A 72089-nucleotide genomic window follows, 5' to 3' on the forward strand; every position below is an offset into this window, starting at 1 on the left:
GAGCGACTGTGCAAGCTAGAACCCGACTGGGTTCTGAAACATCTAACCTCACGAACTGATTAGCCAAAGTCTGAACATCTGCAGCTAATGGCCTCTCACCAACCGGAATATACGTAAGACTGCCCATACTTACAACCTTTCTACTCAAAGCATCGGCTACCACATTGGCCTTTTCGGGGTGATACAAAATAGTGATATCATAGTCTTTCAACAACTCCAACCATCTTCTCTGCCTCAAATTAAGATCTTTTTATTTGAACAGATACCGAAGGCTGTGATGATCAGTAAATAACTCACACGAGATATCGTAGAGGTAATTCCTCCAAATCTTCAGCGCATGAACAATTGCTGCCAATTCTAAATCATGAACAGGATAATTCTTCTCGTGAACTTTCAACTGCCGCGACGCATATGCAATTACCTTTCCATCTTGCATTAATACTGCACCAAGCCCAATATGAGATGCGTCACAATATACCGTATACGATCTTGAACCTGTGGGTAATACCAACACTGGCGCCAAAGTCAAAGCGGTCTTGAGCTTCTGAAATCTCAACTCACACTCGCCTAACCATCTGAATGGGACACCTTTATGGGTCAATCTGGTCAATGGGCTTGCTATAGATAAAAACTCTTCCACGAACCGACGATAATAACCTGCTAAACCCAGAAAACTCCAGATCTCTGTAACTGAAGTAAGTCTAGGCCAATTCTGAATAGCCTCAATCTTCTTGGGATCCACCTTTATGCCTTCTGCCGATACAACATGCCCCCCAAAGGTAACTGAGTCTAACCAAAACTCACATTTTGAAAACTTGGCATATAACTGATTATTCTTCAAAGTGTGAAGCACACTTCGAATGTGTTGCTCATTCTCCTCTCTACTGCTGGAGTAAATTAAGATATCATCAATGAATATAACCACAAAAGAGTCCAAATAAGGCTTGAACACCCGATTCATCAAATCCATAAATGTTGCTGGGGCATTTATCAACCCAAATGACATCACTAACAATTCATAATGCCCATACCGAGTTCGAAAAGCTGTTTTAGGACATCAGATGCTCTAATCTTCAACTGATGGTAACCAGACCTCAAATCGATCTTCGAAAATACCTTGGCACCCTAAAGTTGATCAAATAAGTCATCAATTCTTGGCAGCGGATATTTGTTTTTGATAGTGGCCTTGTTCAATACAGAAGTCAATATCTCTGTCGGGTGGCATCCCCAGCAAATCTGCAGGAAATACTTCTAGAAATTCACAAACAACTGGTACTGAGTCCATAGAAGGGACATCCGTACTGGGATCGCGAATATAAGCCAAATAGGCTAGACACCCTTTCTCTACCATACACCGAGCTTTCATATAAGATATAACCCTGCTGGCAGAATGTCCAGGAGTTCCTTTCCACTCTAACCGAGGTAACCCTAGCATAGCTAGGGTCACTGTCTTGGCATGACAATCCAATATAGCATGATAAGGAGACAACCAATCCATACCCAAGATGGCATCAAAATCTACCATATCAAGAAGTAGAAGATCCACACTAGTCTCAAGATTACCAATAGTAACCACACACGAACGATAGACATGATCTACTATAACAGAGTCTCCCACCAGTGTAGATACACACACATAAGCACTCAGAGAATCACAAGGCACAACCAAATATGAAGCAAAGTAGGAGGACACATAGGAATAAGTAGATCCTGGATCAAATAGAACTGAAGCATCTCTATGGCAAACTGGAATAATACATGTGATCACAGCATCAGATGACTCAGCCTCAGGCCTAGCTGGAAAAGCATAAAATCGGTGTTGGGCCCCACCACTCTAAACTGCATCTCTGGAACGGCCTCTAACTAGCTGGCCTCCACCTCTAACGGCCTGACCTCCACCTCTAATGGCCTGACCTCCACCTCTAATAGCCTGACCTCCACCTCTAGCTACCTGACCCCTACCTCTAGCTGGCTGAACAGGCGGTAAAGCAACCGGTGCCGATATGATGGCACGAGAATCTTGCCGAGATCTGTTACTCGCCTATCTATGGCAATACCTCCTGATGTGACCAATGTTCCCACACTCATAACACCCATCCTGATGTCGTGGCTGCTGAAGCTGAAGCTGACCCAGATGGGCCGGATAACCACTGTAGTAACTCTGGAGTGGTGGTGCACTGATAGGAGCTGAATGTGCACTGAATACTGGCTACCCAGAGTAAGGCATAATAGGACCGTGACTCCCTGAAGCACCAGGAGATACATGAAGTGCTGACTGAAACGGTCTGGGAGGATGACCCCTACCAAAATTACCCCTGCCTCCAGATGAGGCACCACTGAAACCACCGAACTGACGAGGCCTCTTATCAGACCTCTACCCTCTCTCATGTGCAAGAACCATCTCAATCCTCCTGGCAACATTAGCATCCGCTTGAAAGAAATTTCACTTTCGGCCTCTTTGGCCATTTGAAGCCTTATAGGGTGAGTGAGTCCCTCAATAAACCTCCTCACTCTCTCTCTCTCTCTCTCTCTCCCTCAGTAGGTAGTAAAAGGAGAGCATGGCGGGCCAAATCCACAAAACGGGACTCATACTGAGTAACAGTCATACTGCCATGCTGTAGATGCTCAAATTGCTTGCAGAATTTCTCTCTCAGTGTGATAGGGGGGAACTTCTCCAGAAATAGCTGAGAGAACTGCTCTTAGGTAAGTGCATGTGATCCGACTGGTCGGGTCAATGTATAATCTCTCCACCACCTCTTGGCGGAACCCGTCATCTGAAACACAACAAAATCAACCCCATTAGTCTCAACTATACCCATGTTCCGCAATACCTCATGGCAGCGTTCAAGATAATCTTATGGGTCCTCAGAAGGTGTACCACTGAAGTGAACTGGAAAGAGCTTGGTAAACTTATCCAGTCTCAATAAGGCCTCAAAAGACATGGCGAGCCTATCACCGGTCTGTGCCGTAACAACTGGTTGAACTACCCCAACTGGCGGGGCTGCTGGAGCCTGAGTCTGGGGAGCCATCTGCTCCAGAGCGGGAGTAGTGGGAGTTTGTGCTCCTCCCACAGCCTGTGAGACGGCTGGAGCCACTGAAAATGTACCATTCTGGGCCATACCCTCCATAAGACTCACCAATAGGACTAGAGCATCCTGAATAACTGGAGTGGCTATGAATCCTTCCGGGACCTGAACTGGTCCAACTGGTACATTCTGAACTGGGATCTCCTCCTGAAGGTCTACCTGAGGTTCTACAACAGGTGCAGCTGCTCGAGCTCTGGACTGAGCTCTACCTCGGCCTCTAGCAATACCTCGTCCTCGACCTCTACCCTTGGCCATAGTTGCCACCAGGGGGTTCTGGTCCCTGTCTATCGGTAGAGGTATTACGTGTTCTCACCATCTGCGACAGAATAAGAGTAGAATGGTTCAATCATCGATGATAAAATCAAATCGCACGACAGAATAAGAAAGATTGTTCCTAAACTTCATAGCCTCTGAGAGATAAGTACAGACGTCTCCGTACTGATCCTTCAGACTCTATTAAGCTTGCTCGTCACTCGTGAGACCTATGTAACCTAGTGCTCTGATACCAACTGTCACGCCCCGAAATTCCCTCATTCGGACCGTGATGGCGCCTAACATTTCACTTGCTAGGCAAGCCAACTTTAAAATAATATTAACCAATTTTTAAATTATTAATAATCAAGGAAACAAAGCAGAAGCAAAGTTTGAAATATAGTAAAATAATTCATAAAATAACGGTGTTGGTGTCACAAGTGCATGAGCTTTTAGAATAAATACAAATAAAGGTCTGAATAAAATAAGATGTATGGGAATAAACACACAGCTAAGGTAAAATAGACAGGGACTTCAGAACTGCAGACGCCATGCAGTTATACCTCAAGTGTCCTCTGGTAGCTGAAATCCGAGCAAGTCTATGGTACGCCGCTGGGACCAACTCCAAAATCTGCACAAGAAGTGCAGAGTGTAGTATCAGTACAACCGACCCCATGTACTGGTAAGTGTTGAGCCTAACCTTGATGAAGTAGTGACGAGGCTAAGACGGTTCACTTACATTAACATGTACGCAATATTAATAACAACCACAAATAATAGAAATAAATCAGATAACTCATTTATAATAATTGAAGTCAACCCAGCAGTCATAATCCAATATTATTTCAACCAATTCTGTTGCAGCGTGCAACCCGCTCTCACAATATATTCACATTCAATTCTGTTGCAGCGTGCAACCCGCTCTCCCAATGTTTTCCTTTTAATCAAGTCTGTCATATATTTATTTCAATCAAGTATATATATAGACTTTTAAATAAGTCTGTTGCGGTGTGTAAACCGATTCCCCAATATTGACTTTTCAATAAGTCTATTGCGGCGTGTAATCTGATCCCCCAATATTGACTTTTAATAAGTCTGTTGCGGCGTTCAATCTGATCCCTCAATATTGACTTTTAATAAGTCTGTTGCGGCGTGCAACGTGATCCTCCAATATTAACTTATAATAAGTCTGTTGTGGCGTGCAACCCGATCCTCCAATATTAACTTTTTAATAAGTCTGTTGCGGCGTGCAACCTGATCCTCCAATATATCCATTTCAATCAATTCTTATAGAAGAAATTTTTCCAATAAATGCAACAATTAATATAAAATTATAAGACAACAAGCATACAACAATTATGATTTAATTATGAAAGAAACAATGACAAATAGCAAATAATTATAAAAATCAGGGAGAAAATAGGAAGTTTAATATTTAATATGCTAAATGTCAAATAACAATTAAAACACATAATTCAAATAGCATGTAACAATTAATGCAGGAATTCAAGAATTAATATTTGACAAAGAATAAGAGAGAAACAATTATTATAATAATTAATTTATAATTAAAAATAATTTATGATTTTTCAAGAAGCAGGCAAATAATTAATTTGACGACGTATAGACACTCGTCACCTCACCTATACGTCGTTCACATGCAATTCACATAACAAATAATTTAAGGGTTCTATTCACTCAAGTAAAGGTTAACCCCGACACTTACCTCGATTTGCAAATTTCAATCAATTACTCAACCACACCTTTTTCTTTTAAATTTGCCTCCGAAAGCTTCAAATCTATTTACAATAATACAATATATTCAATACTAATCATAGGAATTAATTCCATATGAATTTACACATTTTTCGGATAAAATCCGAAATTTATTAAAATATTCAACAGTGGGACCCACATCTCAAATCCCGAAAAAACTCACGAAATCCGAACAACCGTTCCGATACGAGTTCAACCATACAAAATTTGTCCAATTTCGATATCAAATGGACCTTCAAATCTAAATTTTTCGTTTTTGGAAAGTTTTACAAAAATTTCAATTTCTTCCATCTAAATCCGAAGTAATGATGAATATAGACATGGATTTGTAAAATATAATCACCTTTGGTTAAAGAACACTTACCCAATTCAAAGTCGTGAAAATCCCCCTTGAAATCGTCCAAATCCGAGACTTGAAACTCAAAAATGAGTAAAAATGGCGACTTCCGAATTTATGGGCTCTGTCTAGTCATTTTCGCATCTGCGGACAAAAGTTCCGCATTTGCGAGACAAAGCTCGCATTTGCGATGCCAGACTGCCAGGTGAAGTTCTGCATCTGCGGACACTCCTGTCGCACCTGCGACATCCGCTTCTGCGCAAAAGGCCACACCTGCGAAGACCCCAGGCCAGCCCAGTCTCGCATCTGCGATGGAAGGCTCGCTTCTGCGAGCTCGCACCTGCGGTCAAAAATCCGCAGGTGCGATTGCACCAGAACCCAAAATTTCAGATTTTGCCCAAGTCCAATTCTTGTTCCGATTTTGATTCGAATCACACTCGGGGTACTCGGGACCTCATTCGAATATACCAACAAGTCCCGTAACATAATACGGACTGACTCGGGGTCTAAAATCACGTCAAATAACACTGAAATTACAATTCACACCCCGATTCGAACTTTGAGTTTTAAACTTTCAGTTTGCAAATCTCGTGCCAAAACATATTAAATGAATCCAGAATGACTTCAAATTTAGCACGCAAGTCATAAATGACATAACGGAGTTGTTCAAATTTCCAGAATCGGATTCTGACTCCGATATCAAAAAGTCAACCCCGTGGTCAAACTTGAAAATCTTTAACCTTTAAATTACTAGTTTCCGTTAAATGGTCATAACTTGAGATAGGAATCTCCAAATTAAATTTCGGGCATACACCCAAGTCCCAAATCATGATACGGAGCTACCGGAACTATCAAAATACTAATTCGGGTCCGTTTGCTCAAAATGTTGACCAAAGACAACTCAATTGAGTTTTAAGGCTCTATTTCACATTTTAATCCATTTTTCGCATGAAACTTTCCGGAAAATTGTACTGACTGCGCACGCAAGTCGAGAAATGATAAATGGTACTTTTCAAGGTCTTAGAATACAGAATTAATTATTAAATTTAAAGATGACATTTTGGGTCATCACAAGCTCCTTCACCCTCAATTTTCGGTTGTGGCTCACTAACACTTTGACCTAAAAATATATATAAATTCCACGAGCTAAATTTGCAAATAATTAAAACCAACAAACTCTAGAATTAGGAGTATGTTTCTTACAAAATGCACCATGATGTAAGGAAATCTACTATAGAAAGTCAAAACATGACTGGTATAGCCATTGAAATTGGGTGTCTCAATTTGGTTTGAGGTGATAAGCAATATCCTGGGAGTACACAATCCTGCACATCATACAAAGTATGATAATAGCTCATACATGTACAATTAGATTAAAAGTATTCAAAACCAATCATAAAATAAAATATAAGCCTAGAATACTAACCATGATTAGATGCCCTAGGTTCTCCAAATGATTATTATTTTCACCATGGAAGAAGGGGATGTAGTTTGCCACTACAAATCAAGCCACTAATAGTAAAATGCAACAAAGAATGCTGCCTAAATATATCTTCTGAGAACTCCCCATGGAAAAACAGGAGAAGCAGCTAATGCATTACAAAAATTAGGAAAATGCTGTCCAAAAAACTAATATCCCAGCAAGGCATGCCTCAAGGATAAAACGTATCCAATACACCGCCATACTCTTCCACGCATCTGGATCCTCTGGCATTGGAGCGTAAAAGTGATACAATGTTACCGAGAAAGCATGTAACTAATAGACATAAAGATTTTGGGGACGTTGGCACCAACAATGCTCCCCTCAAAACCGAAGAACATAGCAATAAAAAAGAGGGTCACGTAAATGCGGGCATCATTTACATATGATGAAATTAGTTGACTCATTTATTCTACTATTTCATAGTTAAAAGGAGGTTGACCTAAGGGCTCTTTGAATATTTATCTTTACAGATATTCATTTAGCACAATGCTCGTTACCACGGGATACCAAGCTCATATGAGCATTAACACAAACAGAAAGAAATTTTATTGCAAACATAAGTGAATTAACTTAATACAAACAAAAAAGAGAATTCATTTCATGAGTATTAAGAAGTAGATAAACAATCATACAAGCTTAGTGAAACTTTTGCTTTAGGACCCCAAGAGTTGAGGCCCCCAAAATATTGATAATCTAATATAAAATGATGTACTTAACTGAGCCATTTATTTTATCCAAGTTAGCCATTTGTTTTAATACGCTACCTTGAATCTTATTGTTAAAAACCCTTATTGGTAGATATAAAGATTTGAGTAGTTTAATTTAAAGTTCTAAAATATTAGTCAAAGTTAAAACTTAAAAATTTGAAGTAATTACTTAAAACTTGAAAAGAAATTTTACTACATTCCTAATACTATAATCATACAAGGAAATAAAAATAAAATAAAAATCAATGGTCACTTTTTAACAAAGATGATTATTTTCTTGTAGTAAATTTTTATGCATTAAATAAAAAGGTCAAATAATTAAGTTAATAATTATAAATTGCAATTCTAGTTCTATTCAACATATAATACACTTATGGAGAATATAAAATCGATCAACATTTTATTGGAGTTTCGTGCTTTATATAATAGTATAGATAATATATAATTTTTATAATGAACATAAACAAAGGTTTCACATTTTTTCAAGATTTGGTTGAGGCTGATCAAATTGAGTGAGTAAATTAAAGTTTCTATCTCTCGTTAATTTGTAAATATACTGGTTGTGATTTTTCCTTCTTCGCATACATTCATTTTATTTTCTTGACGACTTTATTTTCCAATTATAACTCGATTTTCCAAATCAAATGTCTATATTTCTCATTAAAAGATTTTTTGAAGGAATTAATTCTTAACAAGATTAATTTATATCTTTGCATCTCAAAAACTTAAAAAAGTGAACTTTAAATAAAAATATACATGAACTTATTAATTATAAAAAGCTTATGGTATCCTATTAGATTTTAGCTGGTCATCGATTCTATTGAGCCGTCCCCGACGGCTATATATACTAACAATTCATCAAAATTTACTAAACGAAGGCACAGTTGTATAGTTAATCAATCAAATTAAACTGAAAACTAAAATAACATCAAGTATCAATTAGAGCTGACTGAATGCTCTATCTACTCTATTCTATTAAGGCACATTTCATCCATGTCGATCGGATATGCTGAGTGTGTCTGGCTATACTAACAATTCATCAATATAACAATTCATTAAAATTTCGCTATTTTGACGCTGTGAACCAGCTATACTAAGCTCACATAGGTAAAACAAAAAATTAAAATAAAAACATTTCATTGAATGAACATCAGGAATATAAATGCATGCTTACATTCAAACGAACTCAATGATTCGTGATTTTCAAATTTTTGAAGTTTAGTTGTCTGAAGTTTTTGGTTCTAAACTTAGTTAATTAACAATACTCTACATGTAATTAGATGTTCTAAAATGATTCTAATAAACAAAAATGATACGGACTCAATGAATCATGATTTTCGAATTTTATAGTTCAATTCAGTTTTTTTGTTCTAAATTTTAGCTAATTAACAATACCATAAGTCCATAACGTACGATCATTAGTTCCTCAACATAAAACGTAAATTAAGTTTTGGTAGATAGAGAAATGCTTATTTTTATCTTTACAAATCTCAAAAAAGGACGTTGATAAGTGTCACAAACATGTAATTAGATATTATAAAATGATACAAATAAACCGAACCGATACAAACTCAAGGGATCATGATTCTCAAATTTTATAGTTCGGTTCAACGTTTGAAATTTTTGCTTCTAAATCATTAGGTCCTTATTGCATGAACATTAGGAAATAGACAAATGGTCTTACAACCTTAGCGTTTAGTAAACATCTACAGTTAATCAATTAATTAAAATAAAAGTTAACATAAAATCAAGCGACAACACTTCCGAGGTAAGTCAAAACATAAGGTGCTTTTACATTACATCAACACCAGAAGAATGAATCAACTAAAAAACTAAATATCAACCTAAATCGTCGAAAAAAACTAATTAGAGTAGACAGTACGCTCGAGAAAAAGTTTTTTCGAGAAAGAGAAGATAAACTCAAAACGCCGAATCTGAATTTGATAAGTATAACAAACATGTAACTAAATGTTATAAAATGATACAAATAAACCGAAACAATAGAGAAAAAGCTTATATATGAACGTCTCGAACAAACAAATCGAAAATCCATATCCGAAAACTGAATTTTATTGAAACCCAATTACATTACATAGTGGCTACCTACTACTAGTTAGCTGGAGATAACCTTTAGTGCATTAATTATTAGATAAGTATTATTAATAGTCTAAAATCTTAATTATGTTGTATTTTCTCGAGTACTTGTTTATATTGAATTGTATAATTCTACATTATTTCCAAAGAGAAACATTAATTTGCATTTGATATATATCTCTTTAAAAAATTCTGAATATTCTCAGGAACAAAATTAAAGACAATAAACTTGGCCAGGAAGATATAAAAGAAAATTTTCCCACCGAGGTCTACAATTGTGAGGTATCATTTGTGTTTGTAGCATGTGCATATTTTTTGTACTTCAAATCGAGTAGTATCATTTTGTGTTGTTAGCATATAGATTACGCTGACTCAATAAAGTATAAGGCATAAATATGAAATTAGAAAATGTAGAAAGACCTGCATTAGAAACATACAGTAAAATGAAAATTAGATTCGCCAGCTGTCTTTATGCCTGGAACCTGTCTAAAAACTGCTTAAATAAGTAAATATTGTCGTTAAACTAACAACAATAACAACGGCGACGACGACTCAGTAAAATCTCACTAATGAGGTTTGGGGGAGGGTAGTGTGTACGCAAACCTTGCTCATATCCCGAGGGAGTAGAGAGACTATTTTCGAAAGACACTCGGCTCAAGAAAACGAAAAAAGATAATATCAGTATCACCAATAGAAACCATAAGAAAAATACAATAATGAAAATAAGAAAGTAGATGCAAAGCAAACACAATAGACAATATATAGACCCGATACTATAATAAATAAAAAAGTAATAAAACACAATATTGTAACTAGCTAATGTCAACATAACCCGACTATACTCACATTGCCGTTAAAACTAAGGGTATTTTCTAAATTTGATTATATCTTAAATAGCAGCCCTTCAGGGTTAGGGGTAGGGGGAGGGGACTGCAGAAACAGCCAGTTTTGGAATTAATATTTAATCATTAGCCACAGTGCATAAGAATTTATAAATTTAACCACATATGAAGTTGGCCTTGGCAAGGCCAAAACTTTCGACATTTTTGCTTGGCCAAACTTTCGATATTCTTACATTTATGTCTAATGTTCTTGAATTTAGGGAACAAACCGCTCTGCGTGATGGGCAGGGGCGGCCCTACCCTAAAGTAGGTAAAGCAGCTGCTTTAGGCTCCACATTTGTGGGGGGCATTTTTTATTATACCTATTATATTATATAATTTCTATGTTTCAATTTAGATGAATTTATTTGACTCGTCACAAAGTTTAAGAAAAAAAGACTTTTAAAATTTATCGTCTTAAAAGCTTAAGAGGTAAAAAGATTTACAACAGATATGATTTCTGCCAAGAAAATTGCATCTGAAATGAAAATTAAATCGAACTTTGTAAGTAACGTGTGATATATAAAAATAAATAATTTGACGAGAATATTGATATTGAAATCTCTTGAAGAGTCCTTAAGAGTTAATTACTATTTATACATAGTAGATAAGACTATTTTTTCACTTCAAAATAGATTTGAACAATTTGAAGCATATGAAAATATTGTTTGTTTTCTATTTAGCGTAAAGAATTGAGATTACTAGATGATGGAAATTTGGAAAAATACTCCCTTAATCTTGAGTGTTCCTTAAAGCATAATAATCAATTCGATATGGATGGTTTAGATTTATTTTCCGAATTAAAAGTGTTAAGAAAAATAGTACAACTAGAAGATAACAATTTAATTGATACACTCAATTAAATAAAAAGATTTGATTCTTTCCAATTGCTTATATTGCTTATAGAATAATGTTAATAACTCATGTTACCATTACTTCAGCACAAAGAGGTTTTTCGAAATTAAAACTGATAAAATCTTAGCTAAGCTCAATAATGTATGAAGAGAGGTTAAATAAATTAACTATATTGTCAATTGAGAAAGAATTATTAGAAAAAAATAATTATAAAAATATTATTAATAACTTTGAATCTAAAAAACTAAAAAAAATGGACTTCAAATTAAAAAAAAAATAAAGTTAAAAAACAATTAAGGTCCCTCATAAAATTTGACTTTAGACCACAAAATTCGTCGGGGCGCCCCTCGATGGGAAGAGAGGACAAACGATAAAGTAGGAGGAGCCAAGGCCCAAGGGTGTCACAAGATCACCAATCTCCTTGCCTCTTCATTCATAATCACATGCTCCCTCCCTCCATACAAACACACAAAATTTAGGTAATCCACTTATGACATCGAGTAAGAGTTGTCATTTACCAATTACTTTGCTTCACAAATCAACAACACCTATTTATGGGTTTTCAAACTCTCTTTAGGTTCAATAATGGTGGATTCGATTTCTCCACTACAATCTACAAGCACTAACTCATAGTGTGAAGCAAGGAATTGTACAACAACTAAGAAGGGGGAGGAGGAGAAGAAACAAAGGAGGTTTGTCTCAAGTTTGCTAAAATTGGCTACAAATTAAATATGCTGGAAAATCTAAATATTTATATTATATTAAAAGCACAAATGCCTTTAGCGAAATATCGTTCGCCTTTTTATCCGTTAAAATTAATTTAATACTGGACAAAATAGTCATTTAAATTATTTTACAAATATTTAGGACTTGAAAATTAATTATATTTTGTGTATTAAATGCTTCCTTATTTAAACTATGTAAGAATCCTAATATTTATGACTTAATAATTAAACTTTTACCTTATATGAATCATTAAAAAGAAAGAAAAAAATCAACAACATACGTTTACTGCATTTTTCTCCCCTACCTTTCATTAACAAGAGATACACTATCTATTACATTAATTCAACGGTACCAATAAAATACTACTATCAATGAATAAATGCTTACCTTTTAGAACTTAAAACTAAAGACTATTTATCTCATCTAAACTTTGATATTTATAAATAAAAACAAAATTTGTAATCCCTTAAATATGTGTTAATTACTATAAAAATATTTCATTGAATATTTATTTAATTATTTTTCCTAATATTTAGGAGTTTGAAATTTAATTAAAATTTTAAAAAAATCTTTTTTGAACTCTGCAGAAAGTTCTACTATTTAGAGTTTGCATTATGTAAATCTTACACTTAAATTATATATAAATGATAAACAAAATACATAATGGAAAGAATAAAAAGTTTAAAGAGAGGACATACTGGTTCTTAGATAATAGCGGTCCACATTTTAATAACTTTCTTACGTTTTTATTTATATGCAATTCTTTTTACATTAAAATATTTTAAAATACACATGACTATTTACTAAAAATAAAATTTTATATTATATTATTAACTTTCAAAATTTATAAATGAAGTACAATTAATTGGAATGTTGAGAAAATCATTAATAAACACATATTTTATCAATTATTCCAACAAGATAATTTAAGAGATATTTTAGTTTTTAATTAATGATACATTTAGATGAATATAAATGGATTTTTAACTATAGAAAGTAATTGCGATTTCTATAGCGAACTCGATTTTTAAATTTTATTCCTCTCATATAGTGATTCTTGATGAAAAATTCTTATTGAATTAAAATATAATAATTATCAAACATTTAAATTTATTATGAGCTACTATGACGAATTTGAACCAACAAAAATAACTTATGTTATTTTGAGAAAAAATAAAATACTTGAAGTAATTAATTAGCAATAAAATCTAATTCAATTCTTTTTCAAATTCATCATAAAGTAAAAAACATTCAAGCTGACATGAATTTTTGTCGGCTACATAAATGTGTTTCCATAAATAGACCACCAGTGATGAAAGAAATAAACAAATTGATCAAAATTGATTTCAGTATATTAGTAAAGTTGACTTGGTTAAAATTTTAAATTAGAAGAAACAAGAATAAAACTATAGAAGACAAAATGGATTCAAAATTAGTTGATATTAAATATATAATTTTCTTTTTTCATCAATTCCAACAAATAGCCATCTGTAATTTTTTATACATTAGTAATTTATTATAAAATATTCCCTCAACATTAGTCATTTCCAGACTTTATATTGTCACTTAATTATCCTTTTTTTTCTAAAAACTATATGACCAACCACTTTTTTTCTGAATTTTTAAAAGAAAGATGCATTTTTTTTAATTTGTGTTATTTATGACTCTCTGAAAATTCATGATAAAATATATAATAAATATTTGGTTATTTGTTACGGAAGAAAATGTGATACCATAGTATTCTATTGGTACTTATATCTCTTATGCGGATGCGGGTTGTTGGATAACATCATGAGCACTGTTATGAGGTTGACTGAGTTAGTTTAATAATATCAGAATTCATCATTTTCAGGACTTAATTTTTTCTTTATAATTTTCTAACTCAAGTATATTCTTTGATAATATTTATGTAGTTTCAAAAAAGTCTACATTCATAGTAAAGATAAACGCGCAACGCGCGCACCCTAAAACTAGTAGCTTAAATAACATAGTCAAACTGGCTAGCAGGTGAAATTTTACTCAGTCAAACAACTATTTATGCACTTCCCCTGTTTGTTTGATGGGATATTGATACCTATATAAAACTCTAAAGAGCAAAATGACATTTATTTAGCCAGTAATTGGCATAGGCTCGTATAGCCCAAAAACAATTGGTAACATATAACTCTTATAACTTTGTCTCTCTAACTTTCTTCACATTTTTTCTTAACCCCACCCTCGATCTCTTCTCCAATAACCCCTCAATAACCTATAAAATTTTTTAGGTAGTCCTTTCTCACCGGAAAAAAATGGTAGAATGTCGGAAAGTTTTATTTCCGGCACATTTTTTAATAATGTATATCACATTATATATAGTGTATATTACTTCATATCACATACAATATTTCTTTCGGCATATTTTTTGACAATGTAAATCATGTATGTCGCACATCTGATTTTTTCTCTCTCTCTATATATATAACAACAACAACCCAGTATAATCTCTCTCTCTCTCCCTCTATATATATATATATATATATATACATGTATACATGGCGATATACACAGATATACCACCTCAAACAACCATTTTCTCCATTTTTCACACATTATCCGCCGCATCACCACCACAAGAGCACCGTAACTACCAATAATTTCATGTTAACAACATAAAATACCATTCTAATCTAAAACAAAGAGAGAAGAAGCGAAAAGAAAAATAAGTTTGAAGCTATACACATATACTACCAATATTCAGCCAAAAAACCATACCAATTCTTCTCCAAATAATTTCCAATTTCAGATTTAGCTTCTGAAGGATTTTTTCAAGGTATTGCAGCAACACCTATTTGATTTAATAATATTTTCGGATTTTAAATTTCAAACAGCCAATCTTCAAACTATAATAATAATAATAATAGAGTTTTCAAACTTTTCTTCTCTCCAAATGTTCACAGAAAAAAGACTTATTTTACATAGAATACAACTCTTTAAAGACTTATTTATATTCCCTACAACTAATTTTACAAAATTACTTTTAATACAACTTATTTTAAAATCTTATCTTTTTAATTAAATTATGTACACCTTTTCATATCCTAAAATCTATTCATTGAGATTCTCTCTCACTTAAAGAATATCTCTTTCCTCAAGTTAGGGCGTTAAAATAGGAAAATTAAATTAGTTTTCTATTCAACCTATTTCAAACTTATCAATGTTCCCTCTTTTCAATATTCGATGATCTTGCAATACCCAAATTCAGAAACCATTACTATCATACTCTTCCACTTGTAGGCGTAAAATTGTTTTCCCTTTCCACTAAATCTTTTTCTTCATGAAAATTGACTAACTTTTTTTTCTTCCCATTTTCTGATATTATTAATCCCATTTATCATCCCAAAACTTCTTCATATTTTGATTCCAATAGATTGTAGGGTTTTTGATTTGTGTGAATTTGATAACTACAAACGAGGAAAAAATGGGTATAAAATGCATTCAACTGTTGCTGAGAACAAAAACAATGGAAAGGACAAGAGAGTTGATTATACATTGTACTATACTTTTTCTTTTATTTTTGTAGTTGATACAAAATATACATTATTTGTATATATTATATTGTGTACAATATATTTGTTAATGGTGTTTCTTTCTTTCTAGTATGTGTATACAGTATATGGTAAAGTTAGACTACAATGAAATTTGTTCTACGCTGGATTTTTGCAATGTGTTAATTAATGTTTATAATGTATATATGATATACATTATTATATATCCCGTATACTATATATCATATAATGTATTTTTGTGTATTTATATATTTAAATAATATACAATTTATATAAGTAAATTGTACAAATATGAATGTGTATCCTAATAGAATGATAATTATTGTATACTGTAACAGTATACATTACAGTAAATACTCATCTAAAAAAGTCAAACTTTTTCATAATACTTATGATTTTACGAAGTACACTTCTTGATATGAAATGCTTTGTATAAAAAAGTTTTATTGCTATCTAGATTTAAAATATATTTTTTCTATGCAAAAATGGTCTAATTATTCGATTGGTACCTACTGGAATACGGAAATTGTACGTATTAGCTAAAAGGGAAAAATAATTTATATATTACGTATATCATACTTTACGTATAAACTATATATGGACAAACTGAAATTGGTTTCAGATGGAATAGCAATGAAAATTAATTAGAATGCTAGCTAATTTGTGTTGGAGCTTTTTTAGGTAAGATTATTTTGTTTTGATATGCATTTAATTATGTTATCACCAATATAAAGAATCTCCTTATTTTAGCCTTTTATTCATAGCAGTAATCTTGATTGTACAGTATAAATAGAATAACATTTAAAACTTGTAGTTGTACAATATGTAATATCTAACATAGTTGTAGTTTATATAATTAACTCTTGTAGATATTGTATTTATGAAAGTTTCCCATCTCTTATTTAATGGTTATTAGGGAATTAGTGGGTCCTTAGGCTTTTTAGTCAATGGGCTTTATAGAGGCCCACAACAGAAGGGTTCAAGGACTAAAGCCCAAGGAGCCACGTCAGAAACCCATCAAATAAACGAGGGAAAGGACTTTTCACTTCAATTGCGAGAGCTACATTCAAATTCAAAAGCATCAAGGTTTGATTCTTTTCCTTTTTGAGCATTCTGTATGTATGCTTTGAGAATCATTACTTTTGTTTCATCATGCGAATTGATTGTTGATTGAAAATCCTGAGAATTACTATGAACAAATAGAACCCGTCAATGTTGTTTCAATGATGTAAATTGGAGAGATGTGTCATTGGGGCTGCTTAGATTGTTTGAAGTCTACTGCTTTAGGTTGTTGGTTTTGAGCCTTTGACCACACGGCAAGTTTAGGTGTTGCTTGATTTTTTAGCTCTTGTTGTTCGGTTTAATGAATTGACTATGTGCATCTCTTTATCTATTTCAGTACAAATAAATCAGAAATGTAGTCTTCTTGGAGAGTGCGGACTGTCATTCTTTGTATTATGAGTGCCCATGACAGTGAGTGATATGAGCTTTTCAGCTATTTTTTGTAACTAATTAATATAAATTAAGTTCCTCTTTGTTCTTAGCAGCAATAAAATTGAGACTCTAAACTCTTTTATATCTCCCTTTGGCAATGAGTCCATGAAATGTATATCTAGTTGCTTGTAGCGTGATATCTTGCCCTCGTTGATCTTATCCCTTTTGTTATATGTATTTCAAGGATTTTCAAGTTGTGCTTTTATGGAGGGTGTTGGAGATGATGGTGCATCATCGGCTGCACCTTTGAACATTAAACCTGCAGAGAGCTTCCAGTATTACTTAGATAAAACCACTCCCCATGTATTCTATAGGTGGATTGGAACCACTGTTTTGGCACTCCTTTATGCTCTTCGGATTTATTCTGTTCAAGGATTCTACTTTGTTACATATTGTTTGGGCTTTTACATAGTCAATTTGCTGGTTGGTTTCCTGTCGCCTCTTGTTGATCCTCAAATGGAACCTTCTGATGGACCTATGTTGCCTACTAAAGCTTCAGATGAGTTCAAGCCTTTCATTAGTCGCCTTACGGAGTTCAAGTTCTGGTAATAGTTCCTGCTGTACGCTTGTGATTTCGTTTCTATTTAAGTGGAGAAAAGGTTGTCATACTTTTTCTTTATTTTATCTTTCTGAGTTGATATTCTGGAACTCTTTTTAATCATAGTTTATTCAGTTTGCTTTATCTGTTATGTCGATTGGTCTTCCTTTTTCCTGGTAAATTTGGAGAGTAATCTATTTACACGGTAGAAATTTCTGGCATGTGCTTTGACATGTGGAAAAAACTTTTTGAGTTGATACATCTTGTGTTAATGACAACAGTTTTCATTTCTTATTTTAATTTCCATTGGAACATAGCATGGCTGTATTGTACCCATTTTGAAGAAAATGGAACCAAAGATATACTATAGTGCAGGTTCATTGGTAAGTGTTTACGGAATTATTGGAAAAATGCTGGCAAGTAGATCTCTATTGGTGATGGATAATCAATCTTTCATTACACTCAAAAGAATAGTTTTGTTGGTGGAAGACAAATTCTTGATATTGTGCTGATAGTAACGAGTTGGCGAACACGAGGCTATATTCGTGGTCTTGTGGAACTACCTATTGAGAAAGTATACGATCATCTAAATTGGAATTCTTAATCCAAATACTTGTTTGATTTACTTTATTGTACAAATCTATTATTAATATTCATATATTTCAATTGGTATTAAGTGAAATCACGTATCCTTAAATTCACATTATAAGTTTAGTTGTTATCCAATTTTAAGGGTAAATATATGTATATACCAATATCATATATGAATATATTATACAATATATTGTGAATTGTACTTCTTAGTACTATATATCAGATATAACTACCAAAAAAAAGATTTATATTATAATTAACATACATGTAAAAAATTAATATTAAAAAAGTTGAGTGAACTAAAGTTAAATTATGCAATGAATGTATATTGTATTGTACTTTATACTTATATACCAATGTAATATAAGTATTTATTATATACTATATTTATTAGTAATATATATATATATATATATATATATATATATATATATATATTATGGGGTAGATGTTCGGGCATTTTGGTTTAGATATTCGATTTAAAGATTGAAGAAATTGCAATCCAAGTACAATTCAAATATGATAGGATTGGATCTGATTTGTTAAGTTTGATTTCGAATTAATCAAATTGAATATTTTGAATTTTCGATTTTGAGTCGATAATTGAGCTTCTTCCTTTTTAAAAGAAAAGGAACATCCAAGTATAATATTCATAAAAAATTAGCTTGATAGAATTAACTTAAATAGTCGATCACGCAACCATTTAAACTAAAAATAGCCACATGATATATATATATATATATATATATATATATATATATAAAATTTATGTATACCGACTAGGAAATGTAAAAAATAAATCTATCTGCTATTTGTATATATATAAATTTATATATACCGACTAGAAAATGTAAAAATTAAATCTATCTGCTATTTGTGTAAAGATCCCTAAGAAAATGCAATATATGCATTAATAAGGCCCTATGAATTAACAAATCAAACATAGTAAGACCATCTTAAATTAGACAGTAACACAACTTCAGCCTTCAGTATTTACAAATGCAAAAAATAAAAACTGTCATAGGTGAAAAAGAAGAAACCCTTGTATTCAATTTAGTAGGGTACTAATAATGAATTTAATAGTTAGTTTGGATATATGAGCTAATATTTAATGGGTGGGGTACCAGAGCTTATTAGTATATGAAAAAATGCTTTTTAACGGGTCAGGCTAAATATGTTGTATAAAAATTATGGATTTTTGGATATCTAAAAATTCAAAGTCCCAAAATCGATATTCAAAATTTTTAAAAACTATAATTCAAATCAATATATATATATATATATATATATTTGGCTAACAAAGGTAAATATCCCTAAATTCTTCTGGCGTGGCCATCTCAAAACCCAAGGAGCCAATTGAACGAGGGAAAGGATTTTTCGCTTCAAAATTGACGCTTAGCATACGCCGGCCGGCCGGAGAGAGAGCTACATTGTTTCAAAAGGGTTCTCTATTTTTTCAGCATCAAGGTTTGATTTTTTTTTAAAACTGTTTATATACTGTATGTATGCTTTGAGAATCGGCTGTGAAATTAAAATTCAACAGCAGTTACTTTTTTTTCATAATGCGCGCTATTTTTTTTTTAAAACTAAATTGCGCGCCCTTTTATTGAACTTTCAGAAGATTTGAGTACATTTGAGAGGAAAAAGATCCCTACGTCCTACCCTGAGAGTTTGGCATTCCAAACTCTATAGTATTTGATTAAAGCATATAAGGGAAACAAAAGTGGCATTGCACCAGCTCCAAAACTATCATGGAGGATTGAATTGGATTTCTGAGGCTTTCAATTGTCTGACTCGAAACGCTAATTCCAATCTATCCAGATGTAGTAACCCCCTAATTTGTCCCGGTAATGCTTCAGAATTTGATGTAGTGATGTGTTGTTTGTGTGTGTGTGGCTAATGTCGGCTAATCTATCGGCAATTCTGTTGGCTTCTCTGTAGCAATGCTTCACTGTCACCTTCTTTTCCTCCACAATTTCTTTGATCTTGTTCACTATTTGTAGGAGCCTCCATGGTGTATCTGCTTCCTCCTTTACCGAACACACGAAAACTTTAGAATCTGCTTCTGAAATCATTTCATTTATTCCCATTCCGACAGCCTTTTGTAATCCAATTAGCATAGCCTGGCCTTCCGCCCAATTACTAGTACCGGGTCCCAAATATACAGAGTATGCGAGGCTGAGTTTTCCCAAACTATCTCGAATAGTACCACCAGCCCCACAATATCCCTCCACACAACTACCATCACTATTGATTTTGCATACTAGAGGTGGTGGTTTTTCCCATTTGACAATCTTATATATTTGCTGATTTAAAGGAATTTCCAACATACTCTGAATTCTCTTCCAGTTAGTATTACTTCCTAGTCTTCCAAATTTTTGTTTGACTAACTAGGTGATATTTTGAGAAATAAAACCAATTGATCTTTGGCTGTAAGGGAGCTCAGAACCATACTTACTTGCACCACCGCGATCTCCAGAGTTCCCAGACCACAAATTGAGGAATGATTTTTGCTGCAAAGCTTGCAATTGTGTTCTTTGCTCTGTATGTCCACCATTTCTTCAGTAGTTGAATCAGAAGTGTTCCTCTCCATTGAATTCCAAAAGGTCCACAAAAATTCAACCACACCTTTTGTGCAAAATCTCCTGAGCAGAAGAGGTGTTCAACAGTTTCGACTCCTGGTGTGGTGCAACAACAACAATGTGCTACCACTGTAAATCTCATTCTCACCAACCTCTCATCTGTAGGTAATCTCCTAGTCAAGGCTCTCCATGTGATGAATGCCATCTTGAAGGGAACATCTTTACGCCAGATATGGGAGTGTGTATCAACTGTCTCCTTGTTTCTCCATATATCCCATGCCGTAGTTATTGTGAATTTGCCTTTACTGTCTGCTGACCAAATAGCTTTGTCTGGTGTTCCATTGAGCAATTCAACTTCCTCCATATTTATTATATTTCTTATCGCATCATTCCATTCCACATCACAATTTTCCTCTTGCCACTCCCCATCCACCAACACATCTTTAAGTTTAATGTCGGTGGGTTGTACATTGTCTGGAAGCTGCCTGTACAAGGGGCCTAACTTGGTCCAATTATCGTACCAAAAGAAAATTTCTCGTTCACCAACTAACCAAACTAGATGTTGCTCTACTCCATGCTTCAATTTGCACATTTCTTTCCAGTTTGGTGGCTGCTTTCTACCCAACCTTATTGCCACTGGGTGGGAATTATTGCAATATTTGGCAAGTACAAAGTCTTTTCAAAGAGAATTCATTGTTCTCAAGTTCCACCAAGATTTTGTTGTAAAAGCTTTGCATATGTCTTCAAGTTTTCTAAACTGAACCCCTCCCCCCTTATATGGATAACATAGTTTCTCCCAGGCTGCCCAATGGTGCCCATCCATCCCATCAGAGGAGTTCCAAAAGAATCTTGTAAATATCTTTTTTATTTGATCCAGTACTCTTTTCGGTGGATGAATTGTTGATAACAAATGTGTTGGCAAGGCTAATAGAACATGCCTTATTAGAATTGCTTTACCTCCATGTGACAAAAGTTTAGTCTGCCAACTCCTTACTCTGCTTGTCACTTTACTCACTATTTCTGAGTAGTAAGCTATCTTTTGTCTGCCCGTGAAAAGGGGACATCCTAGGTATTTTATTGGCAATTCTTTCTGATGCATTCCTGTAATTCTGGCCACTCTATTCCTTGCCCTTAGTGATGCTCCTGGTGCTAATACAAAACAACTTTTATTTTTGTTAATCGCCTGACTTGAAGCAACCTCATACTCACCAAGTTTGGCCATTGTTAACTGTAAAGTTTTCATCCTTACGCTGGAGAATATAATTACATCATCTGCAAAAGCAAGGTGATTAATTTGTGGTCCACCTCTCCCCATCGAAAAGCTATTGAATTCCCTATTTGCATACAGGTTATTCAACATAGTAGAGAGTAGTTTTGCACATATGACAAACAAAGATGGTGATATTGGATCACCCTGCTGCACCCCATTCCCAGATTTGATGAAACCATACCTTTGCCCATTTACTATCACTGAGTACCAATTACATTCTATATATCTGGATATTAAATTTATCCATACTTCTGAGAACCCCAATCGCCTCATCATTTGATATAAGAACGATCACGCAACCCTATCATATACTTTAGTCATGTCTAGCTTCATTACAACATTTCCCCCACTTTGTTTCTTCCCAATTTCATTGATGATTTCCTGAGCTAATAAAATATTTTCTTAGATTTGTCTTCCTTTTATGAACCCCGATTGATTGGCCGATGTTTTCTTGGGCAGAATTTTGGCTAATCTTGCATTCATAATCTTGGACATGATATAATGCCGTGCTATTTGTTAATTGAAAAGCCTGAAAAGCATATATAATTACTTTGAGCAAAAGAGCCCCTTAATCTTCATGCCTCCAGATCTATACTCTAGAGTTAAGAGCTCAACTTATGATATGTGGGTTAGGCGTATGTCACAGGTTCGTAACCCTCCACAAATGAAAACCTGATATTTAAGTGGATAAGTGTAGATGGAAGGCCCATTATCCATCGAGTTTCAAACCGTGCGCCACGGGCCCTCGGGAATTTCTTTGGTTACTAAAAACAAAACCTTTAATGTTCTTGTGATTATGGAAATTGGAGAGATGTGCCACTGGGGTTGCTTAAATTGTTAGAAGTTTACTGCTTAGCATCTTAAGGCAAGCAAAAATATGATCTCCAGCGATTTATACAGATGGTTTGTTTTGAGCCTTTGACCACATGGCAAATTAGGTGTTCTAGTTACTTGATATTTTAGCTCTTGTGGTTCGGTCTAGTGAATCGGCTATGTCTAAATCTTGAACTAAGTTGGCTATGTGCATCCTCTTTATCCATTCCGCTTTGTCTGGGCTGATTTCTTTGTGTTACGAGTGACTATGACAGTGATTGGTATAGGCATTCTGCTATTACTTCTTAAACTCTATTTTTTCTTCCATTTAACAACGAGTCCACTGTGTTTGGATTTGTATATGTAGTTGCTTGTAGCATGATATTTTGCCCTCATTGATCTTACCCCTTTGTTATATGCATTTCAAGGATTGTCAAGTTGTGTTTTTATGGAGGTTGTTGGGGATAACGGTGCATCAGCAGCTACAGCTTCGGACCAAAGGACGCTTAAATCTGCAGAACTTTTCCAGCACTACTTAGATAAAACCACTCCCCATGCACTCTATAGGTGGACCGGGACTGCTGTTTTGGCACTCCTTTATGCTCTTCGGATTTATTCTGTTCAAGGATTCTACTTTGTTACATATTGTTTGGGCTTTTACATAGTCAATTTGCTGGTTGGTTTCCTGTCGCCTCTTGTTGATCCTAAGATGGAACCTTCTGATGGACCTGTGTTGCCTACTAAAGCTTCAGATGAGTTCAAGCCTTTCATTAGTCGCCTTCCGGAGTTCAAATTCTGGTAATAGTTCCTGCTGTACGCTTTTGGTTTCGTTTCTACTTAAGTGGAGAAAAAGTTTGTCATATTTTTCGTTATTTTATCTTTCTGAGTTGATATTCTGGAAATCTTTTTAATCATAATTTATCAGTTTGCCTCATCTTTTATTTCCATTGGTCTTCCTTTTCCTGGTAAATTTGGAGAGTAATATATTTACGCGGTAGAAATTTCTGGCATATTTTGAGTTGATACATCTTGTGTAATGATAACAGTTTCCATTGCTTATTTAGTTATTTTAGTTTGGCCAAATACATAGGCAGCCCCCTAAACTTGTCCAGATAGTCCATCTAGCTACCTAAACTGAACCCATTTCCAATTGAACACTTGACCTACACTGAAACTGTGCCGTTTAGACACCTCTTGGTGGCATGTCACCGCGCGTGCTTCACACACTTTCTGAGAGCAGTGGGATGCCCTATAAATTATTTTGATGTCAATCTTAAGAATAGGTGTCAATAAAATGAAAAAAACAAAAACAAAAACAGAATTAAAGACAATGTTTTTACTTTTCTCTCTGCTTCTTCTCTTTGTTCCACTACCACAGACCGTGGTGATCTCCACCACCAGACCTACTGTAACCACTAATTGCGTTATTATAGATGGAGTCTCTTTATGGGTGATTTTTGTAAACTTTTGTTGTGACATTAAAATGGATGTGGGATGTAACAATGATATCTTGGAGGTCTTATGGTGAGGGTGAAGTGCCCTATTTTTTATTTGTCGCCTGAAAAATATATTGCCGGAAAAAATGGAGGTTGTAAATTTTTTTAACGACCCAGATCTGACTCCCCTCTTTTCTGCTAGAACAAAGAATAAAGTATTTAGAGGAATTTTTACAGGTCCATCGAAAAAATAACAAGTGAACTTAAAGTGATCAAAATCTAGCAGCCATAACCATAGAAAAGATCATTCTGATAGGAAGTAGTTATCAGAATTGAGGGAAAATAATTGCGAGAGTATAAGGCATGGAAGAAAGAATTTCTTGTATTCATTTGTGTCTTACACTAGCCCTATTTATATAGGGTGTTTACATAATACTAAATCCTTCTCTACTAATGTGGGCACCATATATACTACTATGCATACTCACTCTCCAAATAATAATAACGATATACAAGGATCTAATTGGGGTTTGGTTATGGAGGAAGGTTAAAATGATAGCATCCATGAAGGTGGTGGAGTGGGCAAAGGTACGGCGGAAAAATGAAGAAATTATATTTTGGGGAAGAAGGGGAGAATTGGGCCAAAAGAAACTGTACTTTGGCAAAGGTCTGATGAAAAGAATGAGGAAATTCTACTTTAGTTGATTATTTGGATTTAAAAGGGCCACTTGTCTCTTTTTTATTGGATTCCTTGCCACATCAGTGTGTGTGAGCTATAAGCACTATGCTTTGTTGATTCTTTGAGCAAGAGGTGTTTAAATGGTACAGTTTGAATATAGATCAAGTGTTCAAATGGAAATAGGTTCAGTTTCGGTGGCTAGATGGAACGTCCTGGCAAAATTAGGAGGCGTCTATGTATTTGGCCTTTTAGTTCCCATTGGAACTTAGCATGGCAGTATATTCATGTGTTTTTGACTGCTGCCTGGCGTAAGTCATGATACGATCCGAAATAAACAAAAACAGTAGAATATTTAAATAATAATATTTGAAACTAACTAATGATAGGTTCGATTAAGATAATCGAAAGTAGTCTGAATAATGAAATAGAGAAGAAATTTAGAACTCTAGGTGAATTTCTCAAGCAACAATCGAAAACTATCTAATCGCCCCCCAAGAACGACAAAGTAGAAACTCTAGATGTAAAGGAAGGAAAAGAAGATTACTCTCAAGAATCCAATTCTTGAAAACAGGTAATCCAAAGTCGAACTCAAACTAAGAGATCCCAAATCTCTCTCAAGAGTTTTCTTATGTCATGCTAAGTGGCTAAATAATCCTAGGCTATTATAAATACCCAATGGGTAAAATAAGAAAAAGTTCCAAAGTTAATTTTTCAAAACAGCTCGTCAGGCCAAACCGTGACCTCATCCGTAACCCCAATCGTGTCACACAGGCCACAGCTGAACCCTGTTAAATTCCAGAAGCTTTTTTTTGGCTCTTCAGGCGCCTCGTGAACCATAGCCAACGGTTAGTACAACCATGTCACACGGATTGACTTGGGTCTTGATACTTCAATTCTCAAGACTCCAAACATGGTATTCTTTGCATGAATCCTCAAAGTGACCCTCCAAACATCTTCTAGTCAATTGTGGAAGATCATGCATCTCCTTAGCGTGCATCATTTGGATGCTCTTGGACTTGGAGCGAGTCAAAGGTTCACTAGATAATTCGGGGTCATCCTCAATATTCTCCGCTCTGCCCGGGCTATCTAGGATCGTATCAAGTCAACATCACCCTTGTATCAGTTAGGTGACATTATGGTCACATTATTACTATTTTACATTGCTCGCGATTTGTGCGCCAACTATATAATGGAATGTGTAAACCATTCATTGGAATAGAATCTTAACTTTTCCTTTATTGTACCCATTTTGAAGAAAATGGAACCAAAGATATACTATAGTGCAGGTTCATTGGTAAGTGTGTAAAGAATTATAGGAAACGTGTTGGCAAGTAGATCTCAATCGGTGATGGATAATCTTTCATTACACCCAAAAGAATGCTTTAGGCAAATTCTTGATATTGTGCTGATAGTAACGAGTTGGAGGACACGATGCTGTATTTGTGGTCTTGTGGAGACTACCTATTGAAAAATTATACGGACATCTAAATTGGAATTTCTTAATCTATATGCTTGGAAGAATGGGCTTTGGACTGGTTAGAGAAACTAGACAAGAAACTGTGTTTCTAGAAGGAAATGTTTTATTCCTTCTAAGTGGCAACTTATGTGAATTTTTTTTATGAGCACAAGGGGAAATGACTAGGGTACTCGTTATCTATTCTCTTTTACTTGTTTGTGATAAAGAGCCTTAAAGGGTTCACCGAGAAGAAAATGGAAGAGTTTTTTTTTTTTGGGGGGGGGGGGGGGGTACATTAAGGGAGTCAAGGCATATCTCATTTTAGCTTGCGACGATTTTAATCTAGTATTGTTCGTTGATTAGACAGCTATGAGCCGATGATACTTATTAGGAACATCAATATGGTCTTCACCATGTCAAAGTTGCTCACTAAGTATGCACAGATCTGAAATAGTTGCTAGTTTCCCTTTTGCATATGAGGACCTAAAAAAAACAAATCCAATATTCTTCTGCTAGTTTTGACGGTACTATGTGATTTGCTTTGTGTCCCATAAGATATGGGCTCTTCAGGAAGCAGAAGGGAGTTGGTTTTAGCATCCCCTTCCGTTGTTTGTGAATCTGTTATGGAAGTATTAGGGGAACAAGTATTAACCGCGGAACACTAAGCTGGCGGGAAATACGCGGCCCCCTCCAGAAGGAAAAATGTTAACTATAGCTTTCGCCATTATTTCTATTTGTGCATGCATTTCTTGTTAAACATTGCATGTTTTTTAGGATAAAGTGAATGTTGCACGGTTTATGCATAATGTGGATCTACACCTTGTAATGGGATGATGTTTTGCCCATGAACCACAGGAATTGAGAGGAGGTGACTCATTTTTCATTGAAAACTATTTTTCCATTTCTTATGTTTCCTGTGTTGGACAAAGATGAACTTGGCGAGAGGAAGATCACATTTAAGATTTCCCTTGTATAAAAAAATGGATCTTCAGATTACCTTATTGTTTACTAGTTTGTCTCTTTATCAATTAAACATATAGGAACACAGTTTCTCTTTCATTTGTTAAATATTTGGGAGCTGACTCAGACTCACTTTTGTTGCTTTTGCTACTTGGTGGGAATTGCTGTTTTACATTCTATAGTGGACATAGCATGTGGAATGGTTCTGATGATGCTTCTATTTCGGGTTATTTGATACTTATGACACTTGGGTGTTGCTAATGTCTACTCGTTTTTTCTGATTTCTTCAGGTATGCCATAATAAAGGCTCTCTGTATCGCATTTATCATAACTTTCTTCTCCCTATTCGATGTTCCTACGTACTGGCCTTTCTTGTTGTTCCTCTGGATTCTCCATTTTGTCGGTACCATGGATTCCCTAATTAGACAAATGATCAGATACAAATACATCCCATTCAACCTTGGGAAGCAGGTGAGCGAGTTCTTTTTGTGTATTTCTCTAAGTAGTATTCTTGGTGTCATCATTAGGTTATCAGTCTTATTTGGTGATAGTATTTAAACTGTTCCTTGTGTTATTGTGACAGAAATTACTCTGGAAAAAGGCCAGGACAGCAACACCAAGGACATAAGTGATGCTGATTTTTGGTTAAGACCAAATGGAGGAAAGAGATAAAGTGGGAAAAAAAGGAGATAGAATTGCTACATAGGTCTAAGTTCATGGGTTTTGCACTATATATGCATTGAATTACCGAAATACAAAGTCTCAAAATTAGTTCCTCAATGATGTCCAGTTGTTATAATTTTGAGCTTCTGCGTTCATCTTTGCTGATTTTTTTTCTTCTAATTTTTGGACTTAGAGAACGAAAGTTACTGTTTTGGTTGAAAACTGTAGTAATTGAAAAAAGAAAAAAAAAAGGCGAAGGATCTGTTGCGTATTACTTTGTCCTTCTAATTTAGAGATGGCAAATTATTTGTAACTAGTTTTCACCCTCCGAGCTTGGCGCAGGGTCCGTTAGATACGACAATACAATTATGTAGGTATTTGACCCATATTGACATATGCTTAGCGCGGGGTCTGTTGATACGACAGTAAACTAATGGTCTGAACTTTACTGTTAATGGTACAGTTAACATAAACATCTCTGCATCTCTTTGTTGATGACGTCCTGAATGATAAGCAAACCTGAGGAAAGAGTTATAAACTTTAAGTGAGGGCACGTAAGAACATATTACTTCGCTGCCATGAGATTGAGTAATCTCACATTCTGGGATTGAGTAACATATTTTGGGGAAATGAAGAAGCGCATATGTGGAAGAAGGTTGTGCTTGTGTATTGGTTTCAATATTTTCCCATGTCCAAACTAAGGATAAAAATGGAGCACTCTGTTTCTCTGGAGTCCAATGTCAATGCCAGCTGATTCTCTATACCTGTGATTACTCTAATAATGTACCACTTCTACTTTTCTTTGCCAGATCATGAGCTCCTTATAAGTTGAAAGGACTGTGAGTATATAATATTGTTAGTTTAGGCTTTTACCTCTAGTTTCCTGTATCAGAAAACAGGAGAGTAAAATGTATCAAGTGAAAGGAACTACGTGAATTGATTGTCAAACACTTGTGAAGACCTCACAAATATATTTCCAATAGCGAGGAGCTACTCATGCACAGCACAGGCCCCACCCAACACAGTACTACTTCAGAATTCTTAAATTTTTGAAAACCTCTCCCTTTCTTTAGCCTTATACTAGACTTGCGTATAGGTTACCGAGCTTTGCTATTCTAAGGACTTGACGTGATACTCGATCAGCCGTGGGATTATATTTTCACTTATGAATTTACTCCCCTGTTGTACTTAGGTGTTCGGAAGTTTCAATACTCTTATGGGATTGGGTTGTTCGCCTTAGCAGTATATTTATGAAAAACCTCAGTGATATTCTTATGGGATCGGGCTGATTGCCTCAGCACTATCTTTATAAGATCGGGTCTTTAGCCTCGACAAGAATATGTGGAATGTTTCGATAAGTAGTTAGTGCGTACATCATCACCTTGACTCGGATTTGACATTTGCACCTGACAGTGGTCACATATACTTTATTCGAGATAGAAGATTGGTACTTGGCGATTTCATATTTGGTTCTTTTATTGAAAAGCACGTTGTACATGTTTATCTACTTCATTACAACTTGCCATGCCTCATACCTATCTAATTTCTTATGTATTTTGATTATTGGACCACCTGTAAGTGTCGATGTGCCTCATACCCTCTACTTCCAACAAAGAAGTTGTGAGTTCGAGTTACCCCAAGAGCAAGGTGGGGAGTTCTTGGAGGGAACGAGCCGAGGGTCTATCGGAAACAACCTCCCTACCCTAGGGTAGGGGTAAGGTCTGCGTATAAACTACCCTTCCCAGACCCCACTAGTGGGATTATACTGGGTTGTTGTTGTTGTTATTGTCGATGTTGACCCCTCGCTACTGCTTCTTCGAGGATACTAGATACTTACTAGGTACACGTTGACTTACTTACTCATACTATATTGTTGTGCTAATTGTGCAGGTACTGAGACATGCCCTTCTTGCGCGTAGGCGCAATTACCGAGCAGACTTAGTAGTGAGCTGCTTTCTATGCTTCGATCCGCAATACACAGATTCTCCTTTCTATTTATTTATTATATTCTGTCTACTTTCTATTCCAGACAGTTATTGTAGTAGTATTGTATATTTCAGTAGATGCTCACGCACTTATGACACCGGGACTTGGGAATTTTAGACCGTTGTTCGCGATTATATTGTTCTAATATTCAGACTCATATTTTGATCAAGTTTGGAATCTTGATGATGATGCTAGTATTTTACCATGATTATGGAATGATTTCCACTCGTTCACCTCGCAAATTGTTTTGAAAGATGTTATGAACTACTCGTTGTAGTGTTGAGTTATTGTTGGCTTGCCTGGCGACAGCGTTAGACGCTAGCGCGGCCTATGGTGGAAATTGGACTGTGACACTAGCTTATCAAATATTACAAACGAAACAGAGTTATGGTAATGTGCCTTTGCTATTGTAAACGCCAGTTGGCTTTGAGTTTCAATGTCATAAATGTGCTTATGCAAACCAATGTTTGAGGAAACATACGTGCGTCGATCGAGCTGTAAGAACCTGAAGACTATGGGAAGTGAGGAATAATTTTTGGTCTTGGAATATTGTGAGGACGTGCGCTAATTGTCCTATTGGGCGTGTGCTAGAGAATGAGTTAGCAAGTAAACACAATGATTGAGCCGTGGAGTTCGTTAGTTTTACGATTAAAAAATTAAGGATAGTATTGTGGAGTTCGTGTTCTACAATTGAAAAATCAAGGATGACGTCATGGGATTCATGGTTGCAAGAAGACGTTCACTTATTTCCTCTTAATATTTGAGGCATCATTGTAACAACAGTGCTTCTTTCTCGGCCATTGTCATATGATCATAGATTTTGGCCTCCTTTTCTCGGCCATTGTCATATGATCATAGATTTTGGCCTCCTTATCATGATCTTCGTTCACCGAATGAGGATCTTTTTTATTTGTGGATGATCCATCTATATAGTATTTCATTTTTCACAAGTGTCAATACTATAATCGTCCTATCAACATTATGATTATTCTATTTCATTTGACAGGAAAAAAATATGCATAAAGGCACACTCAATTCAGCACCAAATTATAACAGGTTTAATCATTTATCATATCATGTGTTATAAATAAAGATAAGAAATAAAAAAGATAACACTTATCGTAGACAAATAGCAGAAAAGCATAAAGAATTTACTTTAGATGCATTTGATCAAGGAAAACTTGTGGAAAGACACACTACCTCGAGCACGTATTTTACAAGCTGATTTATACTAACTTCTTGGAGATATAGATTTTAAAGAGTCGCTACAATCTACTTGCAGGCTCCATAGATTGGAGAATTGCGGAATCATCAGAAGGCGGCGCTCCACAAAGCATTATCGCCTTCCGCACAACGGCGATGAACCTCCTTAATCCTCTCTACAGACTTTGCAAATACCACTGCAACTCCAATCAAAGGAAGAAACACAGATGTTGGCTGCTTAAGCTTTCAACTCACAATCTGTTAATATATAGATAATGAAACAAGAGTAAACAACTCCACAAGTATCTCTTGCACATCATTTAATGAGCAGAACTGTTCCAGAGAAGCAACTCAAAGAATTTTCCAGATACTTATTGAAAGAAGCAAAGCTAAATCAGTAAATGTGATTCCTCAAAATATGTAATAAGCAACATATTTGCAAGACTTTTGTATACAGTTCCGGTCATTTCTTATACGATGTTCAAGACATAATCCAATGCCAGCGTTCAATATAATTCCACTTCCATATTAAGGGAAAACAAAGAAAGAAGCACAGGAGCTCTAGTATAAGAAACCATTTTCATTTATACAAAATTATGAAGGACAATAGTGTTATTGGAGATATCTGGCTCATCAATCAAGCATCTACTTTAAGGCTGATGTTAAAACCCCTTTTGAACATAGCATAATCATCAACTGACTCGCCCTTTCTTATTGATCTTAGAGATAAATAACAGATAAAAGCAGATGACACTGAAATTGACAATGATCAATGCTCAATGCAGATTAAGAAGTCATAACTTTCGTGAATCTTACGGCTGACTGCATCTGAGAAATAGGGAGTTGGAAGTTGTTACCAGGTGGAGTTCCACAACACAATTTACGGTCATCTATATGTTCCACATCCAATCCAATGAACCACGATCCCACTGTTACATCCTCGTTAGCATACTTATGTAGAATGTGCCTAGGTAATTTATTTGAAGATCAGAAAATGATATTTGATTAATAAACAAACAATCCAAGTCCATAGGAAAACAACAAATGCTTACCTGTTTATAGATATATAGGTGGCCAAATCTTTTGAGATGGCATACAGTTGGCCTGTTGCATGTCGGAAATACCTGTTTCCGTCGTCACCAAATTTCCAATGCTCAGGCTCACGATATCTCACTCCCCTATAAGTAAAGGACGACAAAAATCGGAATAAATATAGGAAATTTCCTCAGCGTGCATTTACAGATAAATTCTAGTAAACCCTCTGCTTACTTCTGCACAAGGACAGGACCAGATTTCATGCAACCAATATATACACTGGGTTTTGAGCGATGTCTAGCTAGAGTTGCTGCCAGCGCTCCTGAAGTTTGAATACATGTAGGTTAATCGTGAAAGCAAAGACAGTACAAATGTAGAAATAGAAGCATGATATTTAGAATCCATAAGGGCTGCATTTACCTATATTTACATGCACATCGTCATCAACTTTGACATAGAAATCTGCATCCCAGAGTGAAATAGCAGTAGTAAAATAGGTCTTTGTCTTGGCTGATAGTTCAAGGTATCCCTCAACGTGTTCCTAATGAAGTTCAATTGACATGTCAGCTTTTGAGGAACAACTAACTGTCTCCCCTTTCACGGTTTTTAAGAGGGACAAGATTTCATAAAGGAGTAGACCAGAGAGCATTGACATTACCAGCCTCAAGAAATCTCCATGCATCTTCTCTTCTGCTTCAATTGCTCAATCAAGAATTCCACCTGATGTTGCACTGGTGAAATCATAATCAAATGAGTAATAATATAAAAGACCAAGCACCAGACGATAGAATAGATAAGAGAAACATACAAATAATCCAACTTTGATAATTATTGGAATTCTTAACCCATTCAAGAAATTATGAACCACATTTTTAATCATCAGCACAATCCTTAAAGAAACCTCTGTAGTATTTCACGAAGTAGCCTCACCCTAACACAATGAAAAAATTATTGGCTAATATCAGAAAATCATTACCAGCTCCAAAATGAAGCTCGGTAACTACGTCTGGAGAACATCAGACCTAATTGAGTCACATACCTGTGTCCTATTACAAACCGAATCACAATGCCCTTTTCCTCCTCAAGCTTCTTTGGCTTATCACCTGCTTTACAACAAGTCAATAACGAAATTTTCAGTAGGCACCTCGTTGTAGTACATGTGCACAAATAAGTAAGAAAACGCTGTTAATGAAGTGTCAAGAACCTTGTGGCATCCAGGTAGCACGAACTGAGTCTCTTCTTTTTCGGCTACTAAAGGTAGTGTTTATTCCTATTACCATTAGATATTTTCTCTTCTTGGTTAATTCAAGGATCTTCAGATCTTGAGTTATTGGAGAACCACTCATTGTAGAATCCTACAATGCCCACGCTGCAGCTAATTCCATCTCCAGATTTGAAATTGTTTTATCGAGCGTTCTGCCTTTTGTTAAAAGTGAGAAGCAGCTCTTACCTTTTCAATACTTATATTGAAAAGCATGATCCACGTGAAATTTACGAATAACAAGCATACGAAACTTACTGTATAGTATGATCCGTCCTCGAAAGTTCCCCAAGAATATCTTTGGATTCACTTTTTACATCCTTACGCTAAAAACACCACCACCAAAGTCATTAATACCGACAAGCTTGAATAACAGAGTACCTAAGATTACATTGCTGTCCACTTTTCTTGCATAAATATCACAGTTGTAGGATACAGTCCTCGCGCCCTAACCCTACCTTTTGATCATCAACCAGTGTTGTCCTTGATATGGTTTTAGCTTCAGGCACTGTCCACATTCTACAACCATAATAATGCAATTAATAGTGAATGCAGACATGCTCATACCATAAAGAATAAATTGGATAGAGTTGCAATGGAGAAGCGCAAAGCTGGAAACAACATTCTAACTTCAACGCCACATTATTCAAATTAAGGAATAACAAGTCTCTGTTACAAGGCAAAAATCTAGGCTAGAGACAGTGACAGATGTGGTGTATCTGAACACCCATAACAGTAAAATTTCTTAAACTTGAAAAGCTTTCACCTCTAACTAATCAAACTACAGAAGAGAAAATTTCCATTAAGAAACAAGCTTAACTTCTAATGCACCAGCAATAAGACCAACAACAACAAAGAAAAGTTTTGCAAGCAATGGGAGGAAAATGGATTTTAGCAATTTCAGGTTCTAATCAGTCTCAATACCACATAATTGACTCCATTGAACGGTGAAGAAATCGACAATGGATGTACAATCGAACAGATTTTGTTTTTGGACTCTCAGTACCACACAATCGGCTCCTTTGTCGGTTCATGTGCAAGTAGGAAACTACAACCTTATGGCAAGGACAAAAGTATAAACGTAACAACTGGCTTGCATTTTAATGTTTAAACTCACTGCTTATAGCACTTGTGTAAATTAGTGCTCCTTCCATTCTTCAACCTTAAAGCAATTGTGTGGAAAGCATCCTTAAGTTGCAGTTCAACCTTTCATATTGCTTAACTCTATCTACAAAGCCAAGGATTTTATCAAGTGTGTGCATAATTTACAGAAGGCTATGCACTTTCACGTTACTGAGAATTTGGAATCCGATAAGCTTGTTCGTGCTCAATCTCTAATTTAAATTGCAATGAAACGACCCCAAAAGGAATTTTACCAGATTCTTTCAATAAACAGAGCTCATTTGGATCCTGAATCTATTTCCGCTGTCTCTTCCCGTAAGAAATTAGGTAGGGAAAGAAAGCATTTACCTTCATGAGCTAATTTAATTGGGTGGGAAAAAACACAATTGGTGATTCAATAGTAAGAACAAACAGAACAAAACCAAATACTCATTTTTCCCCTCCACTCAAATTCAAAACAAAAAACAGAAACCTATTTTCTATAACAAAGCATAGTTATGTAGCCTAATGTAATGATCTTGCTAAGAATCAGAGAAATTAATCAACTAAAGTGCGAAATAAAAGGAGATTTTGGGACAATTTTCTGTTTTATATATAAATGGAAAAAGTCGAACTACAAACAACCAAAATGAAACAACTATCTATTACGGATAAACTCCATAGCTGATTGAGATCTGCAGAAATGAAGAAGAAGAAAGAATCAGAGATTGAAGGAAGTGAAAGAGAAGAGGCAGGGATCGAGTGAGAAAGAGAGAGAAGAGAGAAGATTGACCTTAGATTCGTTGCCTTCCCAATTCTGTTGAGGGTTCGTTATAACAACCTCAGCTGAAGTGGCACAATCCTAGCCTTTGCAACTCATTTATTCAAAACTAATCCTAGCCGTCGATTTGAATTTCTATTACTTCCTCTTCCCCGATTCTGTTATTCTAGCTATTCCCTCGCCTAATACTTTCCTTCATCGAGCCACGCTGACAACACTAGTCTTTAGATTATTAATGGATCATTACATACCCCACCTCTTCAAAGGATCCTTGTCCTCAAGTATTAGAGTCGAAATCTGGGAACTTAGCTTTGAGGAACTGATAATCCTCCCAAGTAGCATCTTCTGGAGGTAGATTCGACCATTGTACCAGTACTCCAACCACAACAACATTGTTCCTCTTGATCAGTTGCCTTTGTAGAATAGCAACTGGTTTCACCAGGAACTGACCATCATCACTAGTGATAGGTAAAGTTGTCTGCACCACTACTCGATCACCCACTTTTTTCTTGAGTAAATAAACATGACACGCAGGGTGGACCTTAGATTCCGGAGGCAGATCCAATTTGTAGGCCATATTACCAATTCTAGCCAGGACCTTATAGGATCCATAGTATTTAGAACTCAATTTAAGTTTTTCCTCAATGCAATGGAAGTCTGCCTATATGGTTGGAGTTTTAAATAGACCATATCCCCCACTTGGAATTCTCTATCAGACCTCTTATCAGCATAGTATTTCATTCTCTCCTGAGCCTTAGTTAGATTGTCCTTCAACAATTATTGCATCTGTTGTCTCCTCATTATTGTATCTTCAGCTGCTTGCACCACTGTGTCCAGTAAGGGGCCTAGGGATAACTAAGGAGGTGAATAACCATACAAGGCCTCAAAAGGAGTGCATTGTAGGCTGGTATGGAAGTTGGCGTTGTACCACCACTCAACAGCAGTAAGCCATTGTCTCCACTGTGTTGGTCGACTGGCAGTCATACATCCGAGATAATTTTCCAAGCACTTGTTGACTCTTTCAGTTTGACCATCACTATGAGGGTGGTAGGTTGTACTGTGATGCAATTGAGTTCCCATAAGCTTGAATAAGGATTGCCAAAAATTGCTTAGAAACACTTTATCCTTGTCAGTTACTATGGATTCAGGAGTGCCATGCAAGCAGTGTATTTGTTCAGCCATTGTTGCTGCAGTATAAGGATGTAAAAGAGCTATGAAATGGGCATACTTGATCATTCTATCAACTACCACAAGAATGACCTCCTTGTTTTTGGATTTAGGAAGACCTTCTATGAAGTCTATACTGATATGGCTCCATGCTTGATTTGGAACGGGGAGGGGCTGCAGGAGACCAGGGTATGCCATATTGTCATCCTTGCTCCTAAGGCAAACATCTCAGCTAGCAACAAAGTCATTGACCATTTGTTTCATCTTGGGCCAGTAGAACATCTGCGACAACCTTTTAAGAACTCCTAGTTGTCCAGAGTCATGGAATGTTGAGATCAGCTGAGTTCTGAGACCACCATTAGCCCCAATATAGATTTTTCCTTTCCTTCTAAGTAAGCTAGAAGAGTAATGCCAAATGTTAGGTCCTTGTATGTTCACTGTTGCCTGACTAATTAACTCTACAGCTTGAGTATCTCCTTCATAACTGTGTGCTATCTCTTGCATCCAAGAAGGAACTTAGACACTAATTGCCTGTAATTTCCCTTGAATTTGGCTTGTGTTGTCTTCTGATTCTTCATGCTGCCTGGAAAGGGCATCAACTACCCTATTCTCAGCCCCTCTCTTGTACTGCACTTCATAGTCTAACCCAAGTAATTTGGTCAATCCTTTCTATTGTATGACAGAAGTAACCCTTTGTTCCAGAAGGTATTTTAAGATGTGGTGGTCAGTCCTGACCACAAAATGCTTGTATTGCAAATAGTGTCTCCACTTGTCTACTGCATTCAGCAAAGCCATGTACTCTTTCTCATAGATTGACTTACCTCTGTGCTTCTGAGCCAAGACATTGCTAAAATAAACTATTGGTCTTCCTCCTTGCATCAATACAACACCAATGCCATTTTGACTAGCATCTGTTTCCACTATGAACTCCTTAGTATAATGAGGTAGGGCCAACACTGGAGTAGAAGACATAGCTTTCTTGAGGGTTGCAAAAGTTAAATCAGCTCCAACATTCCATTTAAAAGCATCATTTTTGAGTAAATCAGTCAATGGCCTACAAATAACTCCATAATTAGCAACATACTTTCTGTAGTACCCAGTCAAACCCAAGAATCCTCTCAGTGCTCTCAATGAGGTTGGTCTAGGCCAGTCGATCATAGCTTGTATTTTAGTAGGATCAGTAGATACTCCTTCTGCAGTTATTATATGGCCTAGATATTCAACCTTAGATTGACCAAATGAGCATTTTGACTTCTTAGCAAATAAGGAGGGTTTACTCAAGAGTGTCAAATACAACAACTAGGTGAGTTACATGATCTTTCACAGATAGATTGTAAATGAGGATATCATCAAAGAAGACCAAAACAAACTTTCTAAGGAAAGGCTGAAAAACCCGGTTCATTAAAGCTTGGAAGGCAGCAGGTGCATTTGTTAATCCAAATGGCATAACACTGAACTCATAATGACCTAAATGAGTTCTGAAAGTTGTCTTGTAAACATCATCTACCTTCATTCTGATCTGGTGATAACCGGCTCTCAAATCCACCTTAGAAAAAATCACAGATCCACACAGCTCATCTAAGAGGTCATCCACAATAGGGATAGGATACTTGTCCTTCACTGTAATGTCATTCAGTCCCCTATAGGTTCCATCTTTTTTTTTGACAAATAGAGCCGGTGATGAAAAGGGTGATTGACTATGCTGAATTATCCCATTGGTGAGCATCTCTTTGACCTGTCTTTCTAACTCATCCTTCTGATAATAATTGTACCTGTAGGGCCTTAGACTGACTGGTATGGCTCCAGGTTTCAAGGGAATGGTGTGGTCTAGGGTCCTGACAGGGGGCAGAGATTTAGGTTCTGCAAACACATCAGGATACAGGTGCAACACCTCTTGAATTGCCTCTTCTACTGGTTCCTGATCTTCTGCCACCAAGGAGCTCATCATGAACAAATGAGCTATCAGAGCTTGGCCCTTCTTCAGCATATTTCCCATGGTTCCACTTGAGATCATGTTTAGTTTACCCTCTTCAGAAATACCCTGCAGCACTAGTTTATTGCCTTTTTTGCCAATGGTAACACACATCTTTTCATGATCAAACTTAGTGAGATTGTGCTTCTTCATCCAATCATTACCCATCACCATGTCACAGCCTCCTAGCGGAATGATTAGCAAGTCTTCTTGGAAAGGTCTACCTTGCATCTTCCATTGATATCCTGTGCAAATGGAGGTGCACATGACATAGTTCCCATCAGCTACTGTCACTCTCACTGGTGGGCAATGCCTAGCCTGGTAGCATGTCTCCTTGACTGTGTTAGCATCAACGAAACTATGGGTGCTGCCAGAATCTATTAGCATTGTTAGTTTCTTGTTTCTTATGGTACCTCTGACCAATATGGTATTGACTCCTTTGTTGTCACCTGATAGGGCATTCATGCACACAGCTTCCATGACTTCCTGCTCCAACTCTCCTTCGATGATCAAGTCTGCACAAGGTTGCTCTTTTACTGCCTCAGTACATTCAAGAATTGGCTCTACTTCTCCCCTCATACAGTTCAGTTGCTGCTTCTTGCACTGATGAACTGGAGCGTACTTTTTACCGCATCTAAAACACAAATGATTGCTCTTCCTGTACTCATAGACTTCAGGGCTAAGTCTAAAGGAGTTTGGCTAGATTGCAACTGCAACAGGAGCCTTTAGGTTAACAGAACTGCTAGCTACAAATGAGGGCTTTGGGGTACCCTTGTTCTTCTTTTGAGCAGCTTCTATGGCCTTCTCCTGTAGTCTGGCTTGTCCCATAGCAAATCTTAGAGTCGTAGGCTTGAACAATTTCACACCAAACCTTATTTCTTCCTTTAGGGCACCTATGAAACTGGATATAAAGTGAGACTCATCCAAGCAAGGATTCCTTACCACCATTTGAGCTTTCAAGTCTTCAAACTTGCCTGGGAAGTCATCAACAGAGCCTACTTGACTCAATTTGTTGAACTCTTCTACTATATCCTCCATTAGTTCCTCTCCAAATCTAATAAGAAATTCTTCTTTAAATTCAGCCCAACTCACTTTACCTCTGCTCAATATTAATGAGTGGTACCAAGTATCAGCTAGTCCATTTAGATAGAGGGCAGCATCTTCGACCTTTTGGTAGTCTGGGGTTCTATACAGATTAAAATACCTTTCAAAGGAAATAAAATCATACAAGAGTATATATTTAAAATGAACCATACAATAGACAATCGAATCATGTTCCAAACAATTCCCCCTATTACTTAAAAATTGTATAGAAGAAAAAAAAAGTTAATTAATGATTTTAGCTTTTGCAGCTTATGGCCGTGCATATGAAATGAGGAGTCATCCAAGTTCGCATGGTCAGACAGAAAATATATTTTACCTCTTACGTGTCATTATATACTAATGCTCTATATGAAGCAAATTTTGTACCCTAACAATCCCTGGAAAGCAGTACTAACATTTTCCCAGGACTTGTCTTTGCAATTTGCTAGAACATCTCATATTGCTCGTACTACTACTATGACTTGTACAACAAATTTCTTCTAACCAGGTCCCGGGATATACCAGCCTAACTTGCAGAAATTACAAGTAATCTCTTCCTAATACTGAAAATAGAAGGATGCTTCTCTAAATGTAAGCAATGGAATTCAAATAGACATATTTGCTCTTCACATTCCTACTGAGATGAAAAATACTTGGATGGAGATGACCGATGACTAAAATTGTATGCTATCATAGTTACAGTTGAGATTCAGAAAGCGGGCCTCTACAAATATACAATATGTCAAGAAGCTCGTCAAGGAAGTTAATAACTTGAAACTCTTTAGCATTTTCTGAAGGTTGCATCTGAATTTCACTTAATACTCTATAATTCTCAGGTAAAAGGTTGATCCTACAGCGGATTTGACTTACATAAGTTCTTGGTCTAGAGCGTACTTAAATTTGAACTGAGGGTTTAGTTTACAATCAATTGTAAGATGCATTGATCACCAAAGTTACGCATATAGCCACTATAGAAAGGATTGTCAATTTATACCTTTAAATGATTTTTACTCCATTGAATATGATATTGCAAAATGTCAGATATCACCACAATTATCATCTGAAACTTAGATTACCCTAAGCCAGTGAAAACAACCATTGTCCAGTGAGTTTATGTAAAAAGGAATCCAATGGAAACTTAGAACGTCACAATTGCCAAAAATATGAAATCCGTCTAAGAACAAGGAACAAATGGTCAGATAAAAGACCCTAAGGGCATATCATAGCAAAGGTTTCATGTTTAGGCACAATGGTTTACTACCCATGACGCATGCAGCATAACTCTAGAAAAACATAGCTGTATATACTTGTTTCAATTTTTCATACATAAAGAAGCTTCCAAGGATTCCTGGAAGAAAAAGAAAAAAAAGAGTAGTAGATACCTAAGGATTAGTGTCACTGAATCAAATAAAATAACATGGTTCAAGCTAAATTCCATAACAAAATTCCAAACTCTTTTGACATGGGATTTCAATCAAGTAAAGCGAATAACCTTTATGTAATCTTTAAGAAAGGCTTGATTAATACAATGACGTTAAGCAACAGTCTTATACCAAACAAAGGTCATAACTTACCTTTCCAGGACCTGCAAGAAGAATAGGCTTCTAAGTTTTTGAACCCCGGCGCTGCTGAATAGTACCCAAACCTGCAGTGTCTATTCCTTAATTACTGAAGGAAAACCTTGAAATAATACACTAGCCCAACAATGCAGAACTTGAGAGAAAAGATCATTAAAACTGTGGTGCAGTGTTCTTCAATGATATTGTGTGTCTACTGTCTTTAATCTTTAAAACCTTACTTTCCATTTATCACGCAAGCATGGAAACTCCAATGCCTGAATCAACATTCTAGATTACTTATTAGTCATCATTTGAAGAGTACCAAGGTGAACTCAGGATATTCAAACAGTTATATCTAGTGTTTTCCTTCCCGGCCATAGCTCTGCCTCTGACTATTGTGATACTGGTTGATGATTTCAATTAAAACAGACATAGTTAATTATTCTAAAAGAACAAGAATTGTCAAGAGCTATAGATGGTCCTATTACATTTCAATGGATGCATTTTAACTACACCTATACTATTATCAATTTTGCTCTTCTTGACATGCGCACTAATGCAACAAATGTATTTTGGTAAAAATGGAAATATTGCTTCAGAAAATGAATGAAAAGGTCACTAAGAGAAGGTGGCGTACTTTGAGAAGTTCATGCATTGACTTGCAGTGGGACTAACGCAAACGAATTTAGAAGTATAAAATGCAGGATTACATAATTCAAATAACCACTGATGGGAGCACAGGAACAATCAAAACTGCTGCTCCAACTCCTTCCCTGTCTGCCACGACAGTGAGATATGGAGACCATGACAGAGGTAGACTTATGCATGACCTCCAAGACCAAACTATCAATCATAAATCAATAGAAAATCCAGAAGGGACGCCCCAATATATATGCTCTATAACATATACTAATAGATGTCATAGCACAGTGCTACAAAGAAATGAAGAGCACGAAAGTAATGACTGTAAATGTTTTCTTCACACAACCAAATCTATGAAATTGATATCATTATATCACACCATAAACAATCTAAGTTCTTATAAGCAACTACACCCTGCCTTCTCTGGAAACTCTTAGGTCTTGTGTCAACATCTAATTACATGTTTGAAATACACAATGTGTTAACCTTCATATAGTTTAAGTTAAGCAATACTAACATAAGACAACAATAACATTTTCTTTGGGTAAGTGACAGCAATGCCATTATACTTCATGCAGACAGTTGACACTGCACATAATATCTCCAACTCTAACATAAGAAGGGGGGCGGGTAATCCTCTTTAATAATTGCTAAACAGGTACTTGTGCAATAGTACATAGCCCATCTATTATCTTGCATAAATTTTGTATAAGAGCAGGAATTTCAAACTTGAGTGAACCCTCGTCTAAAAGCCTAAGCTGTTATAAAGTTGGGCACATTTCCATTTATTTACTTATGCATGCAACAAAAAACTGAACATCACTTTTTTTTCTCAGCATTGACCGTTAATGTAAAGCAAGTGACTCAAAAATGTTAGCTTTAAGAATCTAACAACAGGGGCAGTCCTAGCTGTTTTGCCAAACCGACCGTGACAAGCTGAATCATTTGGCCTATAAGCTCCCACCTATCAAACGAATTCATTTCACAACAAAAACATCAACCCCATTAATCAAATCACCAAATTCAACAACCAATAAAGCAGGCCTAACACATTAAATGAAGCCCACAAATGACATTAAAACCCTCGGTTATTTGAAGAACAACATGATCTCTCTCCTAAGGGTATTGCTAATTTGAGGGATTAGGTGGTTTTCTTAAGAGACTGAGTTGGGTTCTGAATCTTTTGATTTGGAACATTTTTTTGTGTGGGGGTTCTTCATTGGATTAAAATTAATATTAACTGGAGAGCGAAATGGCAGAAACATAGAATAGGGGCATTTGCTGGGTGGGAAGAACTTGTCAATTCTCAATTGGGGTTTTAAAAAAGTTACCACAAAGTAAACATTTCATCAATTTTAAGAAATGGCTGTTGGCCTTAGAAACAGACTTCTGTTTGATTTTTAACATTGTATAAAACTAATTTGAGTTAAGTAAGAAGTTCTTTGATTTTTGTGGAATTAACGGATTTGGAAAACGTTAATTTATCAAGTTTTATTTATGGGACAATGTGTGTTAGCATGACTACTTGCCAAAAATACTTTTTAGGGGTAAACATGATATATAATGGTAACCAATTCTATTCTCATATAGTTTCTTAATTGCAGGTCCAATAATATTGCACCAGCTAATATGATAGAGTAAAAAATATTTGCTATCTTATTCTAATCAAGAAAAAAAACTTAACTTAATAATAATACTATTATTATTATTATTATTATAATACATAGAGGCATAAAATAATAATAATAAAATTTAGAAGACACAAACTGGACAAGTGTCTTGGATTAAGTTATATATACACTGTTATTATAAAAAAAATCTACACTACCATGTGACTCAAATGTTATTTATAGTTAAGCCTCCTTACAATGTATAACATGTTAAAACATGATTTAATGATGTAGTATATAACTAAACTATTATTCCCTATGTTCCAAATTATGTGAAGTTGAACACGTAGTTTTAAAAAAATGAATATTTTTAAAATTTGTGATTCTAAATAAGTTAAAAAAGGGGCCCGAAGTATTTGTGTGATTATAAAAGCTTCTCATTAAAGGTTGAATTGTAAGTTTAACCTAAATTATTTTCAAATTAAAAAAAAAAATCATTCTTTTTTAAACGAACCAAAAAGTATATTTGTTATTATGAGTAAGTAATAAACACGGTTCAGACAAGAGTATAAATAGCAAAAGTATACCTGTCATCAAATCCTGCATATACTTCCCTGAAATCTCTTTTAATTGGGATAACTTTTCTGTGGAAGTTTTCCATTGATATCTTGGAATCTAATTCCTGTATCATTCCACCTCTTGAAATAAAATCCTATGATTGGTTGGGAGTTTTGTCTTGTAATTTTCTCAGAATATCATAGGTATCAGATTTTTCTTAAATTTATTTCCTCAGAATTTACTAGAGATTTATTTGACTCAATCTTTTGATAGAAATGAGAGGTTTTACTGTTGCAGGTCTTGTTTCTGATTAGAGTTTTCATAAAAGATTTAATATTTAGTTTCTGGGTATTATCAAAGTCTGATAAAGATTGAATTTTTACTATGTGGCTGTTATAAAAATCTAATCTTTTTATCTAGGTTGTAAATTAAAAATTGTTAACGGTTCTTCAATCCCAGCTATCACTAAAATTACTGGGACAATTAATAAATGGAGTGATTATTTTCAGACATCAAATTCGGATACATTGAAGGGGAGCCTTGGCGCAACTAGTAAATTTATTGCCATGTGACCAAGTGGTCACGGGTTCGAGCCGTGGAAGCAGCCTCTTACAAAAATGCAGGGTAAGGCTGCGTACAATAGACTTCAGTGGTCCGGCACTTCCCCGAACCCCGCGCATAGCGGAAGCTTAGTGCACCGGGCTTCCCTTTTAGCAAATTCAGATACATTAAGTATAAATGAGTATGCTGTAATGGTGGCAGTTGTAGATCATCCCAAAGAGTTGAAATTTAAAAAAAAAGATAGAATTGCTGAGTTGCTTTTCACATGTAAAGTCACCAGGTGTTTTGGTGGTGACAAGGTTGGATTAGCAGTACAAAATGCTGCTGCTGATGATGATGAGGGAACAAGAAAGTGTAAAACTGAGTTTGTTAGTGAATTTTGAAGCTTGTGCTATAAAGGATAGCAAAGTAAGCAAAAGTAGTAGAGATGATGATCAGATTGAAAGGAATGTGAATCAGATCAGCAATTATAGCTATGGTGAAGCTGAGGCATTGACTGATGAGATAGAGCAAGAGTCTTAAACTGTTGGAGAGGTCCTATGGATCAAAGAAATCATCCATAACAGTCGAGATGAGGTTCATATCTACCGGCCGAGTTTGATTCACTTCAATCGAACTATTTTGCTTTTTTTATTTTGTACTTAGGTTCTAAGGGTTTTGTGGTGTTTTTAGACCTTATGAAGTAAGATTTTTAAAAATTGTGCATGATTGTGGTTTGTCTAAAAAAACTTATGAGGATTAAGATCTATGAAACAATGTGGAAATTTCATGCTTTTCATTTTCCTTTTATCCCTTTCCTCCATTTGGACAAATCTGTTGATTTATGTAGCTTTGAAAATTTTATGGTAATACTTAATTGTTGGTACTGACCTTTGTAGTTTTACTTACTTGGCTGATGGAATTATTAGTTCTGGCTTTGCTTCAGTTGTAGGGTTTTGATTGTGTCGTTTTAACAGTCTCATTCAGATATATATATATATATATATATATATATATATATATATAGGAGAGCTTAAGGAGGCTTCAACTGGTGGCTTTGTCTGTGGAGACTCTGAAGGTTTGATCTTTTCTGCTGTATAGACTTGATCTGCAAGTTGATTCAGTAGCAGTACTTCTTTAATATCACTAGTCATCAAGTAATACTTAATCAGCAATTCGTACTCAATGTATTTATTTTATAATAAGCCACAAAGATTGGGAAGTCCGTAAATGTTCTCAGAAAGAACAGCTGAAATAATATTTGGCATCTGGCCAGGACATTGGTCGAGTATAGAGCTCTTGCTTTATTGCTTTGAACTATGAAATGGACCCTAAAATGATTGCCAATATGAGTTGTGCTGTAGAAAGAGAATTTACAATTGAATCTGCGAACGTGGTTGCTGTAATTTGATTTAGGAGATCCTTACCAATTCGTGTTATTAAATATCACAATTTTAATTCTTTCCCCGAATGAACACAAGAATTTAATCATTTGGCGGCTCTTACAGCCTGCTTTGCTTATTATAGTTTTAAGCTGTATTTCCTTTTTAAGGTTTGGCAAAATTTTGTCGCTTGCAGCTTTCGTTTGATAATCATATCTTTTATAAATTTACATGATAGCGTGGATATTGCAGAGTGATGACGGTCTTTACCTTATTTATGCAGAGCATTAACAAATTTCTGCTTCAATTTTGAGTGATTCTTTATTCATCAGAAGCAGTAGCATACAACTAATCTCACACCTTACTAATGCATTAAACTGCTACTTGTGCGTTTGACGTCCCTGCTTGTTATGATCTGTGTGTTTGATTGTGGTTATGTGCGGACTTGGCAGGTTGCTCTTTAGAAACATTGATTTTTCCTATACAGTGCCGTAAATTTTAATAAGCTTAGTGCTTTCGTTGATTTAATTTTCATGGATCACAGAGATTGGAAGGTTATGGTAGAAGAGTGGGTGAATGCTACAGCAGCCTTTAGAGGTTCTTGTTATTTCTCACACGCTTTCTGGCCCTCCCTCAAAATTGAGTGTTTTATACCCTGTGTTTGCAGTCATTATTCAGAATTGAAGTCCAAAATGGTGAGTTACTTGCAAATTATTGGTACAGAAAGCACCAGTCTATGAAACCTTCTGTTAGCTTTGGATGACTTAGCTTTCTTTGTTTCTCAGACCACTTCAATGGGGTTTTCACATGTATGCCTAGCATCTTCCTGTATCTTCTACAAATCTTTTATCTTGCCTCCAGGATTGACACTGATTGGTTTTCCTCTTTCCTGTTGGATGGAGTTCTTTGATGGCATGGATGACGATGGAAGTGAGTAGAACTTTTGTCCTTACAATTTTAAATGTAGTTTTTGACATTCGGTTCTTTTTCTGAATTCCACAGTGATAAATGTATATTGATCTGATTAAGTATTTCCTTTTTAGATCTTCGAAACGCTAGGGAATTCAAGGAGAGCAATGAAAATGGCCGAAAGGCATCATTGAAGAACAGCAATCCTGTCCGAAAGCAGCAGTTTGCGGAGAGCGTTACTGCTGCCTCAAAAGACAGGAAGGGTGAGCAAACAAAGAAACAAACATCAGTTGTCAAAGAAAATAAGCCTTTCAGAGGCGATTCTGGGCCTGGAAGACCTACCAAAACCAACATTTGAATGAAAGCTCAATAATGATGAAATGAAGCTCCTTCAGAAATCTGACAAAAGCACACTTCAAAATAGGCCTGGCCCTACTCAACAAAATGTAAGTATTTGAATGGCATCAGCTTGTAGTTCATGTAGAGTTTTGATCTCTACTAACTGTGCATAATCTCGTTGTATTATAAATTGAAATGTCAAGATGAAGACGCAGTTCATATGAAAGACGACAAAGAGAAAGCTCCAGGAGCGGTACCAAGAAGCTGAAAATGGTTAGTTTTATTTCTCAAATTTGTGGGTACTTTTAATGCCGATGGATATAAAACATTTTGGTTTCTTATAGAATGTAAAAATTAGAATACCATCACTTGATGATATTACATTATTGTCCTTCAGCCAAGAGGTAGCGGACGATACAAATTATGGAGTTGCATGACATCCCCAAGCCGGATCTCCACAAGCAAGGTCCTGGCCATAAAAATGCTCAACTGAGACCTTGTAACCATGGTAGGCATGGGGCAAATGGGCATCAGTGAATCTTGATGATGATGCTAGTATTTTACCATGATTATGGAATGATTTCCACTCGTTCACCTCGCAAATTGTTTTGAAAGATGTTATGAACTACTTGTTGTAGTGTTGAGTTATTGTTGGCTTGCCCGGCGGCAGCGTTAGACGCTAGCACGGCCTATGGTGGAAATTGGACTGTGACACTAGCTTATCAAATATTGCAAACGAAACAGAGTTATGGTAATGTGCCTTTGCTATTGTAAACGCCAGTTGGCTTTGAGTTTCAATGTCATAAATGTGCTTATGCAAACCAATGTTTGAGGAAACATACGTGCGTCGATCGAGCTGTAAGAACCTGAAGACTATGGGAAGTGAGGAATAATTTTTGGTCTTGGAATATTGTGAGGACGTGCGCTAATTGTCCTATTGGGCGTGTGCTAGAGAATGAGTTGGCAAGTAAACACAATGATTGAGTCGTGGAGTTAGTTAGTTTTACGATTAAAAAATTAAGGATAGTATTGTGGAGTTCGTGTTCTACAATTGAAAAATCAAGGATGACGTCATAGGATTCGTGGTTGCAAGAAGACGTTCACTTATTTCCTCTTAATATTTGAGGCATCATTGCAACAACAGTGCTTCTTTCTCGGCCATTGTCATATGATCATAGATTTTGGCATCCTTATCATGATCTTCCTTCACCGAATGAGGATCTTTTTTGTTTGTGGATGATCCGTCTATATAATATTTCATTTTTCACAAGTGTCAATACTATAATCATCCTATCAACATTATGATTATTCTATTTCATTTGACAGAAAAAAAAATATGCATAAAGGCACACTCAATTGAGCACCAAAATATAACAGGTTTAATCATTTATAATATCATGTGTTATAAATAAAGATAAGAAATAAAAAAGATAACACTTATCGACAAATAGCATAAAGAATTTACATTTGAAACTCAATTGAAAGGGAATTCAGTTCAACCCTAGATGGACAACAGATAGATGCATTTGATCAAGGAAAACTTGTGGAAAGACACACTACCTGTATTCTAGATGTTATTGTTGCACATGATTAGGAGATGGCTGTTGTTAACATGTTGATTAGCTTCTCCTCTCCTCTTTCTTTCCCTACTAGTTGGATTAGCCCGAGCACCAATTATCATATCCAATTTCAAATGGTTTAGAAACTACCTAAGATGATCTTCTAATAGTTAAACACAACTAATAGGAAGGAGTGTATAATTGTTACTGTGCTGTGTATATGGAGGCTAAGAATTGATCTCTCGAGCAAGACCATAATCAGCAAATTTTATTGTATCTTTTGAAACCAACAAGTTCTCTGTACAGCAGTAGAAATACATGTCAGATAAGAATCTGTAAAATTAGAAAAGACATTCTGATGAAATGCCATAAAATGCAGAGTCAGATCCAAAATAAGAAAAAAAGAGTTTGAACTTCAACTCTGCAAGGGAAATGCAAAACGCGAAAGCATAACTTTTGGAAATATTAGCTTTCCACCTTCACCATCAAATAGCAAGGAGATCCAACCCTTCAATGTCTTGCTGCTTTTTCTTTTTTTATTTTATGATCGGCTCGGTCCCTCAATTTACGTGAAAGCTCTCAGCCAATAGGGAGCGGACGATACAGGTTATGGAGTTGCATGACATCCCCAAGCAGGGCCTCCACAAGCAAGGTCCTGGCCATAAAAATGCTCAACTGAGACCTGGTAACCATAGTAGGCATGGGGCAAATGGGCATCAGTGAATCATTTTTACAACAGACGTGGTCTCAATAAGACTTAAAGTTTCTTCGCCTTTGCAAGTAATCTTGTGGCAGAACACTAGCAACAACTCCGCTTACTAATTTCAATTGATCACTCAATAATACATTATCATGCTCTGGCAAAGGCATTTGCCCCATGCCTACTATGGTTAATGACTCCTATCTCTGTTAAAAAAATGATTCGCTATGGACCTTGTTTGTGGACACCCTGCTTGGGGATGTCATGCAACTCCATAAATTATTTATGGAGTGGCAGAATACCAGAGACAACTCGGCTTACTAGTTTCAATTCATCACTCAACAATGCATTAACATGCTCTGGCAAAGCATACTCTATACCAACTCATGGCCCAACCAGTATCTCATCTCTGGTTCTGGTCCATCGAGGAGTTCTAAACCACCATTCTGTTGATAGTCCTAATGCCTGACCTACCTACAAAATGACACCAATTACACTATCATGGAAAAGGAAGGATGTGCTGACAGCAACATCATCTATTTAGGAAATGAAACATATTCTAGCGATCACAGGCTCACAACAATTGTCTTGAGGTGACCTATCCGAGATATGACGGACAAATACTTTTAAATGCTTCTACCAAATTAGATATTAGTTTTACTTCTATTTCCTCTTCCCTCCTTTTTGTGTAAGATTGCTTCTTTCTAGTACCGCCTTATTGCTAATAGAATCGTAACTGCATTCATCCTGCTCTGTTCAGCAACTAATAAGAACCATGCTATTGCTAATAGAATTGTCACTTCATTCATCCTGCTCTGTTCAGCAACTAATAAGAACCTTGCTCATCTTCATACAGAAGGTAGTTTACTTGAGACAGCTCAAGCTCAAACTCTAAATGTTTGCAAAGTTTTAGAGGTTATACCAATCAACATAATAGAGCACACAGATTTGCAAAGTTTTCGTGTTAAGCCACAATTATTAAAAGCTCTCAGTTTATGTTTTCCACTAAAACTCGATGTCCCTCAATGTCTTGCGCCGGCTCGGTCACGGGCATCACCAGCACTTTGATCTACAAAAAAAACATTAATGCCATGAGCTAAATTTGCATATAATAAGAACCAAAAAACTTTAGACTTAGGAGTACTTTTTTCTTACAGAATGCACTATGATGCAAAAAAATGCACCATAGAAAGTCAAAATATGAGTCCTATACACATAGAAATTTGGTGCCTCAGTTTGGGTGAGGCGATGAGCAATCTCTTGGGAGTAGACAATGAGGTATATCATACATAGTATGATAATGACTCCCACCTGTACATTAAATTAGAAGTAGTCAAAACCAATCAAATCATAGAGTAAAGTTATTAACTAAGTATAATACTCACCATGATAACATGCCCTACGGTCCACAAATGGTTGTTCTTTTCACCTTTGAAGAAAGGAATAAAGTTTGCCATTACAAACCAACCCATTAGTATAAGAATGCAGCACAGTATGCTACCCAAATATATCTTTTTGGAACTCCCCATGGCAAAGCATGAGAAGCAGCCTTCACATAGAGCTAGGCCAATCATAGAAGCAACGAAGAAGCTGTCCAAAAACATGTAAATTAGCAGTCATTAGATGATAATCTCTTCAAAACAAAACCACTTTAAGCATTAGATAAGATAAACTTATACCCCGTATAGACTCCAAATGCAAACTCCAACAAAGAAAAAGCTAACATGCCCGCAAGGCATGCCTCGAGAATGTAAAGTGTCCAAAATCTCGCAATGTTGCCCCACACATGTTGCCCCTCTACCATTGGGGCGTAAATGGCCATGGTGTTGCAGACAAAGCATGTCGCTAAGAGGAATAAGGCTTTTAGGGACGTCGGCACCAATAGTGCTCCTCCAAAACGAACAATACAGCCCCGAAAACAAGAGTAGCGTAAATCTGGGCAACCATTTATAAATTAGTCGACTCATTTATATTCAAGAAGAATTAACCCTTAACCCGAATAGTCGTCCACCCAACAACTAAAACTAAAAATAGCCGAACTTATACATAATTTATGTATTATGTGTGTCTAATTGTGTATAATAAATGTATAATCTATGTATGTGGCTAGAAAAAATAAATAATGAAGATCTTAAAGGAGTTGGTAACTTATGAACACTTGGGATAAAGATTGTAAATTGTCTCATATAGCAATATGAAAGGCAAAGAAAGAAATTCTCAAAAATCAGTGGTTTTTCATCCGAAGAGCAGAAGACTGACTTCCTTTTATGAGATACATAAAACTCATCTGCTTCTCCTATCCAAAAGTCAATAACTGCAATTTAAAACTTAGGCATATTCATATGTTTATGAATCAAAAGTTACCAACAGAGCTATGTTTTTCTCCCAAAACTGACCGAATTAGATAGCAATGCCAATGTCTACAGGGCTATAATTCGTCAATAATCAGCTATGTTATGGTTAACTTACGTTGTTAAGAAGATCAGTAGCCTCATAAATCAGATACTCCATCATAGGTAAAACAAAATGATGTTCCAAAATGATACAAATTACGGACTCAATGAAATCGAATTATATAGTTCGAATGAGCGTTTGCTACTAAATCTTCATCCTTATGCATGAAGATTCAATCAACTAAAAACCGAAAATTATCAATCAACTCATTCAACCGAAAATCTGAATTTGATAAGATTAAATGTTATAAAACAATCGAAATAAACAGAAACGAAACCGAAAACCGAATGTTATTACCTTGCTGAAGTGTGAATAGGTTTGTGGAGAGAAATTAACAATACTCTGCATGTGATTACATGTTCCAAAATGATACAAATAAACAAAAATCACACGGACTCAATGAAATCGATCGAGTTATATAGTTCGAATCAACGTTTGAAATGTCTGCTTCTAATGAAGAATCAATCAACTAAAAACCGAAAATTAACAAGCAACTAATTAAACCGAAAATCTGAATTTGATAATATTAGATATTGTAAACAATCGAAATAAACATAAACCAAACCGAAAACCGAATGTTATTACCTTGGTGAAGTGTGAATAGGTTTGTGGAGAGAAATTTGCGGAACTAGTGAGATGCTGATAGTTCCAGCCACGGTCGCAAAACGCCATGAAAGCAAGCCAAGCACGGAGGAGATAGACTTGAGGCTCCATTGCAGAATGAGCACTTGAGATTTCTGATGCGAGAGCTTGAAAGAGCTTGAGATTTCTGATGCGAGAGAGCTTGAGATTTCTGATGCGAGAGATTTCAAATGCGATTTGAATTGTGTGATGTAAGCGTATGAGCATGTATATATATCTGGCGGGAACAATACAAGCACGCACTATTCGCCTAAAAGAATTCTGGAGAATAAACTTTGGCTGGAAAATATAAAGGGTAAAAAATATTGGTAATACTTAGCTAAATATCTTATTATGAATTTTATAATTAAAGCTCACTAAAATTTAACTAGAACAATCACATAAATTGGGATAGAGAGAGAAAGTAATTAGATTTGCCAGCTGTCTTTATCTCACCGGAGCTTGTCTAAAAACTGCTTAAATAAGTAATATTTGTTGTTAAACTAACCGTTTGTTTGGAAAACCATCTAGGAATTAGATTTGGGTGTAATTGGGTGGAATTGCACAGTTTAGCGTATTTGTATGGTCAAGTAATTACTTGGTAAGTATGGAACCGGGTGTAATTGAGAGTGTGTAATTACACTCTCCAATTTTCAAGAAGAAAGTGAGAATTGATGGTAATTACACTGTGTAATTACAAGGTAATATAACTTTTCTAATTTCTTTTTTGTTTTTGTTTTTCAAATATATTAAGTACTAACAATACTTTTTTTCTTTCTCTTATTCTTATTTTTTAACCTTCCAACATGTTGCTTATGGTGTGCTTTCATAAAATTTTGCAACTTCTTATATTTTGCTTCTTCCTTTTTTATTTTCTTTGTTTTTCTTAGTTGTTAAAAATAATCTCGTATTTTACTAGGTTCGTTTTCTATTTATTAGTATACACTAATTATTAAAAATATATTTTAAATTCATATTTATTTTTTGCTAGTTAAAACGTGCAATAAATAATAATTTTCACATTTTACTTATATGATTTTTAAATTCATAATTAAAATTTTTATTAGTTAATTTAAGTGAAGATAGTATTTATTTAAAAATAGTCAAGATACCGATAATTTTTTCGGTATTAGTTACCAATTAATAATTATTTAATACTTTATTTTTAAAAAATATAGTTTAAAATGCTTGATTATAAATAATATCTAATATTTCTTATGTATACATGTACTTATCACGCATTAATGAGTTAGTAAAAGAATTAATCGTTGCAATTTTGATTAATTGATTTAAGTAATAATATTATTTATTTGGAAGATACTAGTCTCAGGATACGCGCGTTGCGTGTATACCCTATATCAATAAGTATAATTTTTTTTAAGATTATACAAATATTATTAATCGATTCTATTTAGGTGGCTAGCCATTTGAGCTGGTATAACTATTAGTAATTATAGTTATAAAATATAGGCAAGAAAATGAACTAATAAGATCCTTAATTGATATGAGATAGAACATCTTGCAAAAAAAGAAATTTAGATATCGTATATATTTATAAAGAAAAAGACTTATAATCTGAGAACCTAAATATCGTTAAATATTAAAGGAGTGTCCCTTAATATTATCGACTTTAATAACAGTTAGTTCTCACTTATTCTTTGTGGACTTTGCCTTGTAATTTTAGATTACTTTTATTTTTGCAAAAAATAAATTATATTACATAATTCAAATAAGAAAATTGTTTATACAAAGTATTTAATATGAGAATCTTTTATATATTCAGATAATAAAGAATTTAATGCACATAATTTAGTTGATTTAAAACTCCTAAATATTAGAAAAAAATCATAAGCACAAGCAATCATATTCAAAAGATTTGGACTTCTTATATAGTTCAAATAAGGGAGGATTTATTAAATAAAGTTATAATTTATTTTAAATTCTCAAATATTAGTTAAATGCATGTTTTGTCTAATGTGAATTATATTTTTAAAGAGTAAAAAAGGCAAACGACATTCGCTAAGGGCCTTTGTGTTTTTAATATAATATAGTTATAGATATAGATAGATAAAACGTACATAAATATATTGTTATAAATATTATTTATAATTACAATTTTACTTAACAATTTTTTGCACTAATTGTAATTAAAGAATATTAATTGTTTGGGATTTTGTATTTTTTTCTTACTTTGGTAAAAGTAAATACAGATAGAAAAGATTATTTGAAAGCTGAATATTTTATACCAAAATTAGGACATAAAAAATGAAATTTTTCATTGGCCAACGAAGCAATCGACTACCAATTATAAGCCTTAAGTTTTCCTTTTCTCAAAAAAGGAAAAAATTGTTTAGTTTTACATGCTTATTTCACACGCTAGGCCTCATCACAAAAGTTCAAACAAGAAATATTTAATATGCAATATTGCAATTGATTTGGAACTCCTAAATATTAGAAAAATAAAATGCAAGTTGATTTAGAATTCTTAAATATTAGAAAAATAATTAAATGACTATTTTGTCTAGTGTGAAATTTATTTGTAAAGGGTAAAAAAGGCGAACGACATTTCGTTAAGAACCTTCGTGCTTTTAATATAACCAATTTCTATGTACGTGTTTCACACGTAACACTCCAACTAAGAAGAGAAAGATGGGAAAAAAAATGTGAAGTAAGTATCAATACAATGATACGACTAATAGTGAACAACGTTCATGCAACTTTTGTCGTATGAAGATACTAAAAGCATCACTTTTTTAGCTAATTCATATCATGAGTGTTTTATTATCAGGATTAGATTTAATTATTTATATGAACAAAGCGGGTAAGAAAGACTTATGTGGGCATGTGAGAAGATCTTACATATTAAACTATAAGAATTAAGCTTTTTGGTATGATTTTTTACTATAGGAATGAAAAGAAACTTTAAACGTTTGAATATATCAAGAAATATATAACGCATATTTAAATAATGTATGTTAGCTTTGCAGTCTATCTACGCGCGTTATTATTCATACTTTTACAATTATTTGATCAAAAAGATAACATAGTCAGTCAACTTGTCATTACTAAAGCTTCACAAAACCTAATTAATTTATGCACAAGCTGATAAAGATAACATAAACAGTCTGTTTTACACATAAACAAACTATTTAAGTTTTCAAGAGAATTCCTTTGATGCATAGTGGATGAGTCATAACATCTGAATTCTACCGAATTAGGGGTTCTTTAAACTTTTGGGGAAAACCAGACAATAAGATGGAGCATGACCAACACGGTGAAAAAATTCAAAATGCCAAAAAATTTGTGCATTAAGTACACACTACGGAAAGGTAGCTAAAATAATTAAGATGTTCCATGTGTATTACAATGTCGCACAAAAAAAATCTCGAATTTTGAAAAGTCAAATGCCAAAAGAAAAGAAAAAATGCCAAAAGAAGGAACTCAATTTAAATCCCGGAACACATAAACCGAAATTGATGAGAAAATTAGTAAGACAATCTTATCTAAGGAGGGTTTTTTTCATGTTGCTAAAATTCTCTTATAGATAAATATTCTATTTTAACCTAATAGGATTTCAGTTCTTTTTATGTAATCAGGAATAAGAATGTTCTTAAAGAAAAATTTGCATAAAAGTGTAGTCCAACATTTACATCAGACCTATGTAATAATGATTTTAAGTGTACAACTGCATAATCATTTTATTTTTTGTAACGGTATTTCTACACATGATAATGTTGTATATAAAAGCCGGATTTCATTTTCTACGAACTTTAACTCGAAATTATTTTTTACCAAATAGCTCAAGTCTTCACCGAATAGCTTTAAATTTTAATCACAACTTTAAAATGATATTCCAACGAACACCAATCATTAATTTGTCAAAAAAATTTAATAAATCATAAAACTCATTTATGTGTTTTCAAGCTTTTAAAAACTCTAATAATAGAGTTTTAAATTTTCACTTAATTCATCCAAAATAATATTTAAATATACGATGATAAACAAGAATATCACTTTTAAATTAGTTTTTAACATAGATCTTCTTAATACACTGTTAATAGATGAAAATAAGTTTCAAATTCTATGCAAAGTTACACTAAATTAGATAAGAAAAAAGAATATGTGCTAAATTGAGTGGGAAATTACCCACCTGTACTTCTGTAATTGTTTCCTTAAAAATAATAGATGTGTAGGTTTAGTACTTTAACTGATGATAAATTTGAGTTTTTTAATGTGCTTTTCTAATCCAAGAGATAATTATGAACTGATCTTTGGTTAGGCACTAAAAATCCTCGGATTGTATTTAATTAGAAGTTCATTTCTATTCTACTTTACTAAAATAACTAATAAATTTATGTTGAGATTAATATGAATGAGAATATAAAACTTGATCAATATTTTGATAATATTATTGTTGTTCAACACTTCACATTTTAATATTCGTGTAGCACGAAATTACAAAATGAAATGTTGATCGGTTTTTTATCCTTTGTGAGTGCATTTGAAAATTGATATAAATTTAATTAAATTAGTTCTTTTAACTTTTGGATATTATAATTAATTTTTAAGTTTTGAATGGATTACTACACATGACTTTAAATCCAACTACGAAATTGCTTTTACTCTTTTAGATTATTTTGACACATAATTTTCTTATCCTTTAAATTAATTGAAATTAGTTTCAATAATGCAACTCTGTCGTGGAGTTTAAGTGAAATTATAACAAAAGCTTTAAAGAATATTACAATAGATAGCAAATTCTATAGGATTCATACTCACCTAATATTTAAGAATTTGTCGTGGTTTGTACTAATCCAACTTGGACAATAACGATATATAACATAACTTTGCATCAACCTCAAATTTAAACAAATAAAGAAAGACAACTTTAAAGAAGAATATATTATTACATAACTCAATAATATACTCAAACATAGGCCTAGGTAATTAAGGGAGCTTTGACATTTTCTTTTCTTTAACGGATGTTGTTAAAGGAAATACCTTGGCATCTTCCTCGAGCACGACATACTTATCACGGTTATGATCATCATTTGTATAGTGATCTTCTTCTCCAAAGCACAATAGTGCAGAGTATAACAAACATCCACGATCGCAATGGCTACTCCCACGAGAAGCAAAATCAGCTCAGATATTAACCGAAGATGTTTAAGTCAATATCGAATATAATCTTTAAACTTTAAACCATAGCTCATCCTTCTAATTGTTTTCTCCATGCTTGAGGAACTATCAATATTGCGATTAGAATAAACTAATATTTTTAATGCATGATAAAAAATTCATCAATACCATTCACTATCACACGTCCATTATTGGAAAAGTACCATTAACATTGTTATTAGATACTTTCCCATCACGAGGCAAGTAGTAATAACAATATGGTGGCTAGGGAGTAGGGGTTTTAGCTTAAAACCTCTATGAAATAGAAGTTTCGAGAATTTTTTATTGATATTGAAGCTATTTATAAGGAGGGTCTTAATATTTTGGGAATAGTCTGAGGTAAGCTTTTTTAGTAAGACAAAATATGGTGAAATTCATGCTATTTGATTTGAGTATATAAATTTCGTTTAGTTAGGAATGGATTTTGTTAATGTGATTTTCTAATCCAAGTAGATAATTAGTAGCTAATATTAATTAGGAACCAAAATCCAGAGTTAGTACTTAATTAGAACTCTATTTCCATTATGTTTTACTAAAATAACCTTTAAATTTATGTATTTTAGGGCTATTTTGGTCAACCAACATTGTATTCATACTTTTATAATAATATAGATATAGATATAGATTATTTATCAATTTGTAGTTATTTAATGTATTTCAAATATTTAATGTGAAGGGGAGTCTTGGCGTAATTGGTAAAGTTGATGACATGTGACCAGGAGGTCACGAGTTCGAACCGTGAAAATAGCCTCTTGCAAAAATGCAAGCTAAGGTTGCGTACAATAGATCTTTGTGATCCGGCCCTTCCCTGGACCTCGCGCATATAATTATACTTTTTTTTGGTTTCCCACCCGGTGTCCGGTACCCATATTGGGGCCCGACTAAATCCGAATTCGCGCCGGGAAGTCTCGCATTGGGGGTAAAATGCTCCCTAAAAAAGGCGACTATATATCCAGTGACTCGAACCCGAGACCTGTGGTTAAAGACGAAAGAGTACTGAGCGAAAAATATTCCAGCCCATCACTCTCATTTGCACGAGTAAAGGATATGAAATATAATCAATTGATGAAAAACAGTATAGATGTCAAAAACTCTTACTACTAAATACGAAATTAAGGATAACTCAATTATAATACTCGTACAATTAATTGAAAATCACAAGTTTTTTCTTACCAATTATAAAATTGGAGCAATTCTTTTTATGATTTATAAGTTTATGATATTGTGGGCATACACAACATTTCAAATGCAAGTATTATAATAGACAAAATCGTAACCAGTACGACGATTTTCCACTCTTTACGCAATAATTCAAAAACCAACACTGGAAAAAAGAGAACACTTTAACTTGGATCGGTATAGTTCTAGTTGAAGAGCTTTTAGCAGTATGAGCTATTAGTATTAAGTCATAGTACAAACCTTGGTGATCCGCGTGAAAATGATCTTCGCCCTTCATTTTTGAGACACGTGGCATTCATCCGTTAGTGGATTATAAGCTCCACCCTTCTGAAACCACAGAGTATGTTTGTATTTGTAACACTCCTTAATTTAACAATACAAACAATTAGTTCCTTAATTTTAGTTCTTTCACCCAATGAAATTGTATCCTATATTATTCCGATTATTCCTAGACTAGATTACCTTATTCAAAAGTTATTCTTCAAACTATTAAATACTTATAAATTGAATTTATACTATTTTAACTTGAAGTACTCAATAAAAAATTAAATGTCAGAATATTCAACTCTTATGATCCTAACATGAAATTCATGATTTCTTGCATTTTTAAATAAGCAAAAGATAAATGTGAGTTTAGAAAGTAATTTTCAATAATACTCCATATAGAAAATTAAACAAACTAGTAAAATATATTTTAACAAGTGTTTCTCATAACCAAAAGTATTTGCCCTTATTAATTAGAGGAATTGTTATGCGCTATGGTTTTCCTTATTGACGACTCTAGACTCTTATAAGGGCCGTTTGGTTACAGGGATTGGGGGTTATCTTAATATAAAAGTTTGAGAGTAATTTTATCCAACATTTATCGAAAGTATTATAACTTAAATCAGGATTCTATATAGGAGGTGAAATTATAGTTCTATGATCAGAATTATAGTCTCATGGGATATCTCTAGATTGAACCAAACGAGGGGCTATTTGGTTAGCAAGCAAGTTATGTAACAATTATAAAATGTGTAAATTAATAATGTAAGGATTAGAAATATAGTGATTATAATGTAAGAATTGTTTATTATTAGATACTTGATGTGTTGTATAAAAAGCAGTGATTAGCCGAATGATCAGATACAAATACATCTTATTCAACCTTGGGAAGCCGAGTTGTTTGTGTATTTTTCTAAGTAGTATTCTTGTTGTTACTAGGATACCGGTCTTATTTGGTGACAGTATTTAAACCTATCCTTTTGTAAACATAGTTTCCATCTTAGGCCTCATTTGTTTTTTTAAGATTAACACGTCTGAATCTGTATACACGCCTGAATATCAAGATATGTATTAAGATTAAGACATCTGAATCTGAACACACATATGAATGTTAAGATGTGTATTAAGATCTGAATACTAAATGATTAAGACTGTTTGATTTTTAACGTCTGAATGTATAAAATTTACGTTTATTTGAAAATTAATAAACATAAAATTCAAATAAAATACTAATTAATCTAATATTCCATCACTAAAATATATAGCCTTTTAAAATATGATAGTTGCCTTGCTGGTGATGATGGCTAACGGTAGTGCTTGTGAATGCCGACTAAAACCGATGGTTGGTGGTAGATTTGGTTGATGGTGGTAGTTTAGGGTAGTAGCTAGTGGTGATTGGTAGTGGTAGCTATTATGATTGAGGATGGTGGTGGTGGGCGGTGATAGTTAATAATAGCGGGTGGTGGTGGTGGTAGTTGTAATTGAGGAAGATGGTGGTGGTTGGTGGTAGTTTATAATGATGGGCAGTGCCAGCTATGGTTATTGATGGTGATGGGGTGGTTAGTTGTGGTAGTTGAGGTAGATTAGTGTTGGTTGTCGTTGAGAATGATGGTGGTGGGAGTGGTGAGGATGGTGGGTGGTGGTAGTCGACAATGGTGGCAGCTATGATTGAGGATGGTGGTGGTTGTAGTGGGTGGCATGGTGGTAGTTGATAATGATTGGCGGTGACGACAGTTAATAATGAATATGGATGATAGTATCTTAATTAAACTAAGTCTTTGTTATAGATCTTAATGATACAGACATATTCAGACCCATTAAGTGGTTGTGAAGTAAAAAAAATAAACACACTTAACGATTAAGATCTGAATAATTAAGATTCAAATTTTAAAAACAAACGCACTTAATGTATGAGATCTGAATGAATAAGATTCAGACCTCCATTAAGTGCAAACAAACGAGGCCTTAGTCTTACTCCAACTACACTTTGGTAAAAGAAATATATTTTGTAGAGTATCAGAGTATGCTATCTTATTTTGTTTTCCCACATGCAAGGACTTCAAGCAAAAAACTGGAGTTTAAAGTCCATGATTAAGCATATTATCATGACTCGTACAAAATACTCCTATTCTTTTTCAAAATACACAACAACAACAATAACTCAGTAAAATCTCACTAATGGAGTCTGGGGAGGGTAGTGTGTACGCAAACCTTACCCCTACCCCGAAGGAGTAGAGAGGTTATTTCCGAAAGACCTTCGGCTCAGGAAAAAAAAGAAGACAAAAGGGCAAAAAGGGAGACAATATTAATATCACAACAATAATCATAGGATAAATAGGAACACCATGAAATCCAGAAGAAAGATGTAAAGTAAAGGGAGACAATATTAGTATTACCACAATAGTCATAAGAAAAATAGAAACACCATGAAATCTAGAAGAAAGATGTAAAGCAAAAGCGATAGCTAGTAAATAGGACCTGCACTGAAAAGCAAAATAGTAAGACACAATATTCCCACTAGTTATCTTAGACAAAACCCCTACATGACTAGTCGCACCATGTTATGAAGTAAGGTACGACTCAACTACCTCCTAACCTACAACCCTAATACTCGACCTCCACATCTTCCTATCAAGTATCATGTCCTCGGAAATCTGGAGCCTCACCATATCCTGCCTGATCACCTCTCCCCCAATACTTCTTAGGCCGCCCTCTACCTCTTCTCGTGCCCTCCGTAAACAGTTGCTCACACCTCCATACCGGAGCATCTGGGCTTCTCCTCTGAACATGTCCAAACCATCTAAGCCTCGTTTCACGCATCTTGTCATCAATGGGAGCCACATGCACCTTCTCCCGAATATCATCATTCCTAATCTTATCTATCCTAGTGTGCTCGCACATCCACTGTACCATCCTCATTTCTGCTACTTTCATCTTCTGGATATGTGAGTTCTTAATGGGCCAACACTCAGCTCCATATATCATGGCCGGTCTAACCACCGCTTTATAAAACTTACCTTTGAGTATCGGTGGCACTCTCTTGTCACACAGGACTCCAGATGCTACCCTCCACTTCATCCATCCTACCCCAATACGGTGTGTGACATCCTCATCGATCTCCCCTCCCCCCTGGATAACCGAACCAAGGTACTTGAAGCTGCCTCTACTCGGGATGACCTGCGAATCAAGCCTCACATCCACGCTCACTTCCCCTGGCTCAGCGCTGAACTTACACTCCAGGTATTCCGTCTTCGTCCTGCTCAGCTTGAAACCCTTAGACTCAAGAGCCTGTCTCCAAACCTCCAGCCTCTCGTTAACACCAGCTCGCGACTCATTAATCAGAACTATGTCATCGGTGAATAGCATGCACCATGGCACATCCCCTTGAATATGGTGTGTTAACGCGTCCATCACCAGGGCAAATACGAACGGACTGAGCGCAGAGCCTTGGTGTAACCCTATTACAACCGGAAAATGCTCAGAGTCGCCTCCTACTGTCCTAACCCGAGTATTAGCCTCATCATACATGTCCTTAATAGCCATAATATAGGGAACCGACACACCTTTTGCCTCCAGGTATCTCCAGAGAATTTCTCTAGGAACCTTGTCATACGCTTTCTCTAGGTCAATAAATACCATGTGCAAATCCTTCTTCCTTTCTCTGTATAGTTCCACCAACCTTCTAACAAGGTGTATAGCTTATGTAGTCGAACGACCCGGCATGAACCCGAACTGGTTGTCGGATACAGATATTGTGATCCTCACCCTCGCTTCAACCACCCTCTCCTACACTTTCATGGTATGACTCACTAATTTGATACCCCTATAATTGTTGTAACTCTGGATATCACCTTTGTTCTTATACAGTGGAACCACCGTACTCCATCTCCACTCATCTGGCATCCTCTTCGCCTTAAAAATAATATTAAACAACCTAGTCAACCACTCCAAACTTGCTCTCCCCACACACTTCCAAAATTCCACCGGAATCTCATCTGGCCCAGTCTCTCTGCCCCTACTCATCTTACGCATAGCTCCCACGACCTCCTTAACCTCGATATGCCTGCAGTACCCAAAGTCACGGTGACTCTCGAAATGCTCCAATTCGCCTAGCACAATATCCCGATCCCCTTCTTCATTCAGAAGTTTATGAAAGTAAGTCTGCCATCTCCTCTTAATCTGGGCATCTTCCATCAATACTCTACCATCTTCGTCCTTGATGCATCTCACTTGGTCCAAATCCCGAGCCTTCCTCTCTCTCAACTTGGCCAACCGAAATAACTTCTTATCCCCACCTTTTCCCCCCAATTCCTCGTACATACGACCATAGGCCGCAGTCTTAGCCTCTGTGACCGCCAGCTTAGCCTCCTCCCTAGCTACCTTATACCTATCTATGCACACTCGCCTCTCCTCCTCACCGATGCTCCCCACTAACTTCAGGTACGCCGCCTTCTTTGCTTCCACTTTACCTTGCACCACTTCATTCCACCACCAGTCTCCTTTGTGATCACCAGAGACGCCCGTTGAGACCCCTAACACCTCTCTCGCAGCCTCCCTAATACTGTCTGCTGTCATTGACCACATAATGCTCGCGTCACTACTGCTCCTCCAAGTTTGCAGTGGTGACGCGAGCATTATTTGTAAGTTAGTGGAAAACTGAAACTGGAGATTATGGGCGGGCGTGTTTGGTACGAAGGAAATATTTTTTAATTTTTTCGTGTTTGGTTGGGTCAAATGTTTTGAAAAATATTTTCCTCCAATTAGAGGAAAATATTTTCCAAAAGTTTTTTCAACCTTCCTTACCTTATTCTCCACCCCATCTGAGTTGAGCTTGTCTATGCCTTTCAAGAATATGTTTAATAGACACAATTATTATTATATTAGGTGTCTAATAGATTATGTCTTTTGTAGAAGTGTTTAAATAAAAAATGCACAAGTTAAGGGGTTGTGTAATGTATTAAGCCATGCATTGAGACAAGTTGACATGGCATGGATTGTTTACTTTTTGTACCACTCTAATAATCTAGCTCAACCGAATAATTAAACTGTACCTTACGATGATTTTATATTTGCAAAAAAACATAGATTGACACCTTAACTTGTTCCCATATCCCTGTTACACAAGCTGCCGACGACTATGGCAATAATTTCACACATTTAAATATTTTAAAAGTGTGTCTTCTACTTGCATAAGTACATCGTGCTTTGTCCAATATTAGAAATGTCTCAGAGACCCTTGCAGATCATGGCACACATGATATTTGCATTTGCATAGAGTACTTCTTTTGACAGCTCTAGATGGTTAGCATTCAATAGGAATAGAATTTTATAAACAAGTTTTTAGAACAAAACCATCAAAAAAAAAATGGAGATAACATGTGTATACGGTAGAAATCGGGGCTACCCGATTTCATTCTGTGATCGAAAAAAGAGATACCGCGTCGAAAGGCCAGGACGTCGAGTCCGGGATCGAAGTTACTTTCCAAGATCGAGGTCGACATCACTAATCGAGGTCAACATCACTAATCGAGTTTAGAAAAGGGCATACTCCGAAATGATACCGATATAGTTCAATAACGGAAAGGGCGAGATATCCGCGACGGATCGAAGATCGTGTCATGAATTTCTTGTGTCGTGAATTTCGAAATAGATTGATCTTTGCCGGTTAATCAGTTGTCAATATGATTTCCTATTATAATTAGAATTGTACCTTATTTAGGATTTTTCTATTATATAAAGAGGGATCCCATTCATTTGTAAGGGGGATCATTATTGACTGATAAGAATACATACATACGTTGTTCTCTTTATTTACTGTTCATCACTATTTGTTCATCTTCTACTGTTCTTATTAACCAACCTCAAGACTATCCTCAATCGAGGTCGAGGCATTACTTGCAGACCGGTTTGATTTATTTTATTGTCCAAATTATCTATTTAATTCATTGTTTATTAATTGGTATTGGATTAGATCACATATCCTTAAAACCACAATATAAGTTTAATTGTTACTCAAATTTTAGGGTAAACAGTTTGGCGCCCACTGTGGGGCTAAGGATAAAAGTAATTGTTCAGTACTGATTCTGGTAAAACACACTATTTTACGCTTGTTCTTGTCAAGTATCTTTGCTTTCAGGTTAAAACATGTCAAACTCACAAAACGCATCCATACACGGTGACAATGGCCTCGGATTCCACGGTGAAAATGAAAATGTGATTGCTCCAGGAGTCGAGGTGCTGCAGGCTAATCTCGGGGGAGCACTGGTCCGATCTAGTGGCCAAGGAATACAGGACATAGGAGACGAAGGAGTCAGTCTCCAAGTGATATTCGAGATGCTTCAGGCTCAGCAAGTCGCAATTGCTCAGTTACAAAATCAACATAGAGCTCTGAATAGGGTCGAGCCGGAAATTACTCGTCGTACCGAGCCAGTACCGGAGAGGTCGAATGGAAATGAATTGGGGACTTATGAGCAAAAGTGGTTTTGACAAGTATGTCGATCCCACATAGACACCTCGATTATCGGAATATAACTTTAGCATCGATGCATCGGGCATTGTATCGGCAATCGAAAGGATCAAAGATACTAGATGGCCCAGACCCATACAAACAGATCCTTCCCAAAGAAACTCAAATTTGATGTGCAAGTATCATGGCACGCATGGTCACAAGACCGAGGATTGCAGCCAATTAAGGGAGGAGGTAGCCCGTTTATTCAATGAGGGCCACCTTCGAGAGTTCCTTAGCGATCGAGCCAAGAATCAGTTCAGAGAAAGGGACGCCAACATGAAAAATGAACAGGAGGAACCCCAACATGTCATTCATATGATCGTCGGTGGGGTCGACATTCCATAGGAACCCATATTCAAACGCAATAAGATACCAATCACTAGGGAAAAACGAACCCGAGATTATATGCCCGAAGGCACTTTATCATTCAACGACGAAGAAGGAGAAGGCATTTCTCAGCCCCACAATGATGCTCTAGTAATTTCTATCTTATTAAATAAAGTTCAAGTTAAGCGTGTTTTAGTGGATCCAGGTAGCTCGGCGAATATCTTCCAATCGAGGGTCATGGAGCAGCTCAGCCTACAAAATCAAATCGTGCCCGCAGCTCGGGTCTTAAACGGCTTCCACATAGCTAGTGAAATAACTAAAGGGGAGATTATTCTATCGGTGAACGTGGCTAGAACCATTCAAGATACCAAGTTCCACGTAATCGAGGGCGACATGAGGTACAATGCCCTACTCGGAAGGCCTTGGATCCACAATATGAGGGCAGACCCTTCGACCCTCCACCAAATGATGAAATTTCTGACATCGGACGGTGTAAAAATAGTATACGGGGAGCAGCATACTGCAAAGAAAATGTTTGCGATCAATGAGGTAACACCGATATCGACACTATCAACCTCGGAATGGTAGAGCATCAAAGATAAACAGGAAGTCAAATAGCAATCACAACCACCAGCCTCGACCGAATCGGGGAAACAGGAGATATAAAAAGAAGAGGAAGATTTTCTGACCCCTCGAACTTTTATTGTTCCCGAAGATTCTGACGCCACCAAATCAACAGTCGAAGAGTTGGAACATGTTATATTGATCGAGTACCTACCCGAGAGAAAGGTATACCTGAGAACGGGATTAACCCCCGAACTCAGGAAAAAGCTTATTTAATTTCTTATTAATAACATAGATTGTTATGCTTGGTCCCATTTAGACATGACAGGGATCCCACAGGAGATAACGACGCATCGACTAAACCTGGACCCTAGGTTCAAATTGTTGAAGAAAAAGAGAAGACCCTAGTCCGAGGTAAAGCACACATTCATAGAGGACGAGGTAACTAAACTTCTCAAAATAGGGTCCATTCGAGAGGTTAAATATCCCGAATGGTTAGCCAATGTAGTTGTAGTCCCTAAAAAGGGAAACAAACTTAGAATGTGCGTAGATTATAAGGATTTAAATAAGGCGTTCCCCAAAGATTCTTTTTCACTGCCTAACATTGATCGCATGATCGATGCCATGGTCGGTCGAGATCCATACTTTTCTCGATGCCTATTCCAGGTACAATCAAATGCAAATGAACCGAAGGACCGAGAAAAGACTTCATTTATCACCAAGTATGGAACATATTGTTATAATGTAATGCCCTTCAGGCGAAAAAATGCAGGAGCTACTTACCAATGCCTAGTAAATAAAATGTTCGAAGAACAAATAGGTAGATCAATGGAAGTTTATATTGATGACATTCTAGTTAAGTCCCTGCGCGTAGAGGACCATTTTGCTCATTTGCAGGAAACATTTGAGATTTTAAGTAAATACAACATGAAGCTCAACCCTGAGAAATGTGCTTTCGGGGTCGGTTCGGGCAAGTTCCTTGGCTTCATGGTATCGAATCGGGGGATCGAGATCAACGCCGATAAAATCAAGGCCATCGAAGACATCACCATCTTGGACAGTGTAAAAGCCGTGTAGAGGCTAACTGGACGGATAGCTACCTTATGCCGATTCATTTCAAGGTCGTCGGATCGAAGCCACAGATTTTTCTCTCTACTAAAAAAGAAGAATGATTTCACCTGGACCCCGGAATGCCAACAAGCATTAGAGGAATTGAAGCGATACCTATCGAGCCCACCAATGCTTCACACTCCAAAGGCAGATGATAAACTTTACTTGTACTTGGCAGTATCAAAAATCGCGGTAAGTGGTATCCTAGTTCGAGAAGAGAAAGGTACGCAATTTCCCATTTATTATGTAAGTCGAACCTTAGGAGAAACAAAAACTAGATATCCACATTTAGAAAATTGGCACTTGCACTGATAAGCGCCTCTAGAAAGTTAAGACCATACTTTCAATGTCACTTCATATGCGTATTAACCACTTACCCACTTCGTAATATTTTGCACAAGCCCGAACTATCGGGCCGATTGGACAAATGGGCCATCGAACTCAGTGGGTACGATATCGAATATCAACCCACGACCATCAAATCACAAATTTTAGCAGACTTCGTGGTCGATTTCACGCCAACCCTCATACCCGAAGTTGAAAAGGAACTTTTGTTAAAATAGGGTACATCATCGGGGGTATGGACCCTTTTCACAGACGGTGCTTTGAATGTAAAGGGGTCCGGGCTAGGCATCGTTTTGAAGCCGCCCACAGGTAGCACTATTAGGCAATCTATCAAAACTTCTAGGTTGACTAACAATGAGGCCGAGTACGAGGCCGTCATTGCAGGTCTCGAGCTAGCTAAAAGCTTGGGAGCAGAAGTCATTAAAGACAAGTGTGACTCTTTACTGGTGGTGAACTAAGTAAACAAAACCTTCGAAGTTCGAGAGGATAGAATGCAAAGGTATTTGGACAAGCTGTAGGTAACTTTGCATTGTTTCAAGGAATGGACTTTACAGCATGTACCTCGAGAACAAAACAGGGAGGCCGATGCACTTGCAAATTTGGGGTCATCGGTCGAGGGAGATGAGATCATCTCAGGGACTGTCGTTCAACTCTCGAGATCCGTGATTGAGGAAGGTCATGCCGAGATGAACTCTACAAGCTTAACTTGGTATTGGAGGAATAAATATATTGAATACTTAAAGAATGGAAAGCTCCCATCGGACCCTAAAGAGTCGAGGGCCCTACGAACCAAAGTTGCTCAATTCACATTGGCTGAAGATGGAACATTATACAGAAGGACATTCGATGGTGTAATGACCCGACTTGTCATTTTAAGAATTAATGCCCCGTTAAGTGATTTAAGGTCTCGAGCAGCTTCGTAATATGTATTATGACTCACGGGTGTGGTCAAGTTTTATTTTCGGAAGATTCGGGATTAAATTGAAAGAATAACTCTCATTTTTTAAGCATAAATGAAAAGAGTTGACCAGAGTTGGACTTTTGAGTAAACGACCCCGGAATAGAGTTTTGATTATTCCAATAGCTTTGTATGGTGATTTTGGACTTAGGAGTGTGTACGAAAAATTATTTGAAAGCCCGTAGTTAAATTAGGCTTGAAATGGCAAAAATATGAAGTTTAATTTGGAAGTTTGACCGGGGATTGACTTTATGATATTGGGGGTCAGAATCCAGTTCTGAAAATTTTTATAGGTCCATTATGTCATTTATGACTTGTGTGCAAAATTTGAGGTCAATCGGACTTGATTTGATAGGTTTCGGCGTCGAATGTAGAAGTTGAAGTTTCTTAGTTTCATTAAACTTGAATTGGGGTGCGATTCATGGTTTTGATATTGTTTGATGTGATTTGAGGCCTCGAGCAGGTTTGTGTTATGTATTGGGACTGGTTGGCCGATTGGACGGGGTCTTGGGGGACTCGAATTTGATTCGGGGTGGTTCCGGACCAAGTTTAGGTGTTTTGATGCTGCTGGTTGCTGGTTCTGGTGTTGTTCTTCGCGTTCGCAAGGAGCCTCTTGCGTTCACAAAGAAGGATTTTGTTGTTGGGACTTTGTTCTTTGCGTTCGCGAAGAGGTTCTCGCTTTCGCGAAGAAGAAAATTTTATTGTTTGTCATTTGACTTTGGAGGCTCATATCTCGCAATCTATAAGGAATTGGGAGATGACTCAAAAATGAAAGTTGTAACTCTTTGTGTCTAATTTTCATAAAGTTAAACCATTTGTCATTTGGAGTTGTGTACAAAAAGTTACGGTAGATAAACTATAGGCTATCCAGGAAGAGTTTGGAAATCTCTGTTGCATAAGACTAACTTTGGAAGCTTATATCTCATAATCTATAAGGAATTGGAAGATGAACAACAAATGAAAGTTATAGCCCTTGGAGTCTAGTTTTGCAGAAAGTCAAACTATTCATCATTTGGAGTTTTGTACAAAAGGTTATGATCATTATACTAGAGGCTATCTGAGAAGAGTTTGAAAATGACTTTTGAAGAATTTGTTCATCGCGAATGCGGGGGGGAGTGTCGCGAACGCGAAGAAGAAACCCCCGGGCAGCAGAATAAAGTCCACATTCATCTCATTCTTCCATTTTTGGACCAAGGAAGCTCGGGTGAGGCGATATTTCGAGAGTTTTTCAAGGAAAACATTAGGGGTAAGAATTCCTAACTTGATTTTGGTTAAAATACATGAATCTATTGTTGTTTTTATCGCTAAATTAGTGAATTGGGTTGAAAATGATAGAATACTCTAGACTTTAATTTAAGATTTGAAGGGCGATCCGTTATCGGAATTTGATAATTTTGGTATGGTTGAACTCGTATCGGAATGGATGTTTGGATTTCGTAAAAATTTTGTCGGGTTCCGAGGGACGGGCCCCGCGCTGACTTTTTAGAATAAAATTTTAAGTTGGTGTTTTATTATCCGAAATTGTTTTAGATGAATTTTAATGAGGTTGTACAATTAATTTGGATAGATTTGAGTTGTCCGGAGGTCAATTCAAGCGAGAAGGCGATTTTGGAATATCAGCATAACTTCAAAAAGGTAAGTATCTTGCCTAACCTTGAGTGGAGGAATTACCCCTTAGGCATTGAGTCTTATGTGGAAATTGTATGATTGGTAGCCGTGTACACGAGGTGACGAGTACGTACTCGAGCTTATATGTGCAAATTTTATTGGTCTTAAGTTTTAGGCATTTTTATGTATTAAATTGGATAATTGTTGGCATTTAGTAAATCCTTGAATTATCACGCCTCATTCCTTATTTGTCAAGTTTGTATTTTATATAATAATTTGGTGTTATTGTCACTTGGATTTTATGTGAATTTCGTGTGTTTGTTGATTTGATATTTTTCTTGGAATTAAATTCATGATGGAATCCTTATCTGCAAATATTTATTAGATAAGTTTAAATTGAGGAGTTAATATAATTATCAAGAATTTGGATTAATGAAGGCGTTACCCTATACTGAGTATTTTTCACCTTTGTTGATTGTTTTGAAGTTTTATATACGTTGTGTGGAGCCTTGGGCTATTTGTTGAGAAATTTATTGATTCTGCTACATATTTGGAATTTGGTTGTGGTCAGTGGCAAGTTGTGATATGAATTGTTGTATTGTGTTGTGGTTTAAACACTCTCCTTGATGTTATTTATGCTTCCTACCTTGCTTGTTAATGATATACATGTGCTTGGTAAGGAAGAGTGTAAAGCACGAAGGGTGATGCCGTGCCATTTGAGAGTGTAAAGCACAAAGGGTGATGCCGTGTCATTTGAATTATATTATCATGTGAGGATTATGTGAGGGAGAGTGTAAAGCACGAAGGGTGATGTCATGCCATTTGAGAGTGTAAAGCACGAAGGGTGATGCCGTGCCATTGGGAGTGTAAAAGCACGAAGGGTGATGCCGTGCCATTTCATTTATATTATCAGGTGAGGATGAGAGTAAAAGCACGAAGGGTGATGTCGTACCATTATTTTTATATTATCATATATTCATGGCACGAAGGGTGTTTCCGTGCAGGCGAGGACGAGAGACATACATTATATTATGATATCATTTTGTTGTGTATACATTCATGCCTTTATCTTGAGATGTTATTGTGCACTTACGTTTTCTATGTGATTTTTAGTCGTGGTTGTTTCTTGTGTGCCTCCCCCTTTATTTCTTTTATTGTTACTGGCATTTCCCCCACCTAGTTGATACTGTTATATGTAAGCACGGTGAGAAAGAGATAAATGTACGAAGGGTGTTGCCATGCCAATTGATTTGATCTACATATATACATTAGGTGAGAATGAGATAAGTGCACGAAGGTATTGTCGTGCCATTTGATGTGATATATTGAATATATTTCTCACACCAGGAAAGTTAAATG

General features: G+C 35.7%; 2 protein-coding genes and 1 pseudogene across 9 annotated transcripts; 2 read left to right on the forward strand and 1 right to left on the reverse strand.

Moving 5' to 3' along the window:
* The first annotated feature begins 11909 nt into the window (after nucleotides 1-11909).
* Nucleotides 11910-28700, forward strand: LOC104107077 (protein RER1A-like). 6 transcript variants are annotated; one of them, XM_070194934.1, is made up of 7 exons: nucleotides 11910-12163; nucleotides 16659-16828; nucleotides 17142-17215; nucleotides 17421-17781; nucleotides 23462-23831; nucleotides 27855-28035; nucleotides 28148-28700. In XM_070194934.1, exons 4-7 carry the CDS (start codon nucleotides 17706-17708, stop codon nucleotides 28190-28192), a joined length of 672 nt encoding a protein of 223 aa, XP_070051035.1. In that variant the 5' UTR covers nucleotides 11910-12163; nucleotides 16659-16828; nucleotides 17142-17215; nucleotides 17421-17705; the 3' UTR covers nucleotides 28193-28700. The 6 variants fall into 6 exon arrangements, with proteins under 6 accessions (XP_070051035.1, XP_070051037.1, XP_070051034.1 ...); XM_070194936.1 differs by lacking the exon at nucleotides 23462-23831 and having other exon boundaries at nucleotides 11914-12163; XM_070194933.1 differs by lacking the exon at nucleotides 17142-17215 and having other exon boundaries at nucleotides 11914-12163.
* Nucleotides 28701-31248: 2548 nt separating this feature from the next.
* On the reverse strand, nucleotides 31249-43489 carry LOC104107067 (probable beta-1,3-galactosyltransferase 2; annotated as a pseudogene).
* Nucleotides 43490-44225: 736 nt separating this feature from the next.
* On the forward strand, nucleotides 44226-48632 carry LOC104107018 (probable mediator of RNA polymerase II transcription subunit 26b). Of its 3 annotated transcripts, none has more exons than XM_009615747.4 (7): nucleotides 44226-46559; nucleotides 46652-46802; nucleotides 46893-46916; nucleotides 47010-47037; nucleotides 47151-47462; nucleotides 47559-47628; nucleotides 47753-48632. In XM_009615747.4, exons 1-5 carry the CDS (start codon nucleotides 46543-46545, stop codon nucleotides 47372-47374), a joined length of 444 nt encoding a protein of 147 aa, XP_009614042.1. In that variant the 5' UTR covers nucleotides 44226-46542; the 3' UTR covers nucleotides 47375-47462; nucleotides 47559-47628; nucleotides 47753-48632. The 3 variants fall into 3 exon arrangements, with proteins under 3 accessions (XP_009614042.1, XP_070051038.1, XP_070051039.1); XM_070194937.1 differs by having other exon boundaries at nucleotides 44226-44388; nucleotides 45020-46559; nucleotides 46893-47037; XM_070194938.1 differs by having other exon boundaries at nucleotides 44226-45803; nucleotides 46893-47037.
* Nucleotides 48633-72089: the final 23457 nt, after the last annotated feature.

The sequence above is a fragment of the Nicotiana tomentosiformis genome, chromosome 2 (assembly GCF_000390325.3).
Source record: "Nicotiana tomentosiformis chromosome 2, ASM39032v3, whole genome shotgun sequence".
Classification (NCBI taxonomy): domain Eukaryota; kingdom Viridiplantae; phylum Streptophyta; class Magnoliopsida; order Solanales; family Solanaceae; genus Nicotiana; species Nicotiana tomentosiformis.

What these genes read in the sequence shown, in the direction of transcription:
- LOC104107077 (XM_070194934.1), top strand. Translation starts at nt 17,706, where the DNA reads ATGGACCTATGTTGCCTACTAAAGCTTCAGATGAGTTCAAGCCTTTCA. An exon ending in CTTCCGGAGTTCAAATTCTG is followed by an intron (nt 23,832 to 27,854) that starts GTAATAGTTCCT and finishes TGATTTCTTCAG; the next exon opens with GTATGCCATAATAAAGGCTC. An exon ending in CATTCAACCTTGGGAAGCAG is followed by an intron (nt 28,036 to 28,147) that starts GTGAGCGAGTTC and finishes TTATTGTGACAG; the next exon opens with AAATTACTCTGGAAAAAGGC.
- LOC104107018 (XM_070194937.1), top strand. An exon ending in CAGAATTGAAGTCCAAAATG is followed by an intron (nt 46,803 to 46,892) that starts GTGAGTTACTTG and finishes TTTGTTTCTCAG; the next exon opens with ACCACTTCAATGGGGTTTTC. An exon ending in TGGCATGGATGACGATGGAA is followed by an intron (nt 47,038 to 47,150) that starts GTGAGTAGAACT and finishes TTTCCTTTTTAG; the next exon opens with ATCTTCGAAACGCTAGGGAA.